Raw genomic sequence first — 69,322 nt, forward strand, 5'->3', positions numbered from 1 at the left:
ATGTTTTCCAACGTGCGTTACTTTGCACTCATCGACACTGAATTTCATCTGCCATTTTGTTGCCCAGTCACCCAGTTTAGTGAGATCTCTTTGGAACTCTTTGCAGTCTGCCTGGGACTTAACTATGGAGAGTAATTTTGTGTCATCCACAGATTTTGCCACTTCACTGTTTTACCCCTGAACAGCAAAGGCCCCAGTACACATCTTTGGGGACCCCACTATTTACCTCATTGTGAAAACTGAAAATAGATTCTTACCCTTTGTTTCCTGTCTTCTAACCAGCTACAGTCCAAGAGAGGACCTTCCCTCTAATCCCATGACTGCTTACTTTGCTTAAGAGCAAACTTAGTTTCCTTCTGTTCATTTTAGGCACCAAGAGAAAGGCCTATTCGTCACCCAGCGGACAGCTCACGCCAATCAGCAAGGAGGAGGAGGAGGAGGAAAGGCCAAGGAAGACCAGAGTGAGTGAGGAGAGAACGGGAAATCCACAGCACACTGGGGAAGTGCCCATGGCACAGACGGTACAAGGTTCCCTCCATCACCAACTCAGCCTGGACTCCCGCTCCTACTGCCTTCTCCACAACACACTGACCCTCTAAGGCTCTGATCCCCTTTCCCCATCCGCTTGCTCCCAGATTCACTGCCATTCTCTGGCCCTAGAGAACATGCTCTGACCCCCCTTGCCAGGGCAGGTGTTGCAGACGGGAGGAGAGAGGTGACTCCATTCCCAGCACCTGGCTCTGCTTTCTTTCTGCTTTGCTGGCTGGTCAGCAATGGGCTGCATTAGGGAACCAGGGAGAGAAATAAACCATCGTCCTGAGCTTCACCTCTCCCCAGAATGTCCCTGGTACACTCTGGAAGTGACCATTGGAGGAGGTGAGCAGGCAGAGACAATGGGCCAGATCCTTGGCCCCTGGGAAGGCCACATGAAGGGACATTAAACTTCCCCTTCCAAGCTCCCGCGTGGTTTCCTCACCCCAGCATGGGGGCAGGGAGGAGCCCTTGGATGCTGTCTCCCCATCCCTGACCTGTCTGTGTGGGTCTCTAGACTGTCAGCCCTTCAGGACACAGATTGTCTCTGTCTGCGTTGTGCTGCACTCAGTGCAACAGGGCCTGATCCTGACTGGAGCCTCTGGGCGCTGTCATAACATCAGTCGTGATAAGTAATCAGGGCAGGCCCCACTCTTCCAAACCGGGCCCCGCCATCCCTGCCCTCCTCTCAGCACACACCACCACAGCTGGCGCAAGGGACAACTGTCCTGTTGACCCAACCATCAGTGATACTAGGCTCGAGCAAACAAAGGGGTCAAATGCCCCTCCCAGAGAAGGGAGAGTCCGGGACCAGCTGGAAGCTGGTCTCCACCAGGGCCATAACACTATTCCTCCCAAGTCTGGGTTGTGGTTACCTAGCTGCTGGTGGAGACTCTACACATTGGGGCTTGTCTGCCTGACACGTCATCGCCATGTCCTGCGTCTCTTCTCTTGCACAGGGCCTTGCTTGCGTGAGGGACATGGATGAGGCTGCCCTGAGGAAGGACGTTGGCATCCTCTTCCCAGCACTCCACTCCATGGTAAGAGATACTGAGATCACTCAGGCAAAATGCCGGGGCCTGTTGGCTTAAACTGGGTAGGCTGTGGGAAGAGCTGTCCCTGCCTCATCCTGTTCCCATTGGGGGATGGATCCTGGAGAACTCTCCTTTGGTTTCTTTTCCTCCCACCCACCCCAACCCCTTTGACCGGGAACATCAGCATCCCGCACCTTGTTCCAATGCTCCACATCTTCGGTTCCTGACCCGTCAAACTCTGCTTCTACATGACCCACGGCCCCCAAAGCCTCGGCGTCACTCATAGACTGATCCAGCTTGCTGGCCTGTTCTTTAGATGGGAATTAGAATCTGCCTCTCCACCCTCATCCCTTCACTCTGCCATCTGAGGGCTTGGCCTGAGAGACACTGGATCTAGTTTACCTTTGCTGGTGTTGCTTTCTTCCCTTAGGTGTGTCATCTCCCCAGAGAGCACCTGGAGGAGCGGAGAGAGGCCCTGGACTCTCTCATCCATCTGGGTAAGAAACCCATTCACCTTTCCCAGAGAAGGAGATCCCAGCCTGTGGAATTTCAGAGCCCAGGCATAGAACTATATTCCCTTCCCCTGTACGATTCACCCCATTATGATTCACTCCTTTTCCTGCAGCTCGCTTGTTCCTGGTGGAGCTGCTTGTGTTCCTGTTCAGGAGGCTGAACAAGGACGAGGAAGAGGAGACCTGTGCCAGTCTCCTCATTTTGGACCAGATAGTCCGATCCAACAGTAAGTGACCCCACAGCGAGGCCTCGTCTTTTGATGTGTTATGGCCTCTTGTGCAATTAGCAGCGCTTAGCACTGGGCCTCATTGGGCTCACTTGTACCTGTCTGCAGTAGACAAGCCAAGTCCTGCAGCCCCTCAGCCGATGCTGCGGCAATGAGGGAGGACAATCACTGCTGGAACTGCAAGCATGGGCAAATGCAGCTGGTTACCCATGGGGGTAACCTGCCAGGAGGGTCATGTAGGGATATTGAGGTTGCTCTAAGGTTCCTGAGCTCTCAGGTCCCTGCACACCCCGGTTTAACATCAGCCCTGCCAAGCCGTGTGTCTGTGTCTCTTACAGTTTCCGAAATGACACAGCACACAGAGAAGCTGTTCATAGCCCTGGGGCCAATCCTACAGAGCACAAGCATACGGGTGAGTCTGGAACCATGGCCAATGCGGCCAAAGCTAGTGAATGTCTGCCTGTCAGTGCAGAGCCTGCCGGGACCCTGTGCAACGAAACACATGACCCATCAGTGCTCCATAGTGTAGGGCAGAAGGTGGGGGAAAGAATCCCAGCAGGGCTCTGCCTGCATTGCCATCTCTGGGCTGCCTAGCAGTATTTCACCAAACACCCTGCTGAGAAAGGATCCCAGCCTGGACCGGGAGGGGACAAGGTCCCTCCACACTGTGTGCAAATCATTTCTGTTTCTGTCTGGGTCTGGCAGGTCAGAGAAGCCCTTGCTTATTTGATACGCACAATGGGGGCGCATGGGCTCTTGGAGAAACCCGATTCAAGACCCTTAATTGACTTCTTGGTGCGTCAGTGCACCCTGCCCCTCGACAGCACGGTAAGAATCCGCAGAGACCTTAGTGATGGGGGTCCGTGAACAGGGCAGAACATGGGGTCAAGGGATAGGGAAGGAGTGGCAGCTGCAGATGGGGAGGGGCAGGCAATGGGCAGCAAATAGGGCTTGGGAAGCAGATGGAACTGGGGACGGCCCCCTCCATCTACTGATGGAAGATGATGACAACTAGAAGACAGTGTTTTTTCCTCCCAGCCCATTCTCTCTGATCCCTCTCCCAGCTGCCATCCGGGCTCTGTCCCTTGCGCTGGGAGGGCAGGACCCCTGGCTTCCTCCTTCTCTCGCCCCACCGTGATCATCCAACCTACAGGAGACTAAGCCATGATGGGTCTGGTTTTCACCACGCAGAGGGGTGGAGCCTAGAACTGGCTCCACACAGGCCCTGGGCTGGTTATGGCACAGTCGCAGCCAGGGTTGTGCCTTTTCCCTTCAAGCCCCATTTTCACCCCCTGCCGTGCCCACTATAGGTGCCGTGCCACGGAGGTCTCCACTGAATCTAAATCTCCCTGGTGTCTCCTTTATTTCTCACCACCAGGAGGCAGCAGACGGGAGGCACACCATGGAGCTCGAGGTCCGCCAGCTCTGCTCCAGCACCCTGCAGTCCCTGGGTGATTCCCCCAGAATGGCCAATGTAAGTGACCCTGCCCCTCTCCATTGGACGCAGGCCTCTCTGCGTCTGAGCTTTTCCATGAGACAGGCCCCAACCAGACTTATTTACCTGAGCCTCCCCGCTCCAGAACATCATGGGGTTGGGTAAAATGGACCCTGGATCTGAGCCAGATCTGGTTCTTTGGAACAGGGAACACTCACCGGTGGTCACAGGGGCTCTTCCGCTCTAGCATCCCCTGTGGTCAGTCACGCTGCTTCTGCAGCTTCCATAGCTCAGTCCCTCTTCATTGGTCCCTCTGTTAACTTTTTCCTGGCTGTTACAGGGTGGGGTCTATACAGACCATCACATTCTTGTTTTGCAAAAGCCAACCCTAGCCCGGGACTTCCTGCCTCTCACCCACACTACCCTGGTGCCTAAGGGAGAATCCACTGAGCTGGGAGACACTACATCCAAATCTCATCTCTGCTGACTACTGCTTAGGTTTCCACACACTGCACAGACCTGAGTACTGACCCAGGCCTCAGAACGCAAACCTAAGCAGTCAAGTATTAGCCAGCCCCTCCCCACACTGAACAAATTAACAGCTACGTTGCGCAAGGTCACATCAGGCAGAGCTGAGACTTGAAGCCACATTTCTAAGAAGGCAGACCCAAGTATTGTGCCCTCAGCTACACTGTCGTTCAGACTGAGCCTGCCAAAGATACGTGCTTTAGTTACTACAGGTGGGGATAGAACCCCGGGGGTTCCTGCTCTCCACTAGTCTATACTGTCCAGCAAAGAGTTGTGTAACCCTCTGGCATAGTGTGTGTAAAGTCCCCCTCTTGTCCACATAGCAGACAGCAATTTCATCTGTGGTTCAAGTGGCGCAGGCCTGTGTGGGGATGGGAAGGTCAGAGCTCAAACCTCCCTGAGCGCCTGTCATGGTTTCACTTGATGGTTTTGGTTTTCCTAGTCTCCTCTTTATTGATCAAGCTGGTGTATTGCGTTCTCGCTGTGAGAACACGGCCTTTCCAAGTGGGACTGGAGTTAGGAAATACGGTGCTGTCAATGATGACGCTCCACTCAACAAAAGGCGGGGCTCAGTCACGTGTCACTTGATTTGGTGTTGGAGGCAGACACTGACAGGTGTGAAGGGGGAGGGGGCGGGGATCGCTGCATGGTTCAGGCTGGGTAGAGAGATCTGGCTGGCGGTGGCGAGGCCAGGGGTGCCATCTAGTTTAGGAAAGAGGGAGCTGGTGCAGGAAGAGGATATTTCCATACTGAGATGGCTTTTCTCTGCTCTGCAGGTTTTATGGCCTGGGCTGCTCCTTCAGCTGAGCCCAGCAGCCCATGGGCCAGCCCTGCCTCTCCTCCTGCAGACCTCGGTCGGGGTGGTAAAGAGGCTGCAGGAGGAAGGCAGGCTGCCCTTGGCCAGGAAGTGCGGCAAGGCGAACAGAGGTGAGGCCTAGTATTTTATCCACCCGCTCTTAGTCCTTCTCTAGCGAGAGGCGTCTGCCCCCAGGTGGGGGTGGGGATCAGCTCTCAGCTCTGGTTCCGGCTCACTGCAAGGACACAGCCAGCCATCAAGGCACAGGTAGAGCTCAGAGACGAATGCAAAAGATCCCTCCAGAGCCTGATGGGGTGTCTCCCCTTTCTGTTCACAGGGTGTCGGTCAAGCCCCAGAACCACTCTACCCCAGGAGCTGCTGGCTCGGCTGCTGGTGAGTAACCCGCAGCCAGGAGGTTTCCTTATGCTCAGTGGGAAGGGGCCGCTCCTGGAGCTGGCTAGCAATGCATAGTGGTGGTGGCTCTTCTCCCCGCAGCCCCCAGAGGAGCTGGCTCATCACATTCCTCGCGGTCATTGCACATTGACCCAGCGCCTCTCGGCATTTAACAGAACCAGCCAGCTCTCTGAGCCAGCCACCTTCCTGGCTCCCCTGATCCTGGGGCTGGACCAGGGCCCCCAGCACAAGTTAGTGCAGCCCTCGGACGGCTCCAATAGAAGCCAGCTGGAATGAGCCCTTAGGGACTGTTGTGCAGGCCCCCTCCTGCCCCCTGGCCTCCAGCATCCTCCCTTCCATGGGGCAGCTGGGGGTTCCCTTTATGGCCCAGCTGCCTCTTTCGGGCTGCTTCAAGCTCCCCTTGTGCTGCTCTAACCTAGGCCCAGGATCTGACCCAGCAGCTGCCTGACGGCCTCTGGATAAGCCTGTCTCCTTTCATCTGAGCTAGAGCCAGCCCAGCAGTGAGAGGATGGAAGGAGCCAAATGCTGGTCCATGGAGTGTCCCCGATCAATTGAAATATCCATCTCAGTCCTGTCCTGGTTGTCAGCTCCACCTCCCTGCTGTCTCCTTCCCTCCACCACTGAGCTCTCCCCCTGCACCTGTAGGGAGCTCCCTTCTCACACTGCCTTGCAAGGGAGGGCTACAGCCACCTCTGCCTCTTTGTCCGCCAGGTGCTCGGTGCGTCTTCATGCATGACGGTGCAGGTCAGAAGGGCAGCCATGTTCCTTCTCTTCCAGCTGATGAGCATGTTCCAGGCCGGCTCGGGCCGATTCTGGAATAACTACACGACGGAAATGCTCCTCTACGTGGAAGGTGAGGGGGGAGTGTCTCCCCTTGCAGGAGCGAAGGGCGGGGACACTGTGGTGCTGGGCTAGAGAGGGAGAGGGCAGGGGCCCCCTCTGAATCCAGGATAATATGATGGTGTAACCTTGGAATCAAAGAGGATCATGTCAGGATCATACTCCGGGTTCATCTAGCCGAGCCCCCCGTGCCTAGACAGGAAGGATCCTTTCCAGGACCGTATCTAACCTTCATCTGATCCCTCACCCCCTGGGGAAGGATCTTGGCAAGCAGAACTCCTGGGTATTTCACATTAAGGGATCTGGGTCTGAGGAGCATTGTTGTCCATCAGTGATTTGCAAAGAGCCATGGATCCCCTGGGGCCCATGAGTCGGCAGCTCCTCCCCGCCCCCTGCCAAACAAGAGCCAGGTTGCAGGCTGCTCCCCAGTAGAAGGGTCTAAACACAAAGGAAACTGACCTGCCCATCTCTTCCAGATGACAAGACCTGCTTCTGCCAGAGGGAGTGGGAGCAGCAGCTGCTGCAGGTAAGGGTCAGAGAAATGGAGGGCTGGAAAGGAACTCAAGAGGTCATCTAGTCCAGCCCCGCCATGCTGAGGCAGGATTAAGAGGCCTCTCAGCACCACTGCATTGGGGGACAGAGGAAGCGGCTGAGTCCAGCAGATACAATTGGAGAAGCACCAGGGGCAGCTCACAAGGATTCACAAGCATTACGAGAGACATGGGGGGTGACAGTGCACGCTCCCTCTTCCCCTCCCCTCCCAGCTGTGGTGGGTTCCTGGCTGGAGCTATTGAGAGGACCAGTTTCTTGGCCCCTCTCGCTTCTAACTGGCTCTTCTTTCCCTGGCAGTTCCTGGAAGACCTTCTCTTCCTCATCTCGGACCATACCTGGCTGGGCTGTTTCATCACCAGTATCAGGCGCCAGCTGGCCCACAGCGATAAGCGGCCCAGTGACAAGGTCAGTGTCCTGGAAGGAATTGGGGTTCAGTGCCTAGTTCACAACAGCAGTCGCTACCCAGGGGCAGCTTGGGGCCAGTGAAGCCGACAGCTATACCCAGTGGGCTCTGTGCATGCCAGGCCATGCCCAGTGCATCCAGCATGATGGTGTCTCTTTCGCAGAGCTTTCTCTACAAGTGCTGGGGCACCGGGCTGATGTTATCTCCAGCAGAGAGCATCAAGCCCCAGCTATGGCGCCTGGTGGAGCTGGTCAATTTCAGAGAAGAAGAGGAAAGGGAGGTGAGGTCTTTGCTCCTCCGCTGTCAAGTGATCCCTCATTCCTTGTCAATCCCCTGATGCTACATGGGTATGTTCTGCCTTGGACAAGGTCCAGTGGATTGAAAAGATCTTCCTTATACCCATGCCCATGGCAATGACTTTGAGAGCCCATCCTGGCCCCTTGGCTTGTTGCTCAGCATTTCCAACCTCCATCTTTCTGTCTCTCAGGGATTCGCCCGAGCGCTTGGGCTGTGTGCCAGGCAACATCTCTATGAGATTTTTGCTATCCTGGAGCACTGGGAAGAGGTCGTCAGCAGGGTGCAGCTCCAGCCTTCTGCTGCTGGCTCTCTGGAGGTACAGTCTCACCTAGCATCTCTGCTCTTCCATCCATCCCTTCACCAGTCTTTGCAGGTAAAGGGACCTGCCAGGGAGGACCCTGCTTCCCAGAAGCCTGTTCAGCAGAGCTCTTTTCGCAGAGCTGAATTTCCAAGCCGTGGCTCAGCCTCCGTGGAGGGAGCCCTTTCCTTACTCCTCCGTGGAGCTGCAATCACAGCACTATGGGGTGGATCCAGGGGGGAAGGTGGGTGCTGTTGTATAAACTCTCCAGGGTATCTCCTGGGGAGCTCAGACATGCTCCACGCAGCCCCATAAAGAAGGCTCAGAGAGGGCCCAAAAGACACTGCCATGCCATCAGCTCCAGCTGACACATTTCTCAGCAGAACAGACCCTTGGTCTTCCCCTGAACTGGGCTATTTCACAGACCTTCCTAGCAGACTCACCGGGGCTGGCATGTCTGACATTCCCCTCTCCCCTCCCGCACCACCACCACCACCACCACCTTCCCAATAACTCTCTGGGCCAGTGCAGTCCACGGTAGTCCCAGTGACATCTCTGGAGCTAGGCTGAATTAAAGCAGCTGCTAGTGCGTCCCCTTCAGCTGCCGGGTCACCTCAACCACCCAATCCTGGGGAGCTGGGAAGGGCTTCGGAGTCCAGGCAATTCAGCTCAGCAGAGTAACCTTTGGTTGCTAAGCCGGCTGGGTGAAAAATCCTCCCCTGGCCCCATTTGTGAGTTAGGAGCTGCTGGAGGCCATCCCTTCTTCTCACTCTTTCCTTTGCAATTCTCAGGAGCCAGCTTCCATCGAGCAGCTGAGAAGCCTCCTGCTCCTCACCTATGGGCACGTGGTCCACTCAGGCCCCACAGACCTCATCCTAGAGACCATAGGATACAAGATCCTGTCTCCCATGCAGAAACACTATTTTCTGAGCCCACATGTAAGTCAGAGCCCTCCCCTGACCGCCCATGCAGCACCTCCCCGGGCTGTGCACGGCAGCACAGAGCTGTGTCTTTGCATTAACTCAGCTCCCAGGGCTGGCCCTTTGCCCCAGGAGGGGCAGGAGACATGAGAACAGCACCATTCTCTGTGACTCCTCCATCTCGATTAGCTTCTTCTCTGATTCCAGGCCCATGGAAGCTAATGGAAGGACTCCCACCTGGGCCTTGTTAGAGAGTAACTGAGCATCACTTGGTGCTGTTGTCCCAGAGACGACTGTACCCTGTTTGGTACCTCTAGGCTTGTGCTGCACTCAGGGATGAGAAGAGAAAGTTTTAGGGCGTTTCCCCACACGCTGCAGTCGAGGGGGTAGCTGGGCACAAATGGCTCACTGAGGGATTCAGGCCCCTAGCCCGGTTGACAGGCTCTGGTGCTTAAGGGGGATTTTTGAGATAACTCTAGGTTGTTTTCTTGCCATGGGAGGTTTGAGGCCGACGTTCAGTCCTACACCCAATGCCCATATGTGCGTCCCAGTGAAAAGGAGAGGGGATGCTAGTTTGGTTTAACTGAATGTTTTCCTTGGAGAATGGACTCCTTGGTAGGGAGAGCCCAGCCAACTGCAGAGAGCAGCAGATTCCTGTTCCAGATCAGACAATTACGACCTGATTGTCAGGGGAGCTGAGCAGCCGCAGGGCCCATTGACAGCTCTGGGAACTGCAAGTGCTCAGCACCTCTGGAAATCAGCCCATTCCTTGCACCCATCTCCAGAGATGTTCCCTTAGGGACTGCAAAGATGTTCCACTCGGCAAGCCAGGTCCTTTCCCTTAGGCGTGAGGGCAATCCAGCCTAGCACAGCAGCTCCCTTGTAGAGACTTGCCCTGTAGCCTTGTTAAAGAAGTTAAAGAAGTATGGGCTGGATGAATGGACGGTAAGGTGGATAGAAAACTGGCTAGATGGTCGGGCTCAACGGGTAGTGATCAATGGTTCCATATCTAGTTGGCAGCCGGTATCAAGTGGAGTGCCCCAAGGGTCGGTGCTGGGGCCGGTTTTATTCAATATCTTCATTAACGATCTGGAGGATGGTGTGGACTGCACCCTTAGCAAGTTTGCAGATGACACTAAACTGGGAGGAGTGGTTGATACGCTGGAGGGTAGGGCTAGGATACAGAGGGACCTAGACAAATTAAAGGATTTGGCCAAAAGAAATATGATGAGGTTCAACAAGGACAAGTGCAGAGTCCTGCACTTAGGACGGAAGAATCCCATGCACTGCTACAGACTAGGGACCGAATGGCTGGGCAGCAGTTCTGCAGAAAAGGACCTAGGGGTTACGGTGGATGAAAAGCTGAATATGAGTCAACAGTGTGCCCTTGTTGCCAAGAAGGCTAATGGCATTTTGGGTTGTATAAGTAGGGGCATTTCCAGCAGATCAAGGGATGTGATCATTCCCCTCTACTCAGCACTGGTGAGGCCTCATTTGGAGTACTGTGTCCAGTTTTGGGCCCCACACTACAAGAAGGATGTGGATAAATTGGAGAGAGTCCAGCGGAGGGCAACAAAAATGATTAGGGGGCTGGAGCACATGACTTATGAGGAGAGGCTGAGGGAACTGGGATTGTTTAGTCTGCAGAAGAGAAGAATGAGGGGGGATTTGATAGCTGCTTTCAACTACCTGAAAGGGGGTTCCAAAGAGGATGGATCTAGACTGTTCTCAGTGGTAGAAGATGACAGAACAAGGAGTAATGGTCTCAAGTTGCAGAGGGGGAGGTTTAGGTTGGATATTAGGAAAAACGTTTTCACTAGTAGGGTGGTGAAGAACTGGAATGGGTTACCTAGGGAGGTAGTGGAATCTCCTTCCTTAGAGGTTTTTAAGGTCAGGCTTGACAAAGCCCTGGCTGGGATGATTTGGCTGGGTTTGGTCCTGCTTTGAGCAGGGGGTTGGACTAGATGACCTCCTGAGGTCCCTTCCAACCCTGAGATTCTATGATTCTATGATTCTTGTGTCTCAGCTCTCTATTGTCTGTGGCTGTTTCCTCATTGTTCTCTCCCCCTCCTGCCTGCGAGCCCAGGACCCGCTGGTGAGGTCTGCGTTTGTGAGAAGCCTCGTGCTGGTGGGCGAAGCTGTCACCCAAGTGAGCAGGATTCCCTTGGTGAGCCAGGACACATACACCGTGCTGTCCCCCCTGCTGGTGAGTGAGCACGCTGGGGTCCTGGGAGGGGTTCCTAGGTCAGATGCACATGCCAGAGTATCTGGCGTTGAAGGCCATGTGCTGTGTTTGCGACCAGGTGCCCAGGGCTCTACATTGTGCACTGCAAAGCCAGTGCTGACGCCGGATTCTTCTGGTGCGATTCCAGCCCAAGGAATTAGATGACACTATTTTCCATTAGCGGATTCATGCTGCTTAAACCTGGGACAATTCCCCATCCCACTTCTGAGGGATCTGCCCGGCACCCAGAAAGTGCCCTGGGGATTAACTCCAAGGGTTTTCACTCTGGGACATGATCCTGAGGAGTTAACAGGAGCAGCCCTCCCTTGGTTTGCAGGAAAATATTTGACCTCAGCTGTTCAGGACTCTAATGCTCCCATTCACAATAGCGCCTCTGCCCAGATCCCCCTTCCCTGCTCCGTGGCAGATGCTGAAGTTTCCAGATGTGCCATCAGGAATGGCGAACTAGGCGCATTCTGGCCACATGGCCGCTCCCAGGCCATCTTCCCAGCTCCGTGCCCCAGTGCACTGCATGCTGGGACTAAGGTTCGGAGGGGGCATCAAACAGCGTTTGGCAATTCCATGTCTTGCTGAGTAACCAGGCTCCCCTAAATTCTTTTGCCTTTGACCCTCTGCTTTGCGCGCAGGAGATCCTCAGAGGCAAGGACCGGGCCCGGCTGCAGAGCCCCAACCACAAGTGTGCCCTGCTGGCCATCTCATACATAGGGTACGTCCATGGGGCCTGTCTGACCTGCGGAGCTCAGCAGCCGGGGAGGGGCAGATGGAGGAAGAGGAAGTGAGGGAGGGACAAGTTGCAATAAGAACCAGAGGATGCTTCTCCCTGGTGGCTCACAAATGGGGCATATCCTTCTCGGCCTCCGGGTCACTTTATCCAGCCCCCATCTCTGCATATTGCCTGGAAAGAGGGAGCCCCTCCTGTCAGCATGTAGTGCTGTGAATGCAGCCGCAGAGCAGGGCCCAGGATCATCCCCAGAGAGCAGCTTCCCCAGCAGAGCCCCTGCCAGGCCCAGGGGACATAGGCATCTCCAGACAGGACCATTCCCTAGGTGGTGGCTCTGCTGGAGATGCCTCCTGGAGCTCTGCTGCTTAGGGTGGGAGCTGTCCCTCCTGCCATCAAACTCAACCTGACTCATGCCGGGACCTGTCTCCGTTCTAATGGCCCCGTCTGCTCCATTCCTTCTAATCAGGAAATTCCAGCCTCACCTGTCTAAGGAACAGGTGGCTGAGACCATCAGCACTTGTGTCACCAGCTACATGATTCAGCGTCCAGCCCTAGTGAAGCTGAGAGGGACTCAGGTGGCAGAAAGCTCCGCTATCCGGGCAGAGGTTAGTGAGGCATAGACAAAACTGCAACTTCCACCTGCATCCTTGGCTGGGAAACTCAGCCACCCCCGCGCTGAATAGTTGGACCCTGGCCCGATGCAGGGAGCTGTGTGTCCAGCCAAAGCCAGCCCCTTGGTTTATTTTCCAAAGGGCTGGTGACAAGTGGCTATGCAGTTAACTCTGTAGTTGGGTTGGCAGGGAGGACAGCTGTAGAGGTGAGTGTCTGTGAGACTGTACAGAATTACCCTGGCTTCTTGGCACAGGGAGCTAGAACTTACACCCAGTTGACACCAGCTGAGGTTCTGGCTCAGAGCATTAAATAGCATATGGTGCAGAGGGAGCAAAAGCATGGATTCGGGACAGCCACACGGCCAGGCCATGACTCGCCCTGCCACAGAAACAGAGATTGGCTGGAGCAGGGATGAACAGCTCAGCCCATGGCAAGCCAGCAGGGTGTTGGGGGCAGCTGGGACCTCTCCAGAGGGGAAGGAAGGAGGCCTTCCCTCCAGAGCCCAGCACAGTACATGTGTTGGTTGGGGAGCCCGGGTGGGAAGAAGGATTCTTTGGGAAAGGGCAGCCCATGGTCCAGGTGAGACCCATGTCTATGTGCAGGGGGATCAGTATCACCTGGGTAAAGGGACCCCAAATAGCAACAGCACCTGGCTCCAGACAGGGGGGATCCACTCGTCCCCCTGCCTCGTGCACCCCACCTCCCTTGCTATTTACTTCCCTGCTTCTCTCTGCTCCAGTCTCTCCAAGAACTGCCCTGGGAGGGCCTGGACCATGTGCTGCAGACATTCCTGGAACAGCACCTGACCCCCACCACGCTACTGCATCTGTTTCTGGTATGATAGGGAGGGGCAAGGGCAAGGGGCCCATTAGCACTGGCCATCTGGGGATGGGCCGGCTGCTCAGGTTCTACCCGAACCACAAGAGGAAAGGCTCCATTTGGTCCAGGGGGGGCTGAGCAGGCCTCCCAGCTGCTGTGAACTAGCCAGTCCCCACGGGGCATACACCCGACCCTGGGATCAAGCAAGACAATCCTAGTCTTGCTCCAGGGGGTGTCACTTTGGCCTCCTAAATTTGGGGTGGCGCCCCTGTGCCCCTGAAGGAACAGCCCCGAGACCCCACAGAATCAATGGGGAGAATCCTGAAAGCGCTGAGCCCAAGACCCTCAGACCTGTCCCAGCGCCCCCCAGACAGGAGAGGAGCGCTGAGCTCCAGTGTCCGGAAGCGGAGGAGAAGGGGTTAAATGCTCCGTGTCCTCTCCCTGCTGGGGCGGGAAGCAGGTTCTGGGGGTTGCCCCGGCATTGCTGCCGCTCACCCGGCTTTCTCACTGCTCCCCAGCACTTGCAGCCATGGATCTGCTCCCCCCGGGCCCAGGAGAGGAGCCGAGCTGTGAAAGCCAGCGCCCGGCTCCTCATGTTCTATCGATTCAAGGCCATGACCGAGGTGAGCCGCACAGACCCTGCTACCCCCCACAGCACTCACGGGGGAGGAGGGTGTGATACAGACAGAGCTGGGCTCGCCCCAACCCATGCCCTGATTTTCTGTTCGGTGGCCCATTAGGACCTGAAACCCATGGTGGAGCAGGGCTACATGGCCGGGCTGCTGACAAGCCAGGCCTTCGATGCTCAGAAGACCACCCGATACTGGGCATTTCAGGCTCTCTACTGGCTCTTCACGCCTTGCACAGGTAAGATGGAGCGCAAGCAGTCGCCACTTCTCAGCCTTCACAGCCCCGGCTGTTACCTAGCGAGCAGAGCTGCAGAGAGAACATGGCGCCTTCATCGCAGCCCTGACCAGGGGGGACACAGAGCAGAAGTGGGTTGGTACCTACTGGGCTGACCTGGTATCTGCCCTTCACCAGATGCCTGGGATCATCTGGGACCTCCCCTGATCTCACCCCACCCCAACACACCTTCTAGGTGGGCAGTTGGCCCAGGAGCCAGCTGAGAGCTCACCCCAGCTGCACCCAGAGTCTGGCTCTTTGGCACCTCTGCCCTGGCTTGACGGGAAGGGGGAAGAATCTGGCCCTAGAGCGCTGCCTGAGCGCTGCTGGTTTCTCGTGCAGCCGTCGTGTACAGCAAGACAGGGGCGTTGTTGACTGTGCTGAGCAAGACGCAGCAGGATGCCAGCTGCAGAGAGAGCCCTGCCCATGTTGCTATGGTGAGTAAAAGAGACTGTGGCTGGAGAGACAGACACGCACATGGGAAAGGGAGGGGTTATTGTCTCCTTCCCTCGATGAGGAGCTGGCAGATGGAAATTCCTGGGTATGGGTTCCAATGCCCACTCACATAGCCCTGGGCACAGGCTGCCAGTGCCTCTGTCCCCGTTCCCTGAAGAGCAAACCCACCTCCCCGGGCCGGGGCTCGCTGCTCACACTCGGCCTGTGCCTTTCCCTGCAGCTCATCGCGGAACACCTGCAGTCCCGTGACCTCATGCCCTTCAGCTTCACCCTGCTGGTGGGCCTGCTGGAGAAGGGGGAGTGTGCTGAGCAGCTGGCGGGCGTCATGGAGGCGGTGCTGAGACAGCAAAAATCAGAGCTACAGGGCCAAGTAATGGCTGGGCATTGGCCATATCGGGCAGCTCCATCTTGCCCCGTGCCTAGAATTCCTGGGGCCTCAGGGAGGATGTGGAGGGGGGACGTCCGTTCTCACCATCATTGATCAATGGGACGCATCCATGCCCTGTCTGCCGGGCGGACTCTAGGCACGGCCCTGTAATCCTTTGCAGGCTTCGATCCCAGGAGTCTGGCTTGCCCGGCTCACTCCTTGGAAAATGTGCCCTATTTCCAGACCCATCCCTCAGCTGGGGAAACAGAGTCTGCAGTGGCATCCCCGGTGTCCACTGACTCTTTGCCCAGTGGACACAGATTGACGTAGGGCATGGAAATGCATCCCAGACGTTTAGATCCCACTCTGGTGCTGAAGCAGCCCAGGTGTGCTGTCACAAGGGGAGGTACAGCCGGGATATCCGGGGGGTGGGGTGTCACTGGGCAGTGGGATTGGGACTGTAGCAATGTGGGTTCACCCCTGCGGCGCCTCCTGCTGGTCTCTGTCGGAAATTAGCTCTGCAGCCATCGGAGCGCCCTCTGCAGGCCGGTGATCCGCCTAACCGCTGGCCCTGTGTCCCTCCAAGGAACCCTTAGTGCTACGGAGCTGGATCACAGGTGGAGGTTTCAAGGTACCAAACCCAGAACCCTCCTTGGCTTGGTCACTCACTAGGAGAGTTTATCCATGGCCTCCACCAGGCCATGGGACCGTTGACTTGTTTCTGAGCCTGACCAGCTCCTCCTGGCTCTTGCCTGCCAGCCACCCACAGCAGGAGTAGGGTCCCAGCCCCTGCTTTGCTTCCACAGGTGCAGGATCTCCAAGCCGCTCTTTCCTACACACTGAGCCCACCCCGGGGAGAGCGGCTGAGTGATGGGACAAGAGACATCCTCCACCTACTGGCCAGGCAGCACACCAAGACCGCAGTCAACATCCTCCTGAAGATGCCCTGGCCTTACAAACAGTGAGTGCCGGCCCTGGGGAAAGGATAGAACACCCCCCTCCAGTCTCCGAGCCCCCCTTAATGGGGTCACTCCACAGCACCATGGTTACATGCAGGACAAACCCTCCCCTTGCACACAGGCCCCCAGGGAACAGCCCTGCCCCAGCGTTCGATCACCATTAGCCTCCCTGTCCCTTGAAGGGCTCCCTGTCCCTTGGAGGGCTCCAGAGCTATTCCTAACACAGCTGTCACCTTCCCCACTTGGTTCTGTGCACTGCTAACCAGCCCACCCCCTCCCGGTTTGGCTGCACAATGGCTTAGCTGGCTGGAGGCCAGAACAGTCTTCCAGGGCCCCTCATCACAACACAGACCAGGAGAGACCCCATGTGAGCAGGGTCACCCCCTCTGTCAGCATGGCCCCCTGCTCCTGGCAGGTCCTCCCTCCAGGCTGAGGCAGGAGAGGGGCCAGCCTAACTACATCGCTCCCCACAGACGCCCCTACACTGAGCATGTCCCGCAGGGGCACCCCCTCGCCCCAGCTGGGAAATGCCCTCTCCCCCCTGAAATCCCAGCCTGGTCCCTTCCCCATCCCCGCACACATTTAGACACCTCATCCCACCCCTAGAGGCTGGTCTTCTCTGATTCACCAGCCTGCCAGGTTCCCCAGGGCCAGCAGCACCTTCCCTGCATCCTGCCCAGAGCCGAAAAGCACGGAGCCCATTTTACAGCCTTCTCCAAACCCCCTACCCCAGAGCCATGGCGTGGCCAGAACTGGAGCCTTGTTCCTCCTGAACCCCCTGCCCCCTGCCCCATGGGGAAGGAGCTCCTCCTTTCCTTGCCTGCAGCCCCCCTCTCTGCCCCCCCAGCTCAGGAGATCCAGCTCAGCACCTAGCACGAGCCCCCCCAAGGGTAGGCACCTCCTCACACCAGCCCCCACCCCTGAGCCTGGAGTCACTGCTTTCCCCCATGGGGGCTCTAACCCCAGCCCCTCTGGTTCCCATCAGGAGAAGGCAGCAAGGGAGGGAGGGGGCCCCCCAGCTGGGAAAAGTGAGTCTGGCCCCATCCGCCCAGCCCTTGCTGTGACCCAGCGCCCCCTGGCAGTGCCCAGGCAGGAGGGTATGAACCCCTTAGGACTGGCCAGGGCCTGAAGGGCCTTGAGGTCAGCCACCAGCAGGCTCAACCTGCTGCTTCTGGCCCGTCGCCCCTCAGAGGGCGTCATCCCCAGTGTGTCCCAGCTGGGCCCGTGTGATGGAGTAGGGACTGTCTGTGTGGGGGATGGGAGAGCCGGGGAGGACTTTAGGTGATGGACAATACCTGAGCCTGTAATCTGAGCTAGGCAGGCAGGAGGGGAGGTCAACACCTTGGACAGGGAAGCTAGTCAAAGGCAGAGAGCCGGCTGGAGAGGGTTGGGTCAGTTTCCGTTTGGGGCTGGGGGGGTGCAGTGCTGGGAATCCCAAGCTGGGAACTAAGCTCCCTGCACCCCCAGAAGGACCAGTTTGAGGGGTCCTGGCTGTATTTCCAAGCTCTGCTGTATCCTGCATTCCTGTTGTCCAATAAACCTTCTGTTTTACTGGCTGGCTGAGAGACACTGAGAGTCCCAGGAAGAGGGGTGCAGAGCCAGACTCCCCCACACTCCGTGACAGCCCGTCCTCTGTGTTAATTCCTTACCTGCCTGTCCCCCTGTCCGTCACAGCCACATCAAGGCCATCTGGAGGTTCCTGGGTGCAGACCCCATGCTGACCAGGGAGGTACTCCACATCCTGCTGGACGACAGCCCGGAGAAGGGCTGGGCTAACCCTGGACAGACCCAGGACAGGAGCTGCCCCCAGCCAGACCGGCTGCCCCCGGCGGTAAGTTCCCATGGCTGGCATTCAGCCCCCTTTCCTGGCTCCATTCTGCGCACGGCCACGGTCTTCTGACTGTATCTTTTCCCTTCCAGACCACATACGGCCTGTGGGAGCTGATCGGGGCCTTGGGGCAAGGGGACACCCTGGAGGGACACGAGGACGACCTGTTCGCCTCTTGCTTCCTCGCCATCGCCAGCCCCCCGGCACAACACCTCTTAGGAGTCCAGCAGGACTGGCCCAGTGACACCAGTCCACGCAGGTAATGTGTGGGGCTGATGGATCCCAGCACTCACATAGTGTCTGTGGTAGCCCCTAGGAGGGGGAAGCTTCCTGCTTGGACCCTCGTTGTCCAGGGACCCCCAACACCTTCGGGGGACCGAGGGTTCAGATCAGTCAGGTTTCTTGTGCTGAGGAGCAGGCAGAGCTGCCCCCGGATACTCAGGGAGCCAGAGAGCTCCTCAGAGTGGGCAGCTCAGCAGGGTGATGAGGAAGCTGAGCCGGGGGGCGGGGGGAGCAGAGCTGGGGAGCAGGGCAGAGCTGGCTGCTATCTCTATTTACTGTCTGCTTTGAAGGCTTTGGACAGGCCGGACTTGTCACTGAGCCACTTCATCCCTTTTCTGCAGTGGGCCCTGGGGGGCAGAGCTCAGGAGAGCAGGGGGCACTGCCTGTACTTTTCTCCCCAGGGTCAGTATCCTGGGGGGAGGGGCAATTTTCACATCTTTGGAGGAGAGCGAAGGTCATATCTGCAGACACCCCCCCCCGCCCCCACATTGCGGGGGGAGAACCAAAGGCAGAAGTGGGGCAGCATCTATTCCCACCCTGATCCTTTCAGTGCTGCAGCAAGGGAGTGCTGCAGCCAGGCCCCCACCCCGCCCAGAGAGCAGGCATCCCTGCATCACCATCTCCTGCCTCCTTCTCTTCCTAGCATGGCCGTGCAGGCCCTGGCGCGGGTGCTGCGCCTCAGGGGCAGTCAGCCAGCTGTGGAACTAATGGACCAGGAGCAAGGCTGGCAGCTGCTGGAAGAGGCCCAGCCCGAGGGGTTCACTCTCCTTAGCAGGTGAGGACAGAGGCTGGAGGAGTCACGTTCTCGCAGTGGGGCAGAGATGGGAGGGGGTGGCCGGGACCGGGCCGGATTCCAGCATGTGCAGGGCTGTCATGCACACATCAACATGAGCTCTTGTTCTCTCCCAGAGCCATAGTGAGCCACCCAAACCTGGCCCTGAAGAGCATCCCACAGCTTCTCCTTCCCAGCCTGCAGGCCAGCCAGGAGGGTGAACGCATGGCCTGCACTGCCCTGTTCGCAGAGGTGAGCCTGGAGGACCAGGGGGGAGGGTTAACCAGGCCCAGAAGATGATGGAACAGGGGGCCAATAGCTGGTCAGCTAATGAGAAACGGTCCTGGTGGTGTATTGCTTGTAAATTAATCCCTCTGCTGGGGGATCTGTGGTGGGGTTTGGGAGCACCCCACTGGAACCAGAGGGAGCGCTCTGCCCTGCACATATCACTTCCGCTAAGCTCAGCTGAAGCCAGCCCCTGGTGAAGAGCAGTCGGTACGGATCTAAGTCACCTCCTGGGCCCTGATCATACTCCCTTGCCCTTGCTCCTGCCGGGCTAGGACCCACTGGCCTCGCCCAGCCCTCTCTGACAGCTCCTTTCCTTCCCTTTAGTTCCTCGGCAGCCCCCTGCTGATGGAGAATGAGCCCAAGGCCATGCGGAAGCAGGTGCTGAAGGCCATGCTGCAGCAGACGCAGGACAGCAACATCCACATTCGTGGCAGAGCCCTGCATGGCCTCAGGAACGCAGTGACCGCGTTCCCGGACAAGGTGGGTCTGGAATGGCAGGATACTAGGCAGAGAGGGCTGGGTAGGAAGCTCCTGGTTCCCCTTCTCCTCAGCCTATGGCTCCTATGGAGAAGACTGGGCTGTAGGCTGACTTGACCGGACTGTGGTTACACTCAGGCTGACAGATGGTTATTCACCGAGCGGCATCCAACCCCTTCTCTGCAGGTCAGGAAGAAGCAAGAACAGATTCTGGCGAGCTTTGTCCACGGCGTATGCCAATCCTGCGACCCCTGCGCCATTCTGGACGCGACGGAAGGGCTCTGCTGGATGCTGCGGGACCCCAAGGCGCCTCTGAAGGCGCATGTTGCCGTTCCGCTGGCCATGCAGGCGAGAACATTCTTTGAGGATGTAAGTACCAAGCAGGGCAGGCCCCAGGGTGCTATAGGACACCCCACAGGGAGAGATGGTCAGGACCTGCCCTCACACGGAGGGGGCTCAGTGTCCGAGGCAGGCACATTCCTGGATTTGTGGGGCAGCTCAGCTCCTCTGCCAGGGGAGGCAGGGATAGAACCATTCTTGGGCCCTGGGCCCACAATTGTTCGGCAGCCCTGGGGCCCAGCAGGAAGGAGAGGAGTTTGTAGAGAATTGTCCTGTCGTTTGAACTAGCCGAAACCTCTCCGGGCTCTGCAGCTGCCAGGCTGATTCCCAAAGCATGTGAGGGCCTCAGCCTGTCCCCTCTAACCACCCTGACCCCCTGTCTGCAGGAGAACAACAGCCTGAGGCGGGCCTCCATCGAGCTCTTTGGCCAGCTCAGCAAGTTTGTTTCCAAGAGGTCATCCCGCTTCGGGGCTGAGGTGGAGAAGAGCATGGGGACACTGCTGATCCACCTACAAGACGGGGACCCCCAGGTGGCCCAGGTGAGTGCAGCTGAGGGCTCATAGGGGCAGGGGTGGCTGCTGGGGGCATTCGAACAACATGGCAAGGGTGGTGCAAACTCCCCCCTCCAAGCCCCAGATCTCTTCAGTGCTGCCCTGTGGCACCCAGGACCCCCCACTAATCCAGCCCTCCCCCACCCCCCACAGAGCTCTGCCAGCCCTCAGAGTGTAGCTGTGGGGTAGATCTGTGAGGTTTCCTTCTCCTCCTCCATTCCCCACAGGCACCTCCAGCCTCCCTGCCCAGCCAGCCTCTCCGAGGCCGTGGCTCCATTTTACAGCCTGCCCTGTTTAGTGGCCAGGCCCAGGTCTATCTCTGGCCCCTAGCAAGTGACCTAACCCAAGCAGGGCCTCAGGGAAGGGCAGGTCGCTGAGGCCAACTGGGTCTCCACTGCTGCTGCCCTGCCCTCACCTGTGTGCTAGCTCCTGCCTGGGAATGACCAGCCTCCTGCAGCAATCTCCCCTCCGCCGAGTAGCAGCCCCCAGTAGTGCCTGGGACTGAGGGGAGGCCAAGTACATTGGTCACCGGGCAGTGCTGTTAACCACCCAACAGGGACCCCCAGGGAATGGCCCTTTCCCTGCTCCAGGAGTGTCCCTCTCCGGCCCCAGAACTCGGGCCTGGCTCCTTTCAACCCGGCCAAGCTGGAGATGGGGGCTGTGGGGGCCTGGGGAACAACCGTCAGGACAGAGGAGGTTCTGCAAAGAGCTGGCTCCTTGCTGCTCCGGCACAGCGGAGTCTCCCCAAGCCATGCAGAGCCTGCGAGTTGGCAGCCCGTTGCACTCAGGGAAACTCACCCAGCTCCCTTCTCGCCCTCTCCGGCAGGCGTGCAGGGTGGCATTGCTGCACTGCGCACCCTTCCTGAGCTACCAGCCCCTGCGCACGCTCGTGCGGAGCCAGCTGGCCGAGGGAGCGGCCCCCGTCATCCCCACCTTCCTGAGCGAAGCCTGCAGGACCCTGGTGAGTGAGCTCTGGGGCGTGGGCCCTGCAGGACTGGGCGGTGGGAGGACCTAGGCACAGAGCATTTCCCTGCTCCAGGCAGGGCCGGCTCTAACTTTTTTGCCGCCCCAAGCAAAAAAAAAGAGCGCCGCCCCCCCGAAACACCCTCCCCCAAGCGCCACGCCCCCGAAACAAAAACAACAAAAAAACCTCTCCCCTACTGAACCAAAAAACCCCAAAAAACCCGAGTGCTCCCCGCCCACCCCAAGAATGGCCACCCCTTACAAGGTGCTGCCCCCCATTGACTCAGCCCTCCCCCGCCCTTGCGGATGGCTCCCCTACAAGTCAGCTCTGTCCCATGGGAGGAGTCAAGGGGGAGAGGGCTCTGGCAGCCAGGGGTTCCTCACCTCCCTAGCAGGCAGCTCCCCTCAGCCTGGGGAGGATGTGTGGCTTGGGACTAACTGGGTTCTTGGCTTCCCAGCTCCAGGACTGCCCAGGGAGGCTGAGCAAGAAGGCTGCCCTGAGAGCAGCAGCTGCCCAACAGCTGATCGGTAAGAAAAGAGCTGGAGCTCTACTTCCTATGATCCCTCCCTGCCCCATGAGCCCGGGGCCCAGTGCCACATGCACACTGCCAACGGGGGGAGGGGCTGGCCGCCTCTGCCTGCACACACACACACCCGCCTCCCCCCACACACCTTCCCACCTCCCTGGGACAAAGTGGGGACCAAGACTCCCTGCAGCCAGATGCGGGAGGGCTCTGTGGCCACAGGGTCTCTCTGTCCTGGCCCTGGACAAGCCCAGCACCTGCAGCAGGAGCAGGCCCGAGGGAGAGATCCTCCCTCGCAAAGGTCTCACCCTGGTCCCCACCCCCCCACCCCCGAGGCACTGGCCCCAGCCAGGTCCCCCTGCAGCCTGTACAGGGAGGGCAGAGATTCACAGGAAGCCCCAGCCCTGCCCACCCCAGCTACCATCAGCCATGCAGGCAAAGAGCCAGGGCAGCAGCTCTGCCACACTGTGCTTCATGCCAAGTCCCAGTGGGGCTTGTGTGCACAACACCTCTCTCCTGGCCTTTGTGGGGCATGAGGCCAAAGGCAAAATGATCCCTATAATCTTGGGGACTGACTCTCCACCCAGCTCCTTCCCCTCCTCTGCCCGGGTGGATTGGGGGCGGGGAGCACCTTGAAGGACAGAAATACAAGTGGTGGCTGGTGCCCTGCATGCTGTTAAATAACCAGGCCCACCTGCCTCCCTTAGGATACATGATGGAGAATTGAAGCCGGAGAAGAGCAGCAGGCTTGGACCACCCGCCCTGCTGTAAGTCCCAGCTGAGGGGTAGTGCTGTGCTGGGAGGAGGGGCGGGGGGAAATCGGGGAGGGGTTCTAGGGGCAGGGGGCAGCAGCCACATCGCACGGTGGCTGGGAGCCAGAACCCAGATGGAGTGACCTGCAGAGTGTAGGAGGAGGGAGAAAACCCTCGGGGCTGGTTCTGGGGTATCCCCTCCCCAGCCATAGTGTGAACCTCCCTGCCCCGTGAGGTGTTGCCATCTTGGCCTGGGCAGAAGCCATGGCTGGTCAGCAGGGTCTGGAAGTCAGAAGTGAGTCGTTCCTGGCAGGCAGGGGGCAGTGGCAAGCAGGGAGGGGGTGGACTCCACAAGAAGGAGGAAAACAACCTCCCATGGGAGACCCGGCTGCTGGAGGAGACTTTCCCCCTACTCCCTCACGAGCTGCGGTGCCGCCGGCAGGACTCTGAGCAGCCCCAGCCAAGGGCGAGGCTGGGGGTTGATCTGTGCCTTATTTGGTGCTAACTCTGCAGAACCCAGCCTGGCATATGCCAGGAAAGCGTGTTGCAGACCCAGCACTAACCATCTCTCCCAAGGATTGCTGCCAGCCCCCTGCAAGTGGCAGCTCCGAGAGCTCCTGCACGCACAGAGCAGCTGACCCCCCCGCACCCCACCCCAGCCCCAGCTATGCTCATGGGCATTAGTTCTGTCAGAGGCTGACCCTGCCAGCTGCTCACTAGGCAGAACCCAGCCAGGTGCTGAGCAGGTATCCTAGGCCTGGTGCTTAAATACCTGTAGAGGTGGCAGTCAACCCAAGAAGCCTCATTACGTCCCTGTCAGTAAACACCACATCGACACCATCACCACTGAAATAAAGACAGATCAGAACAGACGCGTCTCATTTCGCTTCGGCAAGGTGATCGTCAAGCTGCATCTGCATCCGCAGAGAGAGCAAGGTTTCTAAAAAGCAAAACGCTATTCTGGCGATCTTAAAAAATTACGACCACCCCACCATCTACAGGAACTATTACAAAGCCCAGGCTGGATACGCCTTTCCTGGATATCACGGGGCTCCCGTAACGTACGGGGCTGGTGTGGGTGGAATATTTCGTAGCCTCTTTTGAAAGGCCGTACCGCTTTTGAGGAAGGGGCTAAAGATTATTAAACCCCACGTAAAAACCGCTGCTCAAAGCATAGCTAAAGATGTGGTTGGTAGGTCATGGTAGGTGTGGTTTGCCGCGCTGTTCTGGAGAAGGTGGGGAATACAGCCTCACAGGAAGGATCGGGGATGATGTACATTAAAAGGAGGAAGAGAAAGAGAAATGCCTCATACCTGTGACACACAGGTCCACCGAAACCCTTTTAAAGAAGGGCTTTGACACGCAGGGCCGGCCATAAGCGAAAGTCCAAGAGGAAGCCTGGGCGAAAGAGGAGATGGTCTCTGCCTGGTAAAAGAGAGAGATTTTAATCAACATGGCTTTTGTTCGCTGCGGGCCTGAAGAGTGCATCAAATCTGAACTAGACTTGTTCCAAACAGCCCCTGCGCAGACCAGAATCGAGAAAAGCATCTACACTGAGGTGCCGCCTCTATTGGCCGTTTACGGAGTCTGCCCCCATTGACTTTTTTATAGCAGGGAATGGCATAGATGATATGGATTTAAACAACACACTGCTGTACCTGTGTTGCAAGATTGTAAAGGCAGACGGAACTGAACTCGCCAAGGACGCCGCGGTGGGCCTGGTGAATTACCCCGTGGCCTCTATTTTCAGTCAGTTGGATGTCACGCTGGGAGACTGCCTCATAAGCCAAAGCAACAACTGTTACCCTTACAGGGCCTTTCTAGAATCGGTGCTCAATTACAGCAATGACATTCTTGCCACGCAATTTTCCGCCGGCCTGTTTTACAAAGACACAGCCGGACAACACCAAGAAATGGAGCTGGATGGAGGGAATCTAGGGCTGGATGAAGCAGCACTTTCAAGCTGCCTCTCCTTCTATGCCCCTGGGCTCCATGGACTGGGTCAAGCAGCACTTTCAAACTGTTACCCTTATGTGTCCTAGATTCAGCACATCCCTATCCCCACTCTCACATCACAATTGTACTGGCAGTAACCTACTTGATGAGCAAACCCCACAGGATTTTGAGCGCTGCAGGGATCTTTAGCTTAGGTAAAAGAAGTGTTGCTGTAGAGTCAGGGGCGGCTCTAGAAATTCCGCCGCCCCAAGCAGGGCGGCGCATCGCGCCGCTCGCGCAGCCCTTCCCCGGTCCCGCAGCCAGGGCAGAAGGGCCTGCGGACGGTCCCATGGTCCCGCGGCTCCGGTGGAGCATCCGCAGGCATGCCTGCGGGAGCTCCGTCCGAGCCGCGGGACCAGCGCGCCCGCCGCAGTCATGCCTGCGGGAGGTCAAGCGGAGCCGCGGGAAGAGGGGACCCTCCGCAGTCATGCCTGCGGCAGGTCCACTCGTCCCGGGGCTCCAGTGGACCTCCCGCAGGCTTGACTGCGGAAGGTCCGCCGGAGACAAATGCCGCCCTGCCCCAACAATGCCGCCCCACGCGCCTGCTTGGCGCGCTGGGGTCTGGAGCCGGCCCTGTGTAGAGTGAATGGGGGAAGCTAATAACATAAAAGAAAGAGAGAGAAGCAACCAGCTTAACCATACAAGTTATTTATTGAATAATAGAGATCACTACACAAGGAGGGCTAAAGCAACAGAACTTACATAATTAAAGGTTAATACCTAAGGTAGAGAGGAAAAGAGAGAGAGAGAAGGGGATCTCACCGCTCCCTGAAGCTTGAACTGGTCGGGGTTCCCAGGTGATGGTGGTAGTTCAGGGTCCTGAGGGCAGGAGACAGTCAGAGCCCCCAGCACAATCAGTCAGGAGATGGAGTCCCAGTGGAACTGATGCAGAGCTTGGGTCTATGCATCAGAACACTTGCTGGAGGGTGAGTAGGGGTTTTTGTAGAGAAAATACAATGATTCAAGGGAGAACACTAGATTTGTTTCTAGGTAAAGTGATGATTCAAGGGTTTTCTTTAGGCTAGACCAGGGGTAGGCAACCTATGGCACACATGCCAAAGTCAGCACATGAGCTGATTTTCAGTGGCAGTCACACTGCCCAGGTCCTGGCCACTGCTCTGGGGGGCTCTGCATTTTAATTTAATTTTAAATGAAGCTTCTTAAACATTTTAAAAACCTTATTTACTTTACATACAACAATAGTTTAGTTATATATTATAGATTTATAGAAAGAGACCTTCTAAAAACATTAAGATGTATTACTGGCACACAAAACCTTAAATTAGAGTGAATAAATGAAGACTCAACACACCACTTCTGACAGGTTGCCGACCCCTGGGCTAGACAATAGGAGCTGATCACTCTTGGCTATGGGTGATGTTTTCTTCCAGGGAGCTCACAGTGCAACTAGGCTGCTTCAGTATTTTGGACATCAGTCAAGGATTCCTTACTAGAATTGGTCTGATGACTGCTGAGCTGGGTGTGGGCAGGCATAGGTTCATTAACATCTGGAGCAGAGATTCCCATGATGCAGTGCGTCCCTGCTTTTTGTGGTCCCAGAGTTCAGTGTGGTTCTCTGTTCTCCATTCTGTATGCAAATTGAGATGTCTCCCTGTCCCATCTTTCATGCAGATGGGGCTAAGGGACTTGTCTCTGTTCTTCATTCTGTATGCTAATGGCGATGTCTTAGTCTTGTCACCCTTGTCAGGAGGGGTTTAGGTGTGCCTCCCATCCACCCTTCACTGCTCTCTGCAAGTTTTTTCCTCTGATGGGTTTTGGTTTAAGCAGAGGCCGGTGGAGGAGTGTGTGTGTCTTTCATGAGTCAGGCTGGATACTGCACCGTGGTTCCCCAAGAACACAGAGCTGACTGGTATCAAGTCCCCCCGTTGATGGGGTGCTTGTGCTGAGCGAGTATCCCCATCACAGCCTTACGCCGTTGTACCGGCTCTGATCTTCCATCCATTGCAGCTGCCGCATCAGTCGTTGTATCCAATAAATCAGCAGAACCAGACCAATTGCTTGTATAATTTGGAAACCAGTGATCACCACAATGGGGTGAAGCATGAGCTTCAAAAGACCTGTTGCACTGGGGCTCCACCCAAGCAAAGTCTCCCACCAGGAGTAATGGCCTGTGTTCTTACCTTCATGGCAATGAGACCCATTCCCAGTGAAATGGGGGAAACCTCCTTGTAGAGCTCAGGATCGGCATTTAAATGTTGTACCATCCAAATAGGCACAGTAAACTTAATATCACGACTAACAATGGTGGTTACACTACACAAACAGCAATTAATGTAAGGCACTGTGGGTTGGATCCAATATCCAGTAATTAACACAATATTACATCTTGTCCTTACACACACACATGCTTTGCCAACATAGACAATAACAGACCCCTCTTCCTGGATAACAGCGAGGAACAGCGAGACTTATCCCCAGGTTACCCATTCATCCCAACCCTTATGGCTAGTTCCAATCAAGGGAGCGCTTAGAGGTTCAATGTGAGAGATATTCATGCCCTCTAAGTGGATTTGAACCTCCTTCGGAGAAGTCTGAGGTTGAAGAACCAAATGTTCTTGTTGATCGAATTTCAACACACGGGGTCCTGAAACTGGGGCTCTTAAATGTCGGAGGGAAGCAAGGTTTGTAATCAGAGGGTCGAAATTTAAAACTGTTTTTTTGTTATTGGCCCAATTCCACTGTGTACAAACTGGGCTCAGGAAATCCCCCCAAAACAGCAATATGCCCAAATTGCTGGCATGAGCTTGTCACAATGTGTGCCCTTTAATGGAACTACCCAGTCTGGGGGACCTTGCTGAATCAAGTCACGTCCAGCTAAAGTCCAGTTCAGCGGTTCCCAGTTTCTGAGGAACCGTGTGATATTGTTGCCTGCTGGCGTGATCAGAGACAGCTGCAGTTCACCTCTGGGTAACGGAACAGAAGTGTCTGAGTTCCAATTACAATGATGTCAAGGCTCGTGTACGGGGCCTGTGAGGGGGCAGAGAAGAGAGAGAAACTTCCCACACTCCCCCCGTATATACTGGGAGAATCTGGGACCAATATTGCAGGGTGAAGGACTTTTCTGGCCTTTTCCTGTCTTAACATCGGGGTAGGCACTGACCAACCCACTCGATGCGTATTTTCCAATGGCTCAAAGCCGTTCCTTCTTGCTGGCCAAGAACGGTGGCCAACAAGATGGAGAAGAGAGTCTTGCGGGTCAGGTGGTTTACCCTTCCAGTCTTTGAGCCATGAAGAATGAAACCATTTCTGCCAGGGTTTTTCATTTTTCCCATTTAGGATTTCTACCTGACAAACACTGGGGCTGGCCCGATTCACAATAGAGCAGCGGCCATCCCAGGTGTGTGTAAAGAGCTGCTTAGCAGTGGCAGAGGCAGTGTTGGTTTTAGTGGGGATGGCTTCCACCCTGGATCTTTCTAAAATAAAGTCAGTGGATTTATACACAGTTGAGAAACTTTGGCAACTAGAAACTGAACCAAATTTCTCAGCACCTACACTGTTGCTTGCTACAGGCAATGATTCATTCTGAGCTAACTTAGGGCTAGTCTACACTTACCGTCCGGGTCGACGCGGTGAGTTCGACTTCTTGGAGTTCGAACTATCGCGTCTGATCTAGACGCGATAGTTCGAACTCCGGAAGCGCCGCGGTCGACTCCGGTACTCCACCACTGCAAACGGCGGTGGTGGAGTCGACGGGGGAGCCGCGGAGTTCGACCCCGCCGCGTCTGGACGGGTGAGTAGTTTGAATTAGGGTGCTTCGAATTCAGCTACGCTATTCACGTAGCTGAATTTGCGTACCTAATTCGAACCCCCTTTTTAGTGTAGACCAGGCCTTAGGTAACTCACTTCCACACCCTTCAGTTGCAGCAAACTGCTTGCAAAAGCTAGCATGAGGGTTTATTCCTTCAGGGGCACTTTTAGGCAACAATTCATTTTCCCCAGAAATTTTGTCCTTTCCCTTTGTAGTTAGGGGCTACAGAAACATCTTACTGGGTTTCACTTGAGTCCAGAACGACTTCTGAGACAACTGACATATCCTTAATCAGCATAAGCCGAGAGGCACATTCTGTCTGCTCCTCAGACAGAAGATTGGAGACAAACTCTCCCCCAACAGATAAACTGCCATTCTTAACAGTCACAAAGTTTGGAATTTCCTCCCCTTTGTTCCCAGACAAACGTTTGGAGATTGGGGTAGCTCCCTCTATAGGCAAGTCACTACCCCCAACAGACACAGGCTTAGGAACACTTCCTTCCTGGGTTTTAGTTGAGTTCAGAACCACATCTGGCACAACTGACAAATCCTCCATCAGCATAAACTGAAAGGTACTTTCTGCCTGCTCCACAGACAGAAGATTGGAGACATTTTCTTCCCCAGCAGTTAAACTGCTTTTCTGACTAGACAAACAGTTTCACCTTCCCTTCTCCTTGTCACAGACCACATGACTGTTCACAGACAAACACTGGGAGATTGGGAAGGCTTTTCTAACAGGCAAATCACCACTTCCAAGAGATCAACCATGGGAGACAGTTTCTCCCTCATACCCGTTGAGCTGAACCTGTTTAGTGGTGGGTCTCCCTTCGGAGATCCTATCCGGTAGCAATTGGGGTAACAGACCTGGGTTCCCCACTGTAGCCCTCACAGTGGGTCTCCTCCATACGTCGCGCTGACGTCTTGCGATCAGCTGGGGAGGCGCGTGGGGAACCTGGCTCCCCTACTGATTGTCAATCTCCCAGAGCCTCCACTCAGAAGAGGGGACAGGGATCTGGCTTTGACAGGGAGTGGGTGTGGGGGATGCCCTCCATACTGGGGCAGTGGGTTGTGGGGGAGCTCCCTGCATTAACTCCATTTTCCACATGACCTGAGACAAAGTATTAATCAGGATGCTGAGGGGCTGGCGATCATATTTTCCCATATCCTCCCCTAAATTCACCAGCTCCTTCCAAATCATGTTGCTAAGGGTCTCCTTGGGTCGGCGCTGCCCAGGGTTGTCGGAGATAGGGGAATTAAGATTGGGAGGGTGCCCGGCAGAGTGAGGACCATTATTTGTAAATGTGATAGCCTGCATGGGCTCTGAGGTAGTCTTTTTGCTGACTTGTCTTTTTAATCCTATTTGTATGCATGTACCATTTTTGTATTCAAAGTTATGAAAGTTATGAACATTGGCTGTGTACTGGCTTGATTTCTAAATAACCTTAGTAGAGCATTTGGTCAGTTCCTGGAGAAAGGAATGTTGAAATTAAGTACCCAATCAAGAAACACTTAAAGGACAATGGATCTTGGAATGCTCCAAGCCACATAAGAAGTCTACTTGAGGACATTCAAGGTAGCATGTAAACAATGGATGCTACCTGTACAAACTGTGAGTCATGCATGGACATGTGACTTGCCCAGGTGACTCCAAAACTCCATCTTGGAGCTGGACTTTGCATAGGAGTGAGGAAGGAGTCTCCACCCACAAGAGAAAGTCTATTTAAACCCCTGGGAGATCCCTCCATTTTGTCTTCAGCTGGCTAAAGAGAGAGCCTCTCCACCCCTCAGGATACTTGAAAGAAACTGGAACAAAGGACAGTGTGCAAGGGGTGTGAATGATTGCTGGACCCAAGCTAAAAGGAGATTAGTCTGTAACAGGGGGCATTCTGCAGCTGGTAAGGATCTTATCTGTATTCGGTTTGTTTAGGCATAGATTTGCGCATTTTATTTTATTTTGCTTGGTGACTGACTTTGTTCTGTCTGTTACTACTTGGAACCACTAAAATCCTACTTTCTGTATTTAATAAAATCACCTTTTACTTATTAATTAACTCAGAGTATGTATTAATACCTGGGGGAGCAAACAACTGTGCATCTCTCTCTATCGGTGTTATGGAGGGCGAACAAATTTATGAGTTTATCCTATATAAGCTTTATACAGGGTAAAACAGATTTATTTGGGTTTGGACTCCATTGGGAGTTGGGCATCTGAGTGTTAAAGACAGGAACACTTCTGTGAGCTCCTTTCAGGTAAACCTGCAGCTGTGGGGCAAGTAATTCAGACCCTGGGTCTTTGCTGGAGCAGACGGGAGAGTCTGGCTCAGCAAGACAGGGTGCTGGAGTCCTAAGCTGGCAGAGAAAGCAGGGCTAGAAGTAGTCTGGGCACATCAGGTGGCAGCTCCCAGGGGGTTTCTGTGATCCAAACCGTCACACCTATGTAATGCACAGACCCCCCTATCGCGCACACACACACACACATACACAAAACCCCAGCAGCTTTATAAACACACCAAACCAAGTTTGCCACCAAATACTTTTTAATAAACCCACATGCATTTAAAAGGCACATGGTTGTTCTGCTCCCCCCCCATGTTTGTTTGGGCCTTCAGGTTAAAGAACAAGCAAAAACGTTAGTTAGTATTACCCCTAAATCCCTATACAACCTGTGTAATACCTGAAGTGTTTTTTCTGTTTGTTTGTTTGTTTTTAATTTAACAGTATGAAGCACAAATATAGTGAAAAATGTTTTTTTACCTTGGCCTAGTTGTGAAATGCAGCTTCAAGTTACTGGTTCCATGCTAAACAGATCACACTGCAATAAAGATAGGCACCATTATTTTGTAACACAGCATGGCCAAAGAGTGGCATTATATAATATATATTGTCAGAGTTAAAAACAGGGAACAAAGCTCCTCCTCTTACAGTCCAGCAGCAACTGGAGAGAGTTTCTGTTGAAAAAGACAGTCTCCAAAATACCTGAGGTTTTTATACCGTCCTAACACTTTGTTTCAAACACATTTCAAAATAGTAGTTAGCAGGTTAATTTAATCACCACAGCTCAGAAATAATAGATACTTAAGGACTTTAGGCAGCCCTCCGCTACCATTCCCTTTTGCAATCTGGGGTGGGGGTGGGTCTGCACAACTGGGCGTTTTTTCTTTTAGTTAAAATACGTTTCCAAGTGGGGGCCTTTTGCAGATATCAATGAATGTCTTGAGGCTTGTTTTTTTAAAAACATGTTTCTTTCATGCTTAAAGTTTGGCGGGGGGGAGGGGGGGTTTCTAGAAAGAATGAACCATAGCATTCCACCAGCTCCTGGGCCATATTTAAACTGTCCAATAGCATCTGCGAATTCCTGAGGTTTTCTTTCATTTCATATTAATCAGAATTCACCATCTTCACCCATCCACCCTTACCGTGGGTGCACACCCATCAAATTTAACCCTATGACAACAAGAGTGAGTAATCACAGTCACCTGGCTAATTCAGTGGGGGTGTGGTTAAAACCATTCAGTTCAACAGGATAAGTCAGCTCTATTGTACTCAAATACATGTCTGAACCACCCCTGGGGTTTTTTTGTTTTGTTCTGGGGTTCTTTTGTTTTTTGTTTTATTGTAAACACATTTTTAGGATTTTTCCCTCCCACAACATACAGTTCAGGGTTTTGCTGTAAATGGTTCTCTTTTACACAAAAACACAAGAGCTACGTTCTCACAAACTATTTATTTTTTATTTAAAAAACATACAGCTCCTTGAAAACAAACTAAGATGCTCATTAAAACTTTTAGCTGACTTAAGGGCCAGAGACCTTCTAACAGAAACACAGATAGTCACAAAGTCCTTTTCAATTTTTTTTTTAAATTTACAGCTACCCTCACCATTCTCTAACTTAATCCTTTTAGATTTCTTACAAATAGTCTTTTTCTTAAGCAGGGTTCTGTAACTTTTTGTGTGGACTAGACGGTCAATATAACGCTGTAAGCAGTCATCTTCCAGTTTGGTCATTTTCTTTAAAACACGGTCAGGGTCTCCACTGAATTGCACAGCATTTAACAAGGTCACCCCTTGCGCTAAATGTTCTTGGGTCAGGCAGAGACATTGCATAGCATAACCTATGGCAATAACAGTGTTTAATAAGCTTTCCAAACACAGCTCAGCACACAGGCCACGGAACTTGCAGTTTATATCTACTGAAGTCCAAGTCACACCGTCATGGTGCCACTGGGCTGGCGCATCTATGACACAGCCCTCACAATCTTCAAAAAGCTTTTCCCTAAGGCAGTATTTAAGAACAGCATAAACAGCAGCCTGTACAATAGTCCACATGACTTTTTTACGCTCACAACGTGGCACTGGCTCAGATAGTTCCATGCCACGCCTCCTGTTAAACACATAGCTGTCATCCTCGGAGTCCACTTCAACAATTTGTATCGCCATTGAGCAAAAACAAGGTGGGCCCAGTTCATCTTTGCTGCTTGATGCAATGCTGTCCGGGGCCTCTAGAAAGCTGTTGAGAGATTTTCAGACAAGAAACAAGTTCCCACTGCTTGTTTTTTAGATTCACACAACCCCTGGTTCCTAACCCATTACACCCCATCATCATCCGTCACTTCCTAATCATTCATTTACCTGTGCGACATCTTTTCCGTTCACCTCACCTTCCTCCTCTGGTGGGGTGTCTCACAAGCAGTTGGGTTTCGGTTTGGGTTCCGGCGTATCCATCAACAGTGTAACCTCAGTCGCTCCCACCTCCTCCTCGGAACTGTCGCTGATGTAGCACTTTCTCTGTGGATGGTCGAAGACTCTCGGGGCTAAAACAAAGTCCGAAGTTCTCATAGGGGTGGTGAAGGAGTCCATGTTTCCACGATTTCTAAAACACACGATCTTGGTAAAAGATGGCCTCTTCTGCCTGACACTAGGACTTATGGGGTGGTGGTTCTGTGCTCTGATTGGCAGAGGGCACTGGGAGGAGTTCTTCGAGGAGTCACACCACCCTCTTCTGGGCAGTTCACCCAGTCCCAGAACCTGCCCTATTTTGGTCTAATCTGCTCTTGGGGTGGACCTATGTGTCCAAAACCCATCACAATTCATAGAGGGCGATGGGAGGAGTTCTTAGAGGGGTCACACGAACCACTTCTGGACGGATCACCCCACCCCGGACTTCCTCCTCGTTGGTCAAATCTTCTCTTGGGGGTGGTCCCCAACAGCTGAAACCCAACCTGATTGGTAGAGGGTGGTGGGAGGAGTTCTTAGAGGGGTCACAAGAACCACTTCCGGATGGGTCACCCAGCCCTGAACTCCCCCTGATTGGTTAAATATCCTCTCGGGGTGGTCCTATGGGGGTGAAACCCATCCTGATTGGTAGAGGACAGTGGGAGGAGCTCTTAGAGGGGTCACATGGGGCAGGACTTCTGGTGATAGGTGGGCAAGGTTTAAGGGGTCAAGGGGTGGGGTTAGGCTTTGACTGACAGTAGCGCCTTTATACTACTAAGAGCAGGATGAAGTCCAGCTCGAAGAAGTGGGAGTGGGGGTTACTTTGTAAATTATCAGCTTGGTCTGGGACTGCCTCTGCTGCTCTCTCAAGCCCTGATGGTACCTCTGTAAATAGAAGAGAACCAGTCTGGGACAGATCTCTGTCCAACAGCCTCTGTGAGAAAGGCAGAAGATGAACACACAAAAATATTAGCTTCTCAGCAATGTCCTTGTCATCTTTAATTGCTCACAGGCTTCTGATCTCCATAAAGTGTTTTTAGTGTTTGTCTATGGGTATCTCTTCACTACCCGCCGTATCGGCGGGTAGCAATCGATTTCTTGGGGATCGATATATCGCGTCTCATCTAGACGCGATATATCGATCCCCGAACGCACTCCTGTCGACTCCGGAATGCTACCAACCCGAACGGCGGTAGCGGAGTCAACATGGGGAGCCGCGGACATCGATCCCGCGCCGTGAGGTAATTCGATATAAGATACTTCGACTTCAGCTACGTTATTCACGTAGCTGAAGTTGCGTATCTTAGATCGATTTTCCCCCATAGTGTAGACCAGCCCCAAATCCCTTCAGTTACTTGCTCTTCACAAGCCATCTCGGCACTTCTACTTTCCCACTTACATGCTACCTGCTGCAATTTAGGCTTCTGTTTACTCCCCACCCTGCCTCTTTTAAAGAATTTGTTCAGTTCAAATAAATTCTTGCCTCTTGCTATTATTAGTGACTGTCAAAGTTAGACTCAGGACTCACAGTTTGTCAGACCACTCTGTTTTATTAGCACAGCGCTCTGCTAACAACACCCAGATAATGTGAGCACCACGCAAGACACAAACTATCTTATTTATACAGATAAAAGGGTGAGAACTTAACAAGATAACAAAGGAAGCAGAATCAGATAAGTTTACCTGGGCTAGGCATGCATATCTTATTTCCTATTACCGATCGTCTGTTAATGTTTCGCCATTAGCACCATTGTTTATGCCTAATGTTTCTTTTCCTGGCACCTGTATTTCAACATTTCTTATTTCTGCTTAAAGGTACATACAACATTTCTTTAATCCATTCTTATTTTTACAATATAATTCATTTTATTTTCACATGACCTTGCTGGTTAGGAGTTCGCTTCACTACAGAGCCAATGTAAGGAGTTCAAACTCCCCCTCCCTAAGCAAGACCTGACCCCCGCAGTTCGTCCTCGGCAGTGATGGGGAGAGGGGAGAATCGGTTTTTAAAGGGAGCTGGGGAGTTTTCTGACAGCCAAAGTCACATGTTGGGTGAGCCCAGGCCCTGCAGCCAGAGTGAAGGAAATTCTGGCTGCAGCAGCCTTAGTCCTCTCTTGCTCTGTGGATTGGGGCTGTGAGAAGTGACACTGGCTCCGCTTGTGGCCTGCAGTTCAGCCTGAGACTCTACGCCAACAACCCCTGCCCACCCTTCTTGGGCTGACTGCCGCCTCTACGTATTGGTGCCGTATTTAAGCACCAGGCCTGGGATACCTGCTCAGCACCTGGCTGGGTTCTGCCTAGTGAGCAGCTGGCAGGGTCAGCCTCTGACAGAACTAATGCCCGTGATGCGCGGGAGGGGTTGGACTGCACACTCCAGCCCTGGGATGTGTTTCCTCAGCACCTGGCTCTGTTTCCTCAGCTCTGGCGCAGCCCTTTGGGGCATGATCAGCTGTTGAAGGCAGGGAGGCTCAGAGCTAGAATTTCATATCCCCATGAGCATAGCTGGGGCTGAGACGGGGTGGGGGGTCAGCTGCTCTGTGCGTGCAGGAGCTCTCGGAGCTGCCACTTGCCGGGGGCTGGCAGCAATCCTTGGGAGAGATGGTTAGTGCTGGGTCTGCAACACGACTTCCTGGCATACGCCAGGCTGGGTTCTGCAGAGTTAGCACCAAATAAGGCTCGGCTCAACCCCCAGCCTCGCCCTTGGCTGGGGCTGCTCAGAGTCCCTGCCGGCGGCACCGCAGCTCTGGAGGGAGTAGGGGGAAAGTCTCCTCCAGCAGCCGGGTCTCCCATGGGAGGTTGTTTCCCTCCCTCTTGTGGAGTCCACCCCCTCCCTGCTGGCCACTGCCCCCAGCCTGCCAGGAACCACTCACTTCTGACTCCCAGACCCTGCTGACCAGCCATGGCTCCTGCCCAGGCCAGGATGGCAACACCTCATGGGGCAAGGAGGTTCACACTATTGCTGGGGAGAGGATACCCCAGAACCAGCCCCGAGGGTTTTCTCCCTGCTCCTACACTCTCCAGGTCACTCCAACTGGGTTCTGGCTCCCAGCCACCGTGCGATGTGGCTGCTGCCCCCTGCCCCTAGAACCCCTCCCCGATTTCCCCCCGTCCCTTCTCCCAGCCCAGCACTACCTCTCAGCTGGGACTTACAGCAGGGCGGGCGGTCCAAGCCTCCTGCTCTTCTCCGGCTTCACTTGTCCATCATGTATCCCAGGGGAGGCAGGCAGGGCTGGTTATTTAAGAGCATGCAGAGCACCAGCCACCATTTGTATTTCTGTCCTTCAAGGTGCTCCCCGCCCCCAATCCATCTGGGCAGAGAAGAGGAAGGAGCTGGGTGGAGAGTCAGTCCCCAAAATTACTGAGCCCAACAGCTGTGGGACGGGTGTTGGGTTCTCAGGGCCTCGCTGCAGGGTCGTGGAGATGATGTTTTATAAACATGCTCCTGGAAGACCAATAAGCTGCTTCTACTGCACAACCACTTCCTAGGGGAATCCAAAGGGACTAGGTTTCATTTGGGACCCCTTCCAGAAAGCAGCTAAGGAGAGAGGTGCTACAGCTGCCTTGGGAACACGTACTTCCAACAGATTCTCTGCCACCCAACTGGGAAAAGTCTCCATGTGTGTCAAAGACAGGACAGCTTACAGTCCGAAACATCAAATTCCTGGAAGCTGAGTGAGAAGTTTGAAAGCACCCCTTGGGGAAACTACTCTGATTACCAGACAATGGCAGGATTAACTGCCTCAAGTACCATGTCACTAATCCAGCATGCCAGGGACATCACAGCGTGCAAAGGCAAACCCGGTGGTTTACGAGCAGCTGTTTTGCTTGACCTAGATACAGAATTCTAGTTTTGCCTGGGAGGGGAAGGAACACGAGATTCTTTGAAACCGCTGCAGCTTTAAGCACCAGAGAGGCAAAGGGCTCCTCAGATTTTCAGCCTTCAGTAAAATGTGGCAGCCCTTACAGAGACAAGCAAGAAACTGCCTGGAGACACAGAATGGCTCCCCTGAAGTCACAAACCTTTGCTGACCTGTCACCACCTGCTGGTGAAGGAAGCAGCACACCATTCACTGCTCCTGGTCTGGCCACACAAACGCGCTTGGCAGCTTCACTGAGTCAAGACAGCACTCGCCAGATGTTCTGGCTCCCTCGAAAGTACTCCAATGACCCAGCTTTGCAGGGCAAAGCTGAGGGGGGTTTTTTGTTTCTTTTTTTGGGGTGCGTGCACGTGCGACAGCCTCCGAACTCAAAGAATGGGAGGAGATGGACGAATGACTCGGCTGAACCGAAGCCTGTGGGCTGCACTTCCACACACGCATCTTTTTTGGATTTTTTTTTTAAAGCTGCAGTTCCAAAGGAATGTGTTGGGGGAAGTTCTGGGTTATACAGGCAGTCAGACGAGATTCTAAGGCCAGAAGGGATGGTTGTGCTCTATGACCCTTGCTTGCTGACATCCCCCAGTTCAGAGTCCAAAAGGGAAGAGTTCAAAGGGAGGCTCAAAGCACTGTTGAAAACCAGTCAGGCTATCCAGTACCTTAGAGCACCTTCAGACATTGCCACTATTTGCATCTCTCTGATCCCCCGCTCATTATGAATGGACTTACAGTCTGTATTCAGTGCTCCTTAGCATGTGGCTTGGGATACCCAATGACAGCTGGCTGAGCTTTTCTGGTAGTTCCACCTGTGTATTTATACAACCCAATTACCTCATGGGGCTTCCTCACCCAACGGGAAGAGACAGAAAGCAGGGAGGAAAAACTATTAAACTGTTCCACAAAATACCGAGCCATATAAAGTGCAATGATACCACTGAGGCTAAAAAAATTCAAGGTTCACATCAGGGTGGCTGCGTGTTTAGTGGCCTAAACACCATGACTGTGGATGTGATAGACCTCAACCTCGAAGCACTGGATGTAGGCAAAGGGAGTGCTGAAGACAGCTCTAAATCAACAGAGAATCAGGCTAAAGACAACTGTTAATGTGTTAAGGAACCAAAAAGGACTGATTTGTTATTTAACAGCCCTGCTGCTAACAAGACGGAGGGAGAGAGTTGGGGTGGTTTTTTTGGACATTTCCACTGGCTGGTAAATTGTATTACCCCATTTCCCAGACTGACTCAAGGGGTGGGGGGGGGTCAACCCCTTCCCCCAGCAGGTTTAGTGGAACTGAAATTTACAGGGCTGATAACTTCCTTATTTGTTCTGATCTATAGCAGCTGGGATGACCTCCCAACTCCAGGGGAAGAAGTGGCTAATTATTGTCTCTCCACCACCACAAAATGTTGCAACTGCTACAAAATAAAGGGAGTTTCACACCTCTGAACAGGGACTGGGAATTGCTTACAAATTAGTGTCTGGAATCCAGAGGCGATACCCTAGCAGATAAATTAAAGGGTAAGTCAAACACATTGGTCATTTGTGAGTGTCCTAAACAGAGATCAAACTTTCAGGTTTACTATCTTCTCCCACCACCTCTAATTCTGTTTTTATTAAAGGAGTGATTTCCTCAGATGCATCTTCCTCCCTTCCCTCTGGAGAGTGTTTGTCAAAATCTCATTGTGTATGATCAAGAAGGAAGAAGAATCTGTACACAATGATTAGCCCTGATATTTTAATGGAAATACTGCACTACAGTCAAGTTTACAACATTTGTATAGAAATCATCACATGGATAGGTGGCCAAGGATCACATTACAGAATTCAAAAAGCAATTTAAAAGTAAAAAGAAATCTTTGCTATTGCACAGGCTGGGATCAGAGCTTGGAGCTCAGAAGTCAGACATCGGGAGGAATGAAAGCTGTAGGTGAAAACCCTGCTGCAGGAGGAGATCTCCTTGTTTTATTGGGGTTTTTTCCTGGGTACCTTGAACAACAGGAATCCCGCCATGTTAACCCCATTCCGCTTAAACAACATGCAGGCACAGATTCTTGGACAGAACACCCACAAAGCAGCAGCAGCTGTTACTTCCAAGCTGGTAAAGTCTAAATTATCCAGACTTCCACTTCCAGATCAGCTTTAACATACATTGAAAAGAAACACCTGAGGGTTGGGTGAGGCGCAGGGGAGTGTCAGTAAAACCTTTGAAATGGAAGAGGACACAATAAAACCCCCTTCCTGGAACAGAGTTCAGAAGAGGACTTGGAAAAGCAGCAAAGCTGCATTCACAGCTCTCCAGCTGAGACAACGGAAGCTGTTCGGGCACAACTGGCAGCATTGTTTTGTGCAAGGAAAAGATGCCTCCTTTGAGGAGGAGAGACAGTGCAGTTGGGTCTGTCGTGGCTTACGAGGTCCATGCCAACTTGTCTGAAAACCAAAATCTTCCAATGCTTAAATATATGCCAGAACTAAACTTCTATGCTTAAAAATATATATATATATCCCTTTGTGGATTTCACTAGTGAAATGCGTCACACAGCCTACCCGCCTTGCCCCCCACACACACACACACTAATGAAATACTGGTTTGGTACTTAGGATGTTTTCTCCAATACTGAGAGGGAAAATACATAAGCACAATCAACCCCAGCTAGGTAGCTCAGCAACACTTCCCAAAAGCGAAGGTTCTCTGAGCTGGAAGACCAGGTGGATAAAAATTACCCACCCAAAAAAATAATTAAAAAAATTAAAAGTTATATAATATATATTTATATATCTTAACAGGCTGCTTAGAACATGGTCATGTTCACCACAAAACACACACATTGCTTCCGCCTTCTCCCCTCAGATTGTGAAGCCAATAATAAAATGGTCAAATGTCCCCTCTCCGCACTGCAAACTGCATGCTGCATGGTGCCTTTCAGAACAGGAACAGGGCCGTGGGTGAGCGAGTGTCTTCCTCAATAAGAACCAAGACGTATTTTTATTTACAAAAAAGAGAAAAGTTTCCCCACAAAAACACTACAATGATAACTCCCTTTGGTAAAAAGTGTAATAAATGGCTCCATAGGTCTGTTTGTAGGTACTAACTCTCAAGCCACCTGGTACTATGGTACACAAGAAGCTGGTACAGTTATGCTAGCACATCAAGCAAACTTCCTTTAATAAAAAAACAAAAAAAAATTGACAATATGTACATTTATTTACAAAAAGGAAGGGGAACATGTTAAAATTGTGTTGTTTCTGCTGTGTGTGCGTATGTGTGTGAAAAGCTGGTGCATGGCACTAGGAAAGACTAGTAAAGAAGCAGGTACAAAACAATCCAACTGGCACTAGAAAGGACAGACCAATCTGAACTGGCTGAATCAGGAGTCCAGCAGGGTGAAGGAGGGAGAAGTCGAGGGTCAGATCCAGGAAATGGTGTTCTCGACAGCTGGACTGCACAGATGGGTGACCCCGGGTGAGATCCTGACAAACCTGCAGCAGCCTAATAGAGGAGAATCCAGTTGTGATAGGCACCTCTGGGTTTCACGACGTATCTGAGCATGTAACTTTAAATGCACCACTCCGGTCAGGATGTATGCAACATCCAGTTCTCTTCCCTTGAAGCTCAGGCCATTGAGGAGTTAGTCTCAAAACTGCTGGTGCGTACGAGCTAGCTGCATTTCTCTAGGATCACTCAGTTCTGAAAAGGGTCCTTCCCTCCACAGTGCACGCTGAAGTCAGAGGCCTGTTGGCAACAGTTCCAGCTTAGGTTTGTAGAGATTCGTTTTCCTAAACCGAATTCCGCTGGTGACAGACTGTACCAGCTTCGCACTAGTCAACTGGCCATGTTACGGAGATACACAGTGAAGGGAGAAAGGCATCTTCCTCGTTTCCTTGATACACACACACACATACACACACTACGTGATCTTCCCTCACTCAGGGACTTTACGGCGGCTTGAATATTGTGCCGTATTTGACACGGTACTTATTAATGCTCACAAAGTGCAGGGTCTCTGTATCACAGGTAGTGGTACAGGGCACCAAACCCTCCAACCCTTCTCCCATTAGCCACTTGTTTGTCTCAGCTGCCATTTCCCGGGTCACATGCTCCTTGGTCCATCTGTCCACCCAGGCTTGGAACCGCTGGTGCAGCCGCTTGCTCACTCTTTCATGGGACTACAGAAACGAGAGAGACAAAAAAATAAAAGGCTACAGCCACCAACATTCAGGATCACAAAACGCTTAAAAAGTGAAAACAAATCCACTTCCCTAGGCCAACAGATCTGGGATGTTTGGCTCTGCCGGGGAACTGGCAATACAAACACTGACCTTGCCGACTGACCAAGGGAAAGCCTCAGTAAATTGGAGGCAGTGTCTGAACAAGCAGGCACAGCCATCTTTATTCCCCAACTGGAAATCCCCAAAAGCCTCGTGTTCATGAAAATTAAGTCTGTGAAATCAAGTGCTCAGAAGTCAAACATTTGATGATTTTTGAATTTGAACTAGGAACTATAATGTTAACTCTGCCACAGTGTATATCCTGTATATTTTATTACATGGATTCAACACTGTGTTAATGAGCAAAACAGGGACACACAAAAATACATGGGCATCAGAACAGAATTAAATACTCAATAGAAGTAACCTCCAGAAGTTTGACGTGACTGCTTGATTATAACCCTAATGCTGCAATAATGCTAAGCTTCTCCTATCTTTTCCCCGATTAATGGCAGTATCAGATGATGCAAGACTGTAGTCAGCCTTCAATGCAGGTGTTTATTAAAAAACAATACAGAAACAGTCTCACGTGCATGCAAGAATTCCAGCAGGATTAGAAGAGAAGGATGCTGAGATGGATAGATTTGTTCCCAACCTCTCACAGCACATGCGTGCATGCACACGGCACCCCACTAAAATAAAGTTATTTTGAGACTGAAACAGAGCCTAAGAAATTGCAAACCAAAAAGGAATCTCAGTAAAGTTATGAGTAATTTATAAAGGGTTAGTTGAAGTTTAACACCGACTTAATCACAGTGGTCAGTCCCAGTAACTACTATACATATTCCCATAGCTGTGCTATTCTGTTACAACCAGAACTTCTGAGTCCTGGGAAAATATGCTTTGTGACATTTCCAGGGTGGACTGATTTAAATCAGCTTTTCCATTTGTATTTCAGCTATTTTTTTAAAGTAAGATACACTCATTAGTTGATATAACCATTAAAACTCTTTGACTTACAACTAAATAGACACTTTACGGTAGATTCGGTACATCTGTTTGCTACCTAGAAGTGTACACCACAACTATATACATTTAAGCAATTATATAGCTTAATAGTTTCAGATTCTTATTAACCAAACACTTTTAGTATGTTAGAAAATGGTCAATGATATATTGCTTATTTACTAGATAATTAACTTTTTGCTCAGATTTTGTGTCAATCTGCTTTAGAATGGTAACTGGAATTTAAACAAACAAAGCAGTATATAAAATATATTTGTATTAGACAAGACAACCTTAAATGTTATAGACACAAACTTCTCTTATCAAAAGATGCTTCACATTGACAATTAAATAATTTAGAGGGATTAACTGTAGTCAGTGAATTAAACTGATCATTTCAGGTTGGTCTGGGAAAATTTTCAAATATGCCTAAGTGAAAGTAACTGGGGCTTAAATTTCCAGTCTCGCCTATGTCTCTTGAAAAGAAGACAATCTCCTAAATTACCTAGGCTAACCAACAGTACCATATTTTTGAAACTTGACCTCAAAAGTTAGATGCCTTCCCTGACTCTTTCTTTATATAGAAAAGAAGCCTTTAATTCAAAGTGGGATTGGGGTTTTGTTTTTGTTTTTTAAGAGGGGGTCATGGATTCAGCATATTTATTTGTTATTTAAATGTCTTATATTAATCTTCTAAGTTTAGGCCTCAACATATTTTGTATTAAATTCTGATTTCATTTTAAACTGGTTCATTTTTAAAAAGAAAAACTTATAAGTAACAAAAAAATTTTAAAAGGAATTTTATTTCATTAAAAAAAAAAGTCTTCCAATTTTTATCCACCCTGGACCTTTCTGTAATTATGACATCACTGCGGCTATCCTAGTCACAGACCCAGCGCTTTCAAGCAGCTGGTACATTCGTTTGCAGTGCTCCCCTGCCCGGGAGCAACCCTAGACTCTCACTCTCAGTGACTGCAGGGACAAGGCACAGCTTCTTGATGAGATGAGCTTGGAGGGCCATGTCAGAACACGTGCCAGCATTTCAGTTCTTTGCTATCCCCCTTTTTAGGCCCACCACGACAAGGGGGTTAGCAACCAATGTGAGGTGCCCCTAGGCAAGAAACCAATGAGTAAAGGGATGCTAAAAGCTGCCTACTCTAACAGGAGAGTTTGGGAAATGGAGGGGGAGGAAAGGGAGGGTTACATCTCAGGAGCATTCAGAGGAAGTTTACAGAGTTCAGTGGACGAAACCGTGTCATGTCCCGTCCTCAAAGCAATAGGAAGAGTGTTAAATGTTACAGGAGAACAACCCCCCCTCCCACCCCAGAAACGTTCTCTGACTCTCCCCAGACGCCCTTTGGGAGCAAGAAGTTCAGGGAAACACCAGCTGTTCGTCCCATTCCCTTCACTCAACTCCTACCTGCTGAGCACGCAGCAGAAGAGCGGTCCTCCTGTACATGTAATCCTCCGATTTGATCACGTATACCATCTTATAGGAGTTCAGTTTGAATTTACACTCCAGCTTGTCCAAGCTCTCCACATTCTCCATGGACTTCTTACTGTTTCCCTCCTTCCCTTCCTTCTCCTGCTGCTCCCGACCACACTGACACTTACGGATCTGCCTCAGGTTCCTGTAAACCAGAGAATCCCTGCTGGGATTAGTTCTCCTCCTCTGCCCACTAGGCTGGACGTATCTGGTGGCTCCAGGCCAGCCCTTCGGAACCCAAAGTATTGCTCAGAGTGGAATGGTCACAAATTAAAGTCCTTTAGGCTCATGTGCCTACCATGAGCCAGCCCACTGATCTCAGCTGTTTACAGAGAGTGGGGGCCTTTCACAGCTATTTCGCAACCAACTCCCTGCTAGTGAAAAGCACTGACTCAGCACCTCCTGCACTCAGCTAGACGGCTTCTGTAAGCAAAGACATGATTGAAAAAAAAGAAAAAAAAAGGGGGGGGGAGGGGGGCTTGTGACTCCCCAAACCTCTGACCTCCCTGCTGCCTGTGGCCTATGCCCTCTCTCAGTCACTGGAGAGCAGGAGCCCAGGGTGGGCTCTTGGAATAAGCAGCAGCACTGTGTCTCTATATGCTACTCCCAGGTTAACGTCTTCTAAAGTGGCCGAGTACTAAAAACAAACGAGACTGCAACAGCCAACACTGTGACGGAGTAAGATCTTTCTCCCTCTGCTGACATGGGTACTTCTGGCCTGTGTGTCACTTTTCACAGCCACAGCTTGTTCACTCACCTTGGCAGGAAAACCGGCTCCTGGGCCAGGTGTTCCCGAAGTTCGGGAGAGGTAGAATCTGAGCTGACGTACCGCTCTACGTAGTCTGACCAACGCTGAAATTGGGCACAGAACACAAGGGGTTAACCAACATCTGCCAAATCAAACAATTCAAACCCAACTCTGATGGGTCTCACCCACTTGTTTAGGGTCTAACTGATCTCCACATTTGGGCTCAGGAAAGAATTTTCCCCTCAGGTAAGATTGGCAGGGGTTTTGCCTTCTCTGCAGCATGGGGCATAGATCACTTGCTCAACTAGTGCAAATGGAGGATTCTCTGTAACCTGAAGTCTTTAAATCAGCCAGAGGTTAGAGGCCTACTACAGGATGGGGACAGGTGAGGTTCTGTGGCCAGAAATGTGAAGGTCAGACTAGATGATCATGAGGGTCCCTTCTGGTCTTAAAGTCTACGAGTCAGTGAGATGATCACAATGGTTCCGTCTAGCTTTGGAATTGATGCATCTCTGCAGCCATTTCTAGCAACCTCCCAACAATCCTCCCCATCCCCACTGCTCAAACTAATCCTTCACATGCACGGTCTCTTCCAGTCTCACAGGGCTCCTGGGGCCACGGAGTCTCCACCTGCAGGGAAGGTGGGGGAGGGGTCCTCTGCTTGCCAGACTCTGATTGTGTAACGACATGGTTGCGGCTTGTTTTCTCTGGGTATTGACAAATGGCATAATGCAGACTGGCTGGGTGCAGCAGGGCCATGGCCCAGGGCACTATGGGCATCCTTCCTCCTACCAGCCTCGGTGGAAGCAGGATGCGCAGGGGAGGAAAACGGATTGGGTCCCATTTGTTATTATCAACACCAAGAGCACCACCTATTAATATGGAGTCCCCAGTGCCTCTAGGGCTTGTAACAAAACCAACCCACAACCAAACCTGCTGAGGAGTCAGATCAGAAAGCAGGAACACCACCTTTTAAAACCCACCGGACAGAGGGTGTTACAATGAACCCAACCCACTTGGCAGGAAAAGCCTCTAAGTACAAATCACTCCTCACCTGCATAGTATCTCATGGCATCCTCCACAACCAGCTGGATACGACTGCCCGGCAACACGTCATGGAACTGATTCAGGAGCAGCAGCCTGAGCACGAGGGACCGAGGCAAGAACCAGAAGACAGCTATGGATTAGTATCACTATGAATAACTATGCCACCCTCATTCTAGAGGACAAAGCCCTTTGTATCTTGCTGACGGCTGATGGGGACTGCAACAGCTAGGCAGGTCTCACATGCACATGGTAACTGTGGCCTTCTGGCTTCAGGTCACCACTTTCATTCCATCCATCAAAAACGTGAGTTCTGCCGGATCCTGCTCTGCTGCTATTGGAGACAAGAGAGAGTGCAGCTGGCTCGAAGGCCCTGCGGTCTCTTAGCAGTCACCTGAACCAGGTATTCCTAGTCTTTTTTCTGGGAGGATTCCCTGGGCACAGGTTTGGGAATTCACAGAAACAAATATACTTGTTCCTTCAATTCCCTGCTTTGGCAGCAACCTTGGGCATTGGTGGCATCTCAGTGTCTCCTGGTCTCTGCCTGTGGAACACAACAGTTCAGCCTCCTGAGGACCAGAGGGGTATTTCTAATAGCCTGTGATAGACAGGCAACTGACATACTTGTCCAATGAATTCTTCTAAATCAGTCTGTTGAGAGACTGTCTGGGGTTTGGTCTAAGCTATAAATGAACGAGGCTACTTTTTGGTTTGCTACTTAATATATTGTTTGTTACTATCTCATCTAATGAAAACACTGTGTCCGCTTGCTTTTTATATACCTGAGTGTGCTTAACGCTAGAGCCCTGCAAATCTGCAGTTATCCACTTTATATCCGCAGATATCTGCATCCGCAGATGCGGTTGCATTGTTTACCATCTTTGCAGATTGCAGACTGGATGCTGGTCCAAATTTTTGTATGTGCGCAGAGCTCTACCAGTGAGGTAGGGTGCGGATGCAGATGCATATAAAAGGGAGAGTGGGGATTGCAGGTCAGATACAAGTTAATTATCACGGATGCAGATCCAAATTTCTGTATCGGCACAGGGCTCCAATTATCACTACAGCTTTATCCAATCAATGGTGGCACTCGGACGAACTACTTTACCTCCAGAGATGCTGCAGTTTGATGGAAGGATACTGGAAAGTATTTTTCTGGGTCAGAGCAAAACTACTCAGTACTTCAGCATCATGGAGTATCCGCTCGCACTCCCGATTCCCTTTCTTTATCTGATCCCAAAGTAGGTGAAAACAGGAAGAGCTTTATCAGAGGAGATTTTTGCCATCTGTTGCAAAACATTATATCAGGCATCGGGATGTAGACAGTATCTATCACTGGGGGGGAAAGGGATAGCTCAGTGGTTTGAGCATTGGCCTACTAAACCCAGGGTTGTGAGCTTAATGCTTGAGGGGGCCATTCAGGGAACTGGGGTAAAAGTCTGTCTGGGGATCAGTCCTGCTTTGAGCAGGGGGTTGAACTAGATGACCTCCTGAGATCCCTTCCAACCCTAATATTCTATTATATATTCACAAATAGAAATGAGATTCTCTTTTCCCTGAAGGTATCTTCTCCAGAGCCCCTCCCACTGTAACAGCAGAGATTTCAGTCGCTCAGAAATTAGCTAACTGTTCTGAAAGATGGTACTTCCCACAATGCTGTTAATTGATAGCAGCACCCAATGCTGCCGTGTCAGTTTTGGAAACAACAGGGTTTGGGTGGCAGCCTCTCTGTACCATGTTTACAGAGGTCAGGCAGAGAGACACACTCAACTGAGGGCTGAATGCCCCTTCCTACTACAGGGAAAACCACCAGTGGCTCAGCAATCAACCCGAGAGCCAATGAGCAGCTTTTGCTCATCTCTGGCTCAAACAACAGCATCCCTCTTGTTTTCAAACACAGTTCAAAGAGACCCTGTTAATAGTTTAAAGCTGAGACTTAAGGCCTGTAAAGAAGAAAACCTGAATTAACCAAAAGCAGTGCTAAAAACCCCAACCCACCAATGCTGTGCCAGTGCATGAGACCTAGAAAGTGGACCGACTAGAAACAGGGTGTGTCTACGCTGTAACAGAGCTTAAATAGAAATGGCGTTCAAAACGGACCATCTGCAAGAGTCTTGTCTACACTAGGGTTCAAGCCAATGGGAGTTTTCTGTTAATTTTCCTGGTGCAGTCAGAGCACCAATCATTGTAGCACATAGGGCTCTGTCCTAATAACTTATATTGGACTAACTGGGAAAATTACATGGGCTCAAAGCTTTAGAGAATCACAAGGTCTTTATCGGGTCCTACTATGGCGCTAAATTGCACCAATGATGGCACACCAAGGAGATGGATTCAGAGTGGAAGTCTTCCCTACTGGTCAGAGTTAACATTGATCTAGATAGTTTCCACCCACTGCCTTATCTCCCCTCCCATCCCGGGCAAGTGGTAACCTGGGCCTGGGTGGTATAAGTGTCGTTGTGTAGCTCCAGGAACAGTTCTCCTGTCCAGGTGAGCAACTGGGTCTTCTCCTTCTCCAGCATAGAGAAAAACCGGTCAGGTGTGGACATCTGAACCCTATGGGGGAGAAATGCAGATAGTAACAGGACAGGCTTAGCAGCTGCTGCACACTGCAGAGGGAACGAGGAGCCCTGTGGTTCCTTCCCTAGCATGAGTTGATGGATTGCAAGTGGGAAAGCAACAGCCCCAGCCGTGAATCATCAGCTCCCTCCAGCCCCACTCTCCAGAATGGTAGGACCAAAGGGGTTAGCAGAAATCTCTCAAGAGTCAGCAGTCAGCACTGAGCTCTGAAGGACAGATGAGGAGAGAGAGCAGAGCCTCCCCAGACCTGGGCAGCCCATCCGTATCTCTCATTCTCTTCAGCCTGTCCAGCATCTTCTGAGTCGGGCCACCTGCTCCGTCTCCAAACCCAAAGAGAGCAGCGCTGTGGTTCACATGGCCTTTGTCTTTGTTGTTGTTCATGGCTTTCAGCATCTAGAGAAGATTACGTATACACATGACACGTAGTGTCAGACCCTCACATAGTCAAGCCAAGGAGAGCCCTGCAGGCGTAAAGATCAGGCACTAGCTTGTTGTCTTCTCACCATGTTCATTCTCTTTTCAGCTCTGCCTCCTGGGACACATCCACCAGGGCCCAGGGAGACAGGAGAATCTGAGAGCCCTCCTGCAGTGACTCATCAGCTCCCCACTCCCCTGTGAATTTATCTTTAAAATGCAGCTGATTATAGAAACTCAAGGCTCTGACACATTGCATGGACAGACAAATCTGGGCTTTACTCCAAACATTTATATTATTATTTTTATAATTGGAGATATACCAATCTCCTAGAACTGGAAGGGACCTTGAAAGGTCATCGAGTCCAGCCCCCTGCCTTCACTAGCAGGACCAATTTTTGCCCCAGATCCCTAAGGGCCCCCTCAAGGATTGAACTCACAATCCTGGGTTTAGCAGGCCAATGCTCAAACCACTGAGCTATCCCTCCCCCCCAACATCTAAAGCCACCAGCTGCTTGTCCTATCACCTTTCCCCACCTACTCGCTATGTGGCACTCCCCTCCAACAGCCTTTGCTTACAGCCCAGATGGCGGTGACATTCCCTTGCAAGCTGGGTACACTGGGACCGAAAGACTGTAGGCAGATGGGTATGCTTCTATGTCATATCGCTCACCTCCTCCACTCGACCTTTTAGGTCATAGGAATTGCCAGGCGGGAAATGGGTCAGAACTTGGGAGCCATCAATGCCTTCCCAGAAAAAAGTGCTGTGCTGGAAGAGAGAAAAATGTCACCAAGGGGGAGTCTATTACAGCTTCACAGGGGGACACCGCAGGGACAGCCAGAATGGGGCGCACGAGTCCAGGGAGCTACTGAAAGGAAACTTCTGGTTGCCCACCATTAACTTTTCAAAGCTGTTGGCGTCATACTTCAGCACCTTACCATGATGTGATCAGTAGCCAAATCTTCTCTTGTCGTGGCTAATGAACTACCTGATCCCGTAAAGCTCTGGTGAGCTCTCTGAATGGGCCTGTCAAGGTTCCTTCCCCACTCTGAACTCTAGGGTACAGATGTGGGGACCTGCATGAGAACCTCTAAGCTTAACTACCAGCTTAGATCTGATTTTGCTGCCCACCACCCAAATTGTTCATGAGTTATTTGGGAAACTCTGTCTACCGCTCTCCCCAGAATATTTTCCTCCCAAGTACTATAACCCTTCCCTGAGTAGCCTTGAGAGACTTTTCCACCAAGTTCCTGGTGAACACCGATCCAAACCCTTGGATCTTAAAACAAGGAGAAATTAACCATTCCCCTTCCTTTGCCCCCCACCAATTCCTGGTGAGTCCAGATCCAACCTCCTTGGATCTTGAAACAAGGAAAAATCAATCAGGTTCTTAAAAAGAAGAGTTTTAATTAAAGAAAGAAAGGTAAAAATAATCTCTGTAAAATCAGGATGGAAAATAACTTTACAGGGTAATCAGATTCAAAGAGCCCAGAGGAATCCCCTCTAGCCTTAGGTTCAAAGTTACAGCAAACAGAGGTAAACCCCCTAGCAAAAGGAACATTTACAAGTTGAGAAAACAAAGATAAAACTAACACGCCTGGCCTGGCTGTTACTTACAAGTCTGAAATATGAGAGACTGGTTCAGAAAGATTTGGAGAGCATGGATTGATGTCTGGTCCCTCTTAGTCCCAAGAGCGAACAACCCCCAAAACAAAGAGCACACAAACAAAAGCCTTCCCCCCACCAAGATTTGAAAGTATCTTGTCCCCTTATTGGACCTTTGGGTCAGGTGTCAGCCAGGTTACCTGAGCTTCTTAACCCTTTACAGGTAAAGGGATTTTGGTGTCTCTGGCCAGGAGGGATTTTATAGTATTGTACACAGGAGGGCTGTTACCCTTCCCTTTATAGTTATGACAGGAGCGAGCCCACTGGACAGATTCCCATACACACGTGCACACCCCCCGCAGCAGGAAAGGCCAGCTCACCGGGAAGGCGTTCACCAGGCTCCAGCTGAGTTTCTGAGTGAGGAACCATCGTATCCCACAGCCACGCATCAACTGGGGCAGCTGGGCCGAGTATCTAAAGGTGTCTGGTAACCAGAACTGGGAGCAGAGAACAGAACGTGCGAGAGAGAGAGAGAGAGAGAAACACAATCCCATCACCTGCTCAGATGTCTCTCAGACAATGTAGCTGGGTGCACCTATCTCCACACATCTCTAGAGCAGAGATGGGAACAGGCCCAAATTCTGGATATCCCATATAGTCAGCCACGTATCACTGCGGCCCTAATGCCCTCCACAGGGCCCCTCAGCCTGGAGGAAATATTGCTAGGTAGTGGGTGCTATATGATATGGCCAAGTCCTATGTACTGGGGGGTAGGAAGAGGTACGCTGCACTAATATATCCGAGGCCCTAGCAGCCTCCAGCTGGAATTTCTTGTGGATGGTCCAGCCGTTCAGGCACTAGTTTAGGACTTGAGAGACCTGGAATAAAGTCCCTGCTCTGCCACAGACTTCATGTGTGAACTTGGACGAACCACTGGGCTGGTCTGTGCGTCGGTTTCCCCATCTATACAGTGAGAATAGCAGTCCTGGACCACGAGGAGCACATCGTCGGCGTACGCCGACAGGACCAGCCGCAGCTCCGGCTCCCGAAGCACCAACCCCGTCAGCCTCCTGCGGAGGAGACAGAGGAAGGGCTCGATCGCCAGGGCGTACAGCTGGCCCGAGAGGGGGCACCCCTGCCGCACTCCCCGCCCGAAGCTGACCGGCTCGGTCAGGGTCCAGTTGAGCCTGACCAGACACTCCGCGGAAGCGTACAGCACCTGGAGAAAACCCACAAACTGGGACCCGAAGCCTAACGCCTGCAGAGTGCCCAGGAGATACCCGTGGTCCACCCTGTCGAACGCCTTCTCCTGATCCAGGGACAGGAGGGCGAACGACAGACCATCCCTGCACCCAAGCTCCAAGAGATCCCGGACCAGATACAGGTTGTCGAAGATGCTACGGCCCGGGACGGTGTAGGTCTGGTCTGGGTGGATCACGTCCTCCAGCACGGCCCCCAGCCGCAGCGAGATGGCCTTGGCTACGATCTTGTAGTCCGTGCTGAGGAGCGAGACGGGACACCAATTCCGTAAGTCGCGGAGGTCCCCCTTCTTCGGCAGTAAGGCAAGCACGGCTCGCCTGCATGAGAGAGGGAGGACCCCGTTCCGCAAGGACTCGGCCCAGACGCTGACCAGGTCCGGGCCGAGGACGTCCCAGAACACGCGGTAGAACTCCACGGTCAGCCCGTCCATGCCCGGAGACTTGTTGGTGGGCATGCGGCGGAGGGCTTCCGAGAACTCGGCCAGAGAGAGAGGCAGCTCTAGCCGGTCCCGGTCGCCCGCGCTGACCATCGGGAGCCCGTCCCAGAGCACTCTGCAAGCGGCAGGATCGGTCGGATCCGAGGAGAAAAGGCGCGCGTAGAAGGTCCGGGCCCTCTCGCACATCTCCGGCGGATCCGTGAGGGGGGAGCCGTCCTCCGCCAGAAGGCAGGTGACGTGCTTCTTGGCCCCCCTCCTTTTCTCCAGGGCATAGAAGAAGCAGGAGCCGCGATCCATCTCCCGAAGGAGGCGGATGCGGGATCGAACAAAGGCGCCCCGGGCCCGATAGTCTTCGAGGACCCGGAGCTCCTCCCGCTTCTCCCGGCACGCTCCGCAAAGGGATGGATCCTCGGGGTTGGCAGCCAGACGCCTCTCCAGCTCTAAGACCTCCCGCTCCAACTGCCCTATCGCCGCATCCCTCCGTCGGCTGGCGCCCCGGGTGTAGTCACGGCAGAAGAGCCGGGCGCGCACCTTCCCCACATCCCACCACCGCCGCGCCGAGGGAAAGGCACGCCGCTGCCCTCGCCAGGCCAGCCAGAACTCCTGGAAGGACGCCACAAAGCCCCCATCCTCCAGCAAGCTGTTGTTAAAGTGCCAATAGGCCGGCCCCGGCCTCTCCGCACAGAGAGAGGCCGTCACGGTGACAAGGTGGTGGTCCGAAAATGGGGCCGGCCGGACACTGGAGGACTGGGCCCGTGAGAGATGGAACCGTGATAAATAGATGCGGTCCAACCGGGAGCGGCACGACCGATGGGCTTCCACCCGGACATAGGTGAACGTGGAGGCATCGTCCGGGTGGTGGTCGCGCCAGACGTCCACCAGGGAGTGCTGGGTGACAATCTCCCGGAGGACGTCCGCGGCGGCCGGGCTCTGCTCGGTCCCCGAGCGGTCCCGCTCCTCTAGGACGGTGTTGAAGTCCCCGCCCAGGACCAGGCACTCGCGAGGATCCAAGGAGCCGAGGAAGGCGGACGCCTGCTGGTAGAACTGCAGCCGCTCCGGGGCCGATGTCGGGGCATAGACGTTGACGAGGTTGACCACGAGCCCCTCCATGCGGACCCGGAGGTGCAGCAGGCGGCCCGGCACAGCCTCGGCGACCCCCAGCACCTCAAGCCGTAGGTCGGGGGAGAACAGGGTGGCCACTCCAGCCCGACGGGTTGTGAGATGGCTGAAGTAGACCCCGTCCCCCCACTCCAGCCGCCAGCTAGCTTCGGCGTCCGGATCCGTGTGGGTCTCCTGCAGGAAGACCACAGAGTACCCCCCCTCCCGAAGGAAGGAGAGCACCTGGCTCCTGCGGAAGCCCACCCTACAGCCCCGGGTGTTCAGTGTGGCAAAGGTGACGAGTGCCATGAGGAGGGCTGTGGGGGATCCTCGTCGGCAGGGGCGCTCACGGCCCCCGTTGGGCCGCGCAGCAAACCATGGCCCACCCCGAAGGTGAGCAAGGAGTCACGGAATTTGCGCACCCGATGGTAAGCCGCAGCACCCTGCTTCCCGGTCCTCTTTCCCTCCCCCATGAGGGCCCTCGTGGCTAGGAGGATTTTGTGGAAGTCCCCCCAGCGCTGGAGAGCAAGCGGGATCTTGTTGCGGGAGCCCCGGACGTCCTCCAGGAACTCCTGCAACTCCTCCCTCAGCGTATGGGGGGATGGGGCCTCTGGCGCAGCCCCGTGGCCTATTGGGACGGGCAAGCAAGGGGCGGACCCCGGCTCAGTGGGGGGCGGCGGAGGGAAGAGTGCAGCCCCTAGTGGGTCGGGACTGTGAAACTCAAAGGCCGCTCCCTGGGAGTCATCCTCCGGGAAAGGGAAGGAGACAGCTCCAGGGGCGGCAATAACATCGTGGGAGGTGGAGGGGGCAGGGCTGGGGTCAGGAGCAGGGGTGGGGGGAGGGACAGAGACGGGACCCTGGGCCGCAGGAGCTGAACCATCAGTAGGTGGCTCCGCGCGGCCAGGCACGGGGGTGTGAGGAGCAGGGAGGGGGTCCCCAATGACGCCGGGCTCGGGGTCAATGGCAGGCAGAGCAGCCTCGGCGCGGGGAGATGCAGAACCCTCAGGGGGGCCCCTGCCCGGGAAGGAACCCGATTGCCCCACGCCACTGAGGGACACCCCTGGTAGCCCTTCTCCCGGCCACGAGGCACCGGCCGTCGCCACAGCAGGCTCGGCGGCCAGCAGCAGGGTGCCGTCCGCAGCCGGGCAAGTCGAGGGGCCCAGGGGACCCTCGGAGGCGGGAGCGGATGCAACAGGAGGGACAGTGGAGCATGGGGATGGGGAAGCTGGGGTGAGGTCAGCTAGGTCGAGGCCCAGTAGCAGAGGGTCGTCCTCCCCCGGGGTGACCGGGGTCAGACCCAGGGCCTCGATCTCCGCGAAGATGGAGGGGAGCTCACCTCCCCCCACCCCGGGGTCCTCCCCACTCGCGCCCGAGGCGACGCTCACCTCGGGTATTGCAGGGGGTACAGGCGGCAAGGGAACAGGAGGGGCCGCAGCGGAGGCCTCCGCAGGGGGGACTGCGGAGGGGGGATGGTGGTACCTTCCGGTGCTGCCACGTCTTCCCTAGCCGTCATCGGCAGATGGGTCAACCCCTGGGGCACGGCGGAAGGCTCGGTGTCGGTGGCCTCCTTCCTGGTCTTGCGGGGGGCTTCCGCCTCAGGTGGCACGGGCGGAGCCCGAGCCTTCCGCTTGCCCCGCTTACCCTGTACCTGGGTCCAGCCCTCCATGGCATCGTCTTCGGGCTGGTCGACAGGGGTTGGGTTGGGGGGCAAGGATTCCTGTTCGGGGGCTTGGAGAGGCACTGGGGGGACAGTAGGAGAGAGGGAAGAGTCCCCCTGGGGAGAGCCCTCTCCCACGCCCGGCAGTACCCCTGCCGCACCCTCCTCCACAGGCCCCGCCAGAGTGCAAGCAGCAGAGGCAGGGCTCTCCCGCTCGTCTGGGCGCACTGGAGGACGGACCCCTGAGGCCCGAGCGGGAGCAATGATGGGCTGAGGAGGAGGAGAGGCGACTCTGGGCACCGGGCGGCCAGGGGCGCCGGCGATGACGGGGCCGGCACCCTGCCGGGGCTCGGGGGTCCCGGGCGCTCCCCCGTGCCGGGCCAAAGGGCAGTCCCTCCGAACGTGCCCCGTCGCCTGGCAGAGGTAACACCGGGCCTCCCCCGTCGAATAGTGCACCCGGTAATGGGCCCCCTGGTAGGGGACCAGGAAAGACCCCTCGAGCGCCTCTCCGCCACGTGCCGCCGGCGGCAGTTGAAGCTGCACCTGCCGGCGGAACGAGAGGATGTGACGGAGGGCGGGGTCCTTGCAGCCCAAGGGAAGAGGGCTCACCACGGAGATGGGCTTCCCCAGAGTAGAGAGGGCGGGTAACAGGGCGACATTGGGCAGGAAGGGAGGGACGGAGGTCAGGACCACTCGGACACCCAGGTCTTCCAGCGGCTCGAGGGGGACGAACACGCCCCCCACTGCCAGGCCCTTCTCCACCGCCTCCTGGGCAGCGGCCTCCGAGGCAAGGAAGAAAACCACCTTGCCGTACATTTTGGAGGCCGCCACGATGGCCGTGGGCCCCACCACCCTCGCCAGCGCCCGCACGTAGGTCTCCACGTGGGGCGAGGCGGGCACCAGGAGGCAACGGACGCCGTGCTTCCGGGTCAAGGTGGGGAAGGGGCCCCGGCCGCTGTAGATGGTAGCGGAGGCGGCGGTCGGGGGAGATGACGTAGCGGCGGGCGGGGGGGCCGCCGCCACCTGGGCGTACGCTCTGGGGGCCGAGGGAGGGGCACCCGCAGAGCTGGTGGAGGGGACAGCGGGGAGGGACGCCGCGGCCGGTGGCGGGGCCGCAGCAGCAGTGGCAGGCTCCGCCATGGAGGGCTTTGTCTTCCTAGCGGGGCCTTTTCCCTTCTTTTTGCCCTGGCCCTTTCCGCCGGCTGGGGGGGGTCCCCCAGAGGCGGAAGGGGCGAGGGACGTGGCAGCAGCAGAGGGCACCCCGTCGGTCGCCGCTGCCGGCGCCTCAGCGGGAGCAGCGGCAGGTGGTCCGGCAGCGGCGGGTGAGGTCGAGACTGGGGGGGTTTTGGGGGGAGCAGGCGGGGGCGGGGGGACAGGCGTTGTCCCAGGGGTCCCACCCGCCGCGTCTCCCGCCATGCTGAGTCGGGAGGGAGGGCAAACACCGGAGAAAGGGGGCGAGGGGGAAGAACAGGTCACCCACTCCTCCCCGCTAGGCTGTGGGCAGGGAGGAGGGTGCCAAACTGGGGGAGGGAGGGCAGAGACGGGGACTATTAAGGACTCGGGGGGGGGGTCAGTCACCGACACGAGGTCAAATTCCGGCTCCTCTAGCTGCACTAGGGGAGGGGAGGGGAAACAAGAGCAATGGGGGGTGCAGTGCAAGAAGGGCAACTTAAACAAGGGAGAGGCACAAGCGCACTGATGGGGCTATGGGCGCACGAGGTGAGGGGCTAATCAGGGTGAAGGGCCGCGGAGGGAGGGGAGCAACCAGGCTGGGAGTGGGGCAGAGGGACCAAGGGACTGGCTTCAGGGCTGGGGCAGGACAAACAAAGCTTCAAAGGGAGACGGGCGGGGCAGGCAAACAAACTGAAGCTGGGCGGGGGGGTGAGGGGGGAGGCTACTAGGGGCAATGCTAGGGGGCCTGTTGCAGAGGGGAAGGGGTCAGTCCAGGGGAAGGGGGGGGGTGCGTACACCCACAAGCACTTGTGCACAGTCAATGGCTGGCCGGCTGCTGCTGGAGGCCCAAACGGTGGCAATAGGGCGTGGCAGGCCAGGCTGAGTCCCAGAGGCAGGAACTGAGGCAGATGGTAAGGGACTGCAGGGGTGGTGGAGGGGGCAGCAGTGGTGGTGGGGGTAGGGGGGGGGACACAGATGGACCAGGGGGCAGGCTCCACGCCACACCCCCTGTGCCCCGCACAAACACAGTCTAAACCCCCACCACTAGAGCACAGTTAAAGAGTTACTCAGTCTTTGGTAGCCCCCTCCACAGTGGTCTTCAGAGTTCTGTGCACTCCCCAGCAGCCGGTGGTCTTTTCAGTCCTCTTCTCCCTCCTCCTCCAGGCTCCAGCAGCTCCCCAGGACAAACACAGCTCCAGCAGCAGTAGCAGCAGCAGCTCCTCCTTCTCTAGCAGCCCTGGTGGCTAGGCAGGAAGGAACCCCCACAGGTGGCAGCTGTAGTGGTGGTGGTGGTGGGGTCCTGGCTTCTCCCTCTAGAGGTGGGGGAGTGGGGGCTGGCCAGCAGGCCCCCCCACCCCTCACTCACTTGCTCAGCAGCAGTGGCGGCAGCAGCAGCAGTCCAGGGAAGGAGCACTCCAGCCAGCAGCAGTAGCAGCCCAGGAAGGGAGAAGGAGCTCCAGCCAGCAAGGCAGCTAGAGAAGGGGGAATGCTCCAGCCAGCAGGGCAGCCCAAGCAGACAGAGCAGGTCCTGTAGCAGGGTGGATTCCCTGCTCCGGGGTTTTAAGGGGTTTGAAAGCAGCTTGGCAGGGCTTGAGAGCTGCTGCTCTAAAAGCTGGGCTGATTGGGGAAGTAGCCGCAGCTGGGCCACACCCCAGTCAGGCCACAGCTGGCCCCTATAAAAGGCTGTGAGCCAGGAGCCCAGACAGACTCTCTCTCTCTAGAGGGAGATGGGCCTGGCTGCAGGGAACTGAGACAAGGTACCTAGGGTGAAGCAGGGCTGGGGAAAGGCTGAGGAGCTGGGGAAGCTTCAGCCTAGAAAGCCCCAGGCTGCGGCCTAGCACAGGGCAAAAGGTACTGGGGGTTGCAGGGGGCAACCTAGGGGTAGGCTAAGGCAGCAGGTCCAAACCCCCTTTGCCGATGATGAGTGCTGGCTACTGCAGTCTGCCCCAGCAAATGGGGGCTAGATAGAGACTGGGCAGTAGCCACTTCTGAGTTGAAGTGGGGATAGTAGGGTGGGGGTTCCCCTGGGAAGGGGAAACCAGGTTAAAGGGGCACTGGGGTCCTGGGAGGGACACGGGGGCCAGGAGAAGACAGGGGGATCACTGGCCTGCAGAGGGCGCGCCGAATGCTGGAAAGAGCTAATTCCCCAGAGTCACCAGCAGGAGGCGCTGCAGGGGTGAGTCTGGCCTGTCTACACAGACTTACTATACTTAATGCCCTTTTGTCAGAAATGGAGTTTTATCATCAATAGTATGCGGAAATTAAGGAATAAACAGAAGAACCACTCCTGCTAAAAGGAATGTCAGCTCTTAGTGGTTGTGGTGAAAACACAACACGGTATTTTTAAGCTCCCCTTCAAACAAGTGATGTGTTTTAATAAAACATGCACGTTGATTGTCCAACTATCCTGTTCCCATCTTGACTCCTAGAGAGTCAGAACCCATTATTCACTCCCCAGCTCTGAAGGGGGGTAAGAGAGATTCAACATTTTAAACTTGAAAACAGAGCTCGGCAAGATGGGCATGGAGCGCCTGGTGGACCACTGTTCCGCACCTTGTATATTCATATTAACGTGGGATGACTATACATTATGTATCAAAATGCTACCAACTCAGTGTTAATTTTTTCTTCTTAACCCTATATTCTGCACTCATATAAAAGACCACACAACAGGCAAGGCATTAGCGAATTGGACTGTTGAGTTAGAATGACGAACCGTCATTTTGCATGGTGTATGCACAACCTGTCAGGGTAGTAGGAAATAATTTACATTGTATTTTTCCACCAACCTTTTTAGCAGTCCAAGTAGAAAAGAGGCCAAGAACTGGCCTGTCTGTAGAGACTGGACTGCCCCTGCAGATTTTGTTGAAGCCCCTCCAGGAAAAAATGGTACGTGGAAATTCCAGCTCGGGTCTCTAATGCACATGGTGCAGCATGTAGTTATGAATCAGTGGTGTACATCCCTGACCTTTCATTAAAGCTGGGTATGAATTTCTTGCTTCTAATGGAACATCTGTGAACTAGTAGGCTAGCACAAGTTTGTGGACACAGAGTGTAGTTCGGTCTCCATGCCCATCCAACTCTTGAGCTCATATCACAAAGAAAGATGTCAGCTAGTTGCCAGATGTGATACATGTCACATAATAGCCAAAGGGAACACACCAAGTTATTTCAGAAAAGCCACTGATCAGCATAGGATATTTACAACTTCTTGTAAATGTCCCATAGCCAAGTGGTCAGGGCACTCACTAAAGAGATGGCAGATCCCTAGTCAAATCCCTTCTCTTCCTTAGGTGGGGGGGAAATTGAACTGGGGATTGCCACATTCCAGACAAGCACCCTAACCACTAGGCTAAAAGTTGAGGGAGATCCTCCTAGTCCCAAACCCTGACCCCTCCAGGCTTCTTGCCTAACACCAGGCGAGGGTTCACAGCTGAGAATCCCTAGCAAAGATGGGCATTTCTCTCCAGCCCAGACTTAGATTTTGAACTCCCCTGAAAGTGGGAGTTGGACACATCCCATCTCTTCAGCTTCCCCTATTGGCTAGTTTAAGAAGGGAGCCACCTTGCATGCTGGCTTTTGTGAATCTCTTTCTTAGATGCCAGGCTTCCTCCATTTATTGTATAGGAAGCGTGAGACCCTAACTCAGGCTTTGTGAATCCCACTGATTTGTCTTAGTGACTAAAAGTTAGGCATTTTGTTGCTGAGCAGCACAACACTGAATTTCCTTTGTAATTCTAGCCTTCACTGTACTACAGGGGTCGGCAACCTACGGCAGGTGGTTTTGATGGCACGCGGGGCAGGCTGAGCCGCTCAGCCCGCCGCCACTCTGGGGTTCCTGCTGCTGGCCCCTTGCCAGCTGGGGTCCCCGCCGCAGCCCCACTCACCTTGCTTCCAGCGCAGGCCCCCTGCCACACAGGGTCCAGGCTTCCGGCCCTGCTCAGCCCTACCAGCCGCCAGCTCCACTCACCTCAGCTGCCGATCTGGGGTTCCAGCCGCTGACCTGCTGCCAGCCAGTTATCAACTGATCACTCAGAAGCCTGTGTGCAGCTTAAAGTATCTAAATATGTGCCAACAGACATTGGAAAACTCAGCAAGGAAAAGCAAGGGCAAGGATCACACCAAACTAATAAGATCTGCATTTTAATTTAATTTTAAATAAGCTTCTGAAACATTTTGAAAACCTTGTTTACTTTACATATAACAGTAGTTTGGTTATAGATTATAGACTTATAGAGAGATCTTCTAAAAAACGTTAAAATGTATTACTGGCACGCGAAGCCTTAAATTAGAGTGTAGATGTAAGCAGAGTCAGGATGAGCTCTACCCTGACATCTAGTGGTGAATTATGGGGAGTGTGGAAAGGAATTTCAGGTATTTGCACTGGCACACCCACCTCACATAGCATACGGCAGCCTGGGATGGTTATTTTGACAGCTCTGGGATCCCCAATTTCTTTGTTATTGGGGCAGGAGGAATAAAGTGTTGTCACCCTGATTATGTGAATGAGGAACTACGAGACTGCCTTATGACAGAGATGTCTCAACATCAATTAAGTAGCACTTGCTAGACAAGGGACATGGGTGCCAAAACTCCATGAATGGAGAGAGGTTGGGGACTGGTGTGTGTGTCTGATGGTATGGGCCCCTTTTGAGGGCCTGGAACACCAATTGCACTTCCTCCTCTCTCCACTGTTGAAGAGCAGAGCTAATTTTGATTCTATTAGGAGTCCATCTAGAGGCTGCTGAGCTGAATTCACGTTGGGCCAATGGTGCACCAGCACCTGGGCTCCCCCTACTACAAGCTGAAATCACTAAAAGAGCTAAGCTTGCTGAGCTGAGATCACTGGGTGCTGTGTTAACTAGTGGGGGAGCCTGAAGATCTATTGCTAAGTGGCTGGCAGAGCGGAGCAGTTTGAAGCATGTTGGAGCAGCCCACGGAACAGTGAGCGGAGTGGAGCGGTTTGCAGGGACGGCTGGAGGAGCAGCACAGCTGGTGGAGTGGAGCTGGTCGTGGTGAAGGCTGCAGCAGAACTCCATGGAGAGGCAGAGCAGCTGGCCCTGGCCCACGTAAGGTGCCCCTTAACACCCTGTGTGTGACCCCCCACCATTTCCACCCTTGCTGGGGCGGGGGGAAACTCTGCAGATACACTTTTGAACTCTGGGGTGGAACTGACCCGAGACTTTTGGGTTGTTGGACTTTGGGGTGATTGGACTTAAGACCCTAAGGGGGAAAGGACAGTGCCAAATGTACTTGGAGGTGGGTTTTTTGCTTATGGTTTGTGTTATAATCCTGTTTGTGGTGTTTCTCCAACGTGATGCCGCATTGTTTCCCTCCTTTATTAAAAGGATTTTGCTACACTCAGACTCTGTGCTTGCGAGTGGGGAAGTATTGCCTCTGAGAGGTGCCTGAGGGGGTGGTATGTAATTGTCCCAGGGTGGGGGCTCGAGCCGGTTTTCCATTGTGTTATTGAAATGGAACCCCTGGATACTGAACCCGGCCCTTGTTGCTGCCAACTCGGAGGGGCAAAAGGGTTACATATACATGAAGACTCGGCACACCACTGCTGAAAGGTTGCCGACCCCTACTGTACTATATAGTAACACTTTTATTAGGAACAGATGTACATTGAAACCCCAGACATGGAGCAACTCCAGCTGTTTAGAAGTTTGGCTGCCTGTCCCCAGTAGCATGATATTTACTAGATCACATCAATTAAGTGCACACATTACGGCATAACTTTTTAAATAATTGCAGCTAGACAGCAGAGATTGTCATTCAAATACACATACAAACCCAGGGAGTTCCCTAGCATGACTTACTTGCAAGTCAGCCATTTCATTTAGTTTGTCATTCAAACATTTGTTCAGTGAAGAACCAAGGGCGCCAATTAGGGGGAAGGCAGAAGCCCCCTCCTCCCCCCCACCAAGTTTCATACAGGAGGTGTGCAAGCTCCCAAGTGGAGCTCTTACCTACAGCACAGCATTAGTGTGAAATGTAAGTTCTGCAGCAGAGAAGTGCCCCTGGGGCATGGAGTCAGTATTTTGTTTAGGGTGATTAAGATAAGAAGGGCTGGTGATTAAATTAAGGATATGGAAGTTTAGCCTGTAAAAGAGGAATCCCTCTGTGAAGGGGGGAGGGGTGTTTTATAGAGAACACGGGGGGCAGGGTGGGGGCAGGGTCTCAGAGAAAGATACAGCAAAGCACTGAGCCCAGGTTACATTCCGAAAAGGGGGAGGTTTGGGGACACTGGTGAAAAGAAGGGGTCAAACCCAGGGAAGGGCTAGCAGTGTATAGAGAAGTTCCCACTCTACTTGTGGTACTTATGTGGCCCCATCACCACGTTATCTGAGGCTGCTCCTCACAATGTCTAACCTATTTCTCCGCCCAGCCCCTCGGTGAGGTAGAGCAGTGCCGTTATCCCCATTGTACAGATGGAAAACTGAGGCACGCACAGACTAAGGGTCAGATTTTCAAAGGCACTTAGAAGGTTGGTGCTTTGTAAACCCCACTAGATACATAGCTGCATCTTTGGGTGCCTAAAATCCTTTGAAATTCTGTCCTTAAAGCACTGGCCTGGGGTCAGACAGGAAGTCCATGGGGGAGTAGAACCCACATCTTTCAGGGCTAGCTCCCTCTCCAGCAGGCCAGCCATTCTCTCTATTGCATGCTGCCAAAAAAAAAAATACTCTGATAGATGGGACCAAAACCAAGGCAGCCAGTTCTCTGAGACTCCAGCAAATGATCCCAGGATGGATATCATGGTTGACAGCATGAAAAGCAGCACACGGGTCAGGAAGGATGGAGAATGAGAGTCAGATGAGAGATCACTTAACTCCCAAGGGGTGGCAGGTTCTGCCCCAGGCTGGGTTGTACAGCAATGGCTGCTGTGCAATTTTACATTGTAACTGAAAACAATTTTGTTCAGTCATTTTTTGTTCTGTGTTTGAGAAAAGGAAGGAACGAGAAAGTGTCATATAAGTATATGTGTTTATGCCTCAAATTCTTAGGGTTTCAGCTGTATTGAGGCCAATTCCAGAGCAAACAGCAGCAACTGCATCCAGAGTCCATAAAGTCGATTATTATTGTCATGATTTGTATTATTCACCATCTGTGTGCTCAGCACTGTTCAGAATATGCCAGAAAATCCAGTCCCTGAGCCAATGCATACAGGATGTATAGTGCTAGATAAGATGGCTCAGATATTTAAATATGAAGTGTACAGTTAGTTACTGACCACATGTTATCACACAGTCACTGTGATGTTTATATCTATGAGTGGAGGCACTGATGGCAATAGAGGTTTAGTTGATTAAGGACTAGAAAATTTGACCCTCCAACTCTCTTTCTAAAGGAAGAGCTGCCCAGAGCTTCTTGGGCTGTTTATTTTCCTTTCCTGCCTGCAGTGGCCCGGATATACCTCAGAAATCTCAGTTTTTCCCCTCAACTTTAAAAATATAGAATTTTCTTGGTGTTTGGTTTTAAATATTCTCCTGTGAGAGCTACAACTCTTGGTAGAAGGGACAGCTCAGTGGTTTGAGCATTGGCCTACTAAACCCAGGGTTGTGAGCTCAATCCTTGAAAAGGCTATTTAGGGATATAGGGCAAAACTCTGTTGGATGATTTAATTGGGGATTAGTCCTGCTTTGAGCAGGGGGTTAGACTAGATGACCTCCTGAGGTCCCTTCCAATGCTGATGTTATATGATTCTCACTGTAGTGTTGTGTTTAAGAGCCTTCTGGAAAGTAACTGGCCTTTAAACAGAGGTAAAAGCAGTGTTGCCAAGTTCAAGGATTTTGTCATGAGTCTCATGATAACTCTTTTCTTTAAAGCCCCAGCTCCTGGAGGCAAGTGAATATGTGATGATTTCAGCCTTCATTCTTAAAGAAAGATGAAGTTTCTAGTCCTCTTGGCTGTGGTGAAAGCTTCAAAATATGACCCCAGTGCACCCTAAAGGCTCAAAAAGCAGAAGGCAAATCTGTTACATAATCTCATGATTTTAAAGCCACTCATGATTTTTGGAGAGCCTGATTCATGATTTTTGAATGTTTGGGATTGGCAATACTGTGAAAATGACTTGAAAGTGTCAGTTTCACTCCTGTTTAAGGTTAGTTTCTAGTCTATTATTTGTAGCAAGGTAACACCTCTAGACCCCAGGCAGGTGCAGTATAAACTCACAAGGTCTTGCCCTGGAAGGATGTTTCCAAAGTTAAATGATCTATTCTCAGTTTGGTGAGCTGCAAAAAAAAGTGATAGACAGTAATCTGCAATTTTCTACAATTGTTTCTGTTGTCCAAGAGTTAGTAACAAAGAATATACATTAAAATTTTAAAACCTAACCAGTGTTCCTTAAGTGACTTAACACAAGATATGAGAACATGATAGTATTAGAGCTGAGTGGGTCTAATATTTTTTAAATCCTCTTTTTTTAAATATAGGAATTAGATCCAGTGCTGCTATCATTTAATTTCTAAGTTATCTGCAAAAAAACCCTAGAGTTTTCAGGTTCCTAAGTAGCCCTTGGAACCACTGTTAAAGTTGCCCCCTCTCCAAAATCTGAAATGGTGTCCCTGTGACGAATCCATTGAGATGTTAATATTCTGCCAGGGAGAGTCTTGCTGAATGAGCAGAAACACACAGTTGTTCTTACACACCCCATAAATATTTAAATTTATTCATCCACTGTAACTGAAAAGCTAGAGTTACTGACACGCAGGTGAGCTCAAGAAATGTGCTGACATTCTATTGCATGGTAACCATGGTAACTAGTCGTACCATGTCCTACTGCCAACCTGTTATGCTTACTTACCTCTACTCTTACTGTACTTCCTTCTGAGTGATCCTGTGTCAGTGACTTCAAGTCCCTGAGACTGTTTGGGCTTTCTCCCTTCTCCCCACAGATATTCTAGGCTGTTCAAGATCTAAATGCAGATGAAAGAAGAAAGCAAACTATTCCAGAGCGGACAGGTACGCACCAGCAAAGCAGGGTAGGATATTTAAAGCAATGTTAGAAAGGGTTATGTGCAACTGAAGGCCACTTTCCCTATATAAGAAATATGTTTATGTCTCCATTTATTATTTTTCCAGTATAATCACTAAGCCAGTCTTTGAACGGGACAAGTCTGCTGTTAGACAGTAATCCTCAAACCGTTCAACTACCTTTGTCCTTAAGCAGGGATAAACCTAGAGTAGCTAGAGATCTCTCTAACACCAGAGCTCATAGGTGTGAGACTATGCCATCTCTGAGAGAGAGAGAGAAACGGAAACAACATTCTACATCAGGGGTAGGCAACCTATGGCACACGTGCCAAAGGCGGCATATGAGCTGATTTTCAGTGGCACTCACACTGCCCGGGTCCTGGCCACCGGTCCGGGGGCCTCTTCAATTTAGTTTAATTTTAAATGAAGCTTCATAAAAATTAAAAAACCTTATTTACTTACTATAATATAACTAAACTATTGTATGTACTTATAGAAAGAGCCCTTCTAAAAATGTTAAAATGTATTACTGGCACGTGAAACCTTAAATTAGAGTGAACAAATGAAGACTCGACACACCACTTCTGAAAGGTTGCCGACCCCTGTTCAAGATGGAAGTAAGGGAGAGGCAGCTGCCAAGTACATAACGACAACTTTAAGGTTGCAGCAGCTTACAACTGAAGCCATAGAGATCCAGCCCCAGACAGGTATGCTGGGGGGAAAAGGAGGCAGCCCTGCACTAGCAAGAGAAAGGAAGGACCAGGCAATTCCCAGGGACGGTGCTGGCATGCATCACAGATTGTCATTATAGCACAGTGGGCTCTTTGTTATTTGTTGAATCTCAAAGCATCATTGAGAACGTTTTTTGCTGTATTTGGGTAAACAGTCATCTCCTTTAATGCAATGTCTCAGCTCCCTAAAACTCACCCACCTGTTGCTGCCCATATTAGAGTCTGACAGCTGGCGAAGGTGTAATCTGCATTCTCTCGTTACATGGAGTAGATTTCCCTGAGGTATTGTTTCCCCATTAAATTCTCTCTTACACACAAAGGGGAAAATCTGGCCCACAGCATCTGGTTTTGCTCCCAAGGGTGGCAGCGCCTCTTCTCACACCTAACATCCATCTTCAGAAGTATTTACAGAATGCTTAAAGCCAAGTTGAATGGAAATGGAAGAGAGGCCCTGGCAGGGCTTGTTCATCCTTCAATGTTCTAGCTTGACTCTGCTTAGAAGTGACTGCAGAGACTCCTTAACCCCTGCAAACCTCCCAAATACCAGAGCCATGAAGAGACATCCTGTTTTGGAGCTATTTATCCTTGGATAGGACAGGGAGTTCTGCCCACTTAGCTACTAGATCATTACCAAAGGCAGCATCCCTAGGTCAATAGATGGCTTTCAGGCCTTGGAAAGGACGCGTTGGGAAGCACGGAACACACTCAGCGAGTCCCCCAATGTCTCAGAAAGCACAGATTCCTCCCCTCCTGGCTGAAGAAATTTCTAAACGGGCCTCAAGTCTTTTACTGACTGACAGGAGCTCACCAGGGAATGTGGTGGTGCAGTTTGGGTCAAAGATACCCCTTCTACCCTCCAAAAATGGTTATAGACACGGGGAGCAGCAGACGGGTTGAAAGAAGCTCCATCTTTGACTGCCATGGGTATAGAAAGCAATTCGAGGGTCCCTGTCCCACTGAGTCCTGTCTGGGGACTTTACCATTCCCAGCCTGCCACAGGTATGATTTAACCCCCCCACACAGGTTGTTAATTTTTGTTCCTGGGGAGTGTGCATTGCAGGCCCCCCTCTGTGAGGGATTCATTTCCTTCAGGCATCAGATATGACCTCCAGCTCAAGAACTTAAGCTGACACTGTAGCAGCTCACATTTTTTTAGCTCCCGAGCTCCCCAGTTCACTCCCTGGTTTGTCACTCAAGAAGGGAGCCATTAAATTACATTCATTCACAATATGCACTTGTTTCTCCGGTGTCACTTAATAGCACATGCCGGGCCAAATCCTGAGGAGTGCTGAGACACTTCAAACAGCTCCCACTTTGCTGCAGTGGGATCTGCAGGGATTCAGTACCTCACAGGATCCTTCTCTCCAAGAGTTTTCTCTGTACCTCCTTATACTTAATTTCATTTTGTTCATATTCTTGTGTACCAATTTTTCATGGTCTGTTGCACCTGGACTGAACTTTCCTAACACAAAAAGAGTGCTCTCTCTCCTGTCGATGAGGTCATGCCCAGTGTCGCATTCATTTCTGATGGGTCTAGGAAATAGAAGTATACAGAAAACAGTTTCTTCCTGTACAATGGTATTCAACATTTGATTGGATTTCTGAGTAATTTTACAAAGAGAGAGAGAGTATACCTTATCTAATTAGCAGGGAAGCCATTGAGGAACTTGCAGGTGACTCATTTCTTCTATGGGACTGATTGTTTTAATGATGTCTGAGTTCATTTAAACCAATGGTTCTCAACCTCTTTACCATTTTGGCCGGGACAGTTCAATTTTTTTAAGCCCTCTTCTGGCCATCCTGACCTTTTTTTTGGCAAAAGTGGCCATTTGTCCTATTTGCTCTTGCCAGTTGATCAGAGTGGAGATGCCAGTCCTGCACAAGGGGGAGGCAGGGCCCTGGCAGGGGAGGGGAAGAGGGAGGGTTCCAGCATCCAGGAGGCAGGCAGGGTTTGAGCGACCAGCAACAATGTCGAGCGGGAGGGAAGGAGACTCAGGTGAGCGGCTGGGGCCAACCCCCCGGGGTGTCTCGTTTTCCCTTTGGAAAATATGGTCACCTTAGCTATTGACCACCTGTAGAATTTAACAGAGCCTGGTTTCCTTCCCACAGATATTTTTTAAATCATCATCATATAACTTTTAATATACAATTCTATTGTTGTTATAAAAAACAACAAGAAGTCCTGTGGCACCTTAGAGACTAACAAATTTATTTCGGCATAAACTCTTGTGGATTAAAACCCACTTCATCTGATGCGTGGAGTGGAAAATACAGAGACAGGTATAAATACACAGCACATGAAAAGATGGGAGCTGCTTTACCAGTGCTAAGGAGCCAATTCAATTAAGGTGGAAGTGGGCTATTCTCAACAGTTGACAAGAAGGGGTGAATACCAAGGGAGGAAAAAAATCACTTTTGTAGTGCTAATGAGGCCAATGTAATCAAGGTGGCCCATTTCAAACAGTAGACAAGAAAGTGAGAGTATCAGCAGGGGGAAATTAGTTTTTGTAGTGACCCATTTTGTAGTGGATGGCTGTTTTTGCTGATACAGATTAACACAGCTACCGCTCTGAAAACTGTTTAAGACCCTGATCCAAAGCACAGCATTTAAACACGTGTAACGTTAACGTGTCAGCCAATGGCACTCACATGATTAAACGTACACACCAGACTAGCTCCACTCACTAACATGTTTCAAGTTATACATTTGCTTAAGTGTTTTGCAGATTTTGGACCTAAATGAGGGGAGAATTTGGCCCAGTGTTCTCACCGTGGAGCACATGCCAGCTTTCTACCCAAAATGGCTGTATTTTTTTTTTAATTTTCTCCAATCCCAGCATCCAACTCAAAAAAAAAGGGGGAGGAGTCTAATTTTTTAAGGTTAATTTCTTCCATGCTTAAGAAACTCAATACCATATTTCAGGAGCAAAGCACATCTTATAGTTTCTATATCACACACATCTAGCCTCTGAAAAACAGGGATTTATGATAAACAGGTGGGCAGCAGATTAACTATGACCTAGTGGCCTCTGATATGATCATCATATCTAGGACTAATACAGGGGTTCTCAGACTTTTGTACTGGTGACCCTTTTCACACAGAAAGCCTCTGAGTGCAACCCCCCCTTATACATTAAAAACAATTATATATTTAACACCATTATAAATGCTGGAGGCAAAGCGAGGTTTGGGGTGGAAGCTGACAGCCCGCAACCCCTCTCCTCCCATGTAATAACCTTGTGACGCTCTGAGGGGTCCCGACCCCCAGTTTGAGAACCCCTGGACTAATAGTACCTTTACTGCCAAAATTTCATAAGTGGCTAGTGATTTGGGGCAACTCCGTTCTAGGGAGCCCATCTTGGAGGAGGATTTATTTCAGAAAGTTCCAAGCACCAACCCTCTGGGAAAAAAAAGTCAGATCCTTCTAGTTTGTCTCTAGTTGGTCGCCCAAAAATACCTGTTGCTTTTGACAATATTGACCCGCATCTTGTATACGCAGCAATGCCAGTAGGGCGGTACGGTCTGGCGTGCTGTACCAGCAAGATATTTATAGCTGCTACAGTGTGCCGGAAAGAGTCAGCAGGAGCGGAACATGGGGCTGCTGGGTGACCCCATATCGGCAACTCCTTTGGCATAGCGGTACTGCTCACACAGGGTCTCCTCCGTAGCAGCCCTGGGCTGGGGGCGATACAGCCACACCGGAGGAGCTGCCAGCATGGGGCCACCCGGCATTTCATGACAATCGACTCTGGGTGAAAGGCATTAATGAATTAATGATTTATGTTTAAGTACGGTCAGCGTTATTACATGGATACTGAGAAAGGCCTATTAAGTGAAGGAGGAAAACAAGGTACTATAACGGGATTTGAACAATGATATATCTGATGATTTTTTTTTTTTT

The 69,322-nt window shown here is 52.5% G+C and overlaps 2 protein-coding genes across 9 annotated transcripts; one reads left to right on the top strand and one right to left on the bottom strand.

Annotated features, from left to right (window-relative positions):
• Positions 1–6,252: 6,252 nt before the first annotated feature.
• LOC123372632 (maestro heat-like repeat-containing protein family member 1) lies at positions 6,253–40,092 on the top strand. Of its 5 annotated transcripts, XM_045020878.1 has the most exons (25): positions 6,262–6,330; positions 6,794–6,843; positions 7,167–7,274; positions 7,436–7,552; positions 7,760–7,885; positions 8,659–8,805; positions 10,874–10,993; positions 11,659–11,738; positions 12,220–12,358; positions 13,105–13,200; positions 13,703–13,807; positions 13,925–14,051; positions 14,430–14,524; positions 14,764–14,913; positions 15,717–15,871; positions 17,544–17,700; positions 17,790–17,956; positions 18,623–18,754; positions 18,889–19,003; positions 19,364–19,519; positions 19,703–19,885; positions 20,242–20,394; positions 21,233–21,367; positions 21,828–21,897; positions 38,336–40,085. In XM_045020878.1, the coding sequence occupies exons 1-25, from the start codon at positions 6,264–6,266 to the stop codon at positions 38,422–38,424; spliced, it is 3,039 nt and encodes a 1,012-aa protein (XP_044876813.1). In that variant the 5' UTR covers positions 6,262–6,263; the 3' UTR covers positions 38,425–40,085. The 5 variants fall into 5 exon arrangements, 4 of the variants coding, with proteins under 4 accessions (XP_044876812.1, XP_044876813.1, XP_044876814.1 ...); XM_045020877.1 differs by having other exon boundaries at positions 6,253–6,330; positions 6,794–7,274; positions 38,336–40,087; XM_045020879.1 differs by lacking the exon at positions 6,262–6,330 and adding an exon at positions 22,601–22,660 and having other exon boundaries at positions 6,799–7,274; positions 38,336–40,086.
• Positions 40,093–40,125: 33 nt separating this feature from the next.
• Positions 40,126–51,058, bottom strand: LOC123372634 (alpha-mannosidase 2C1-like). Of its 4 annotated transcripts, none has more exons than XM_045020881.1 (8): positions 50,468–51,058; positions 49,155–49,250; positions 48,315–48,460; positions 47,920–48,043; positions 46,596–46,717; positions 45,498–45,583; positions 44,453–44,547; positions 40,126–41,162 (listed from the first exon to the last, which is right to left on the bottom strand). In XM_045020881.1, exons 1-8 carry the CDS (start codon positions 50,639–50,641, stop codon positions 40,932–40,934), a joined length of 1,074 nt encoding a protein of 357 aa, XP_044876816.1. In that variant the 5' UTR covers positions 50,642–51,058; the 3' UTR covers positions 40,126–40,931. The 4 variants fall into 4 exon arrangements, with proteins under 4 accessions (XP_044876816.1, XP_044876819.1, XP_044876818.1 ...); XM_045020883.1 differs by lacking the exon at positions 40,126–41,162 and adding an exon at positions 43,677–43,840; XM_045020882.1 differs by lacking the exon at positions 40,126–41,162 and adding an exon at positions 43,677–43,858.
• Between the last annotated feature and the right edge of the window lie 18,264 nt (positions 51,059–69,322).

This window comes from Mauremys mutica, chromosome 6, assembly GCF_020497125.1.
Source record: "Mauremys mutica isolate MM-2020 ecotype Southern chromosome 6, ASM2049712v1, whole genome shotgun sequence".
NCBI classification, from domain to species: Eukaryota; Metazoa; Chordata; order Testudines; family Geoemydidae; genus Mauremys; species Mauremys mutica.

Excerpts from the sequence above, each read along its gene's own strand:
- LOC123372632 (XM_045020877.1), top strand. The coding sequence starts at position 7,038 with ATGGGGGGTGACAGTGCACGCTCCCTCTTCCCCTCCCCTCCCAGCTGT. Across the intron at positions 13,808-13,924 it reads GATTCAAGGCCATGACCGAG|GACCTGAAACCCATGGTGGA; the intron begins GTGAGCCGCACA and ends GTGGCCCATTAG. Across the intron at positions 20,395-21,232 it reads GGGACCCCCAGGTGGCCCAG|GCGTGCAGGGTGGCATTGCT; the intron begins GTGAGTGCAGCT and ends CCTCTCCGGCAG.
- LOC123372634 (XM_045020881.1), bottom strand. The coding sequence starts at position 50,641 with ATGGGATTGTGTTTCTCTCTCTCTCTCTCTCTCGCACGTTCTGTTCTC. Across the intron at positions 48,461-49,154 it reads TAAAAGGTCGAGTGGAGGAG|ATGCTGAAAGCCATGAACAA; the intron begins GTGAGCGATATG and ends AATCTTCTCTAG. Across the intron at positions 44,548-45,497 it reads TGCCATGAGATACTATGCAG|CGTTGGTCAGACTACGTAGA; the intron begins GTGAGGAGTGAT and ends GCCCAATTTCAG.